Below are 72089 nucleotides of genomic sequence, written 5' to 3'. Positions count from 1 at the left end.
GCAAGGCAGGAAGAGGAAGTGTTCCGTTGCTCACGCTGTGCACCAACCCATCATCAAGAAGGTTCCTGAAGTAGCCACAGCCTCTCATCACAGATCTGAATTTCCACCTTTCTTCTTGATGTCCCTTTCTATTTTGCTTTCCTCTAAGTTCTAGGAGGCCTTCTTTCTATAGCTGCTACCTCAAATGCCTTAGATTTTCCTTTCACCTGTTTTAAGAGTTAACTGTCTTAAATCTGTTGATAATTCTTTCTATTTATGTTTTCCTGTTTAAATTACTGTTGTGATTCCTATCCCCTGGTTGTACCTTGACAAAAATAATAGCAAAAACCAATTCAAAGCCTCTTAGTATTGGTTTCTCCTAAAGTTCTCACGCAATAAACGGGAACATTATTCCCCCTTCTTCCGGTTTTGTGATGGGGGGGGAGGTGGCGGTTGGGTAGAAATGTTTTTTTTTGTTGTTGTTGTTGTTTTTTAAAGATTTTATTTATTTATTTGACAGAGAGAGAGACAGCCAATGAGACAGGGAACACAAGCAGGGGGAATGGGAGAGGAAGAAGCAGGCTCCCAGCAGAGCAGGGATCCCGATGCAGGGCTTGATCCCAAGACTCTGGGATCACACCCTGAGCCGAAGGCAGATGCTTAATGACTGAGCCACCCAGGCACCCCTAGAAATGGTTTTAAACCTGTTTCACTGGACATCAGTTCTATTCTGACAGAAGAGCTTGATAAGTATCATATATTCAGTCTTACGACAGCTTACCTGACTGTGGCCCCAAAGGACTGTTTACAAATATTTGAAGCCCTTATTTGTGGAAGGCAGAAGCTTGACATGATAATTAGTCATGTAAAAATCTCATGACAAAGAAATTAACATATGTCACACTAGCTTCTTGGGTGTCAGATTTAACTACTTCTAGTGCTTATGAAAAGGATGCTAAAAACTCAAGGTCTCTTTTAAGTCTATGTATCAAAGAATATATAATGAATTTGGCAGAAAATATTGTATATTCATGTTTGAGTATAAACATATATAAAGTATAAATGCCCAATCACCTCTACAGATCTCAATAAACTCAAGGTACTTGTAACTGACCCAAAGTATGTGACGTAGATAATAATCTCCAGAAACAAATGATATGATAGAAGAGATAAGAAACTTTAAAAGTGGAGCACCTGGGTGGCTCAGTCCGTTAAGCGTCTACCTTCGGCTCAGGTCATAATCCTGGAGTCCTCGGATTGAGCCCTGTGTCAGGCTCCATGCTAAGTGGGGAGTTGCTTCTCCCTCCCCCTCTGCCCACTCGTGCTCATTCTCTCTCTCTGTGATATAAATAAATAAAATTTAAAAAAAAAAAGAAAGAAAGAAACTTCAAAAGCCAGATGTTCACTGTCTCTCTTCTCCTGACTATGTAAGAAAGACCAAGTTGCGTGACTAACACTTGTTTGTTGTGTTGCTTGCGAGGTCTGGTGATACTGGAGTGATAGGTATAGATATAGAGTTAAAGAGGCTAGGCGATTAGAGTGATTCTGCTCTGCAACAGAATGAAGCCTGGTGAGCAAAGCAGGAAGCAAATAAAGGCCAGGTAGGTGTTGAGAAAGAGGACAAAAAGGTGGGGCAGGAGAGAAGTAGAGATAGATGTAGCAGACCAAGGAGGAGTCCAGCCCAGGAGAGGAGGAGGGCTTCAAGGGGAGGTGAGGGAAATTACAGTAAAGGTAGGGATGTAGGGGAAAGATATGAAGAAAAATTTAATATGTTTTCCTCTGTGATGCCTATTTAATACTGCCCATAGTGCCCTCAGTAACATTTAATAAAGTTTTCCTTTGCTTTTCAAGATATTTTTCTATTTTAGTTGAGGTGGCATATGTGTTTCTTTTGGATATGACAGGAGAAAAGAGGAAAGCCTCAAGATGACCCAGTTATATTCAAGACACAATTGAAGAAGAGGAAAAGCATTCCCAGACTATGGTGTACCTTTCTATTACACGCTTTTGTTACATATCAGTTTTCCACTGAAAAAAAATCATACAGCTTGAAAAAGTAGTGAATAACTATACCTCTTTGTAGTTATATGTTTGTTCCCTTCTTTCTATGTCAGATTTCATAACATAATTCAAATCCCTTACTATTCAGTCCAAGATGTCAAGATAGTCTATACATAAGAGCTGGACCTATTTAGGATCTTGTTTAAGTTATAGGGTATACTCTTCAGTGTGATTAGATCATGAAAACTTATGATTACAGTGTTTGGTAGCATTATTTACATGGTCAAGATCATACTCTTCAACAAAATGACAAACACTGAAATCGGAAGGAAATACGTCAAATGCACATTAGTTGATGCATTTCATGCTGCCTAGTGCTGCTTGTTGTTTTCCACATCTGGAACAAACATTTGGGGGAGGGGACTAGATAATAGAAGGAGGACAAGATGAAGAGCACGCAGCTCTGCCGTCAGTCTGATGGGCGAGAACGGTCTAAATGTGACGAGCCCTCGTAACTACAAAAAGAGTGTCTGGTATTTTATAAACTGAGGTCTTTCTGTTCTGTGTGTAAGAGAAACTATACAGGCCGTTTGAAAGCCTTCATCGTTTATGATACAAAACTACTACCTCTGAGTATTGTGGATTCTGGTTCCGGTAATAGACAAACAGGTTCATATAACAACAAGGAGAAACTTTGGACAAAGAGTTTTTTTTTTTTTTTTTTTAAGTTACCAGAGTTGGGACTAGGGTGAGGTGAGGGAAACACTCACCTCAGGTACAAAATTTAAAGGGTTCCAAAAACTCTGTAATCAAGAGAAATATTATTCTGATGTACTGTATTTTAAAAATCAGAACTAATGGAAAAACCCCATGATGAACATAATACCAAAAGCTTTTTAAAGATTGTATTTATTTATTTGAGAGAGAGAGCTTGGAAGAGCAGAGGGTGGGGCAGAGGGAGAGGGAGAAGCAGACTCCCCACTGAGCAGGGAGCCCCACCAGGACCCTGAGATCATGACCTGAGCTGAAGTCAGATGCTTAACCGACTGAGCCACTCAGGTGCCCCCATAATACCAAAATGTTAAATAAAAATAAGATCAGTGTTACTGATTTTTTTTTTCTCTTTAACCTCTTGTCCACTGTTACTAATCCTGTCCTTCTTTAACATTTTGACATTTTTCTTACTGTGGATTTTCGCATAAGCCAGTAACCAAGAATCAGAATAAAGGAAGTTCTCTGAGTTCTGTGAAGGACGTAGTTGCCCAGGAGAAATGATGCAAAAAAATGAGTGGGGAATCATCCCTGCCCCATCTAAACTAATCACAGTTATCCTCCTGGAAAGTGTCAGAAATGTGAATGTGAATGTTATCATTTCAACAGTGCCGAACGTTTCCTGACCATTAAGGTTAAGTACCAGTTTCATGTCTTTGCCTGGCATTTGGTGTTTGGCCTCGTCTGGAATAACTCTAGTCTGGAACACTAAACAACATCTTGACAACCTGAGCCAAAACCACTGCAAAGGGAATAATTATCTAGTGTGCCACTGAGGAAAGTCTCCAAAGAGTAGGGAAAATAATCTTTCGGAAATGGCCTCTCTCTCAGGTTATCTGAGTGCAGTTCTGTGGAATTTGGTAATGGGGATGTGGGATGGATCCAGAGATGCTCTGCCAGATCCCCCTCGAGAAAATACCCAGAGCTGCCCAGAGCAGGGACTCCAGGGTTCACCTCTGCTGTAAGGAGCCACCCCTCCTGAGCTCACGCCCTTTCTCGAGAAAGCCCACTTCCACTGAATGAGCAAGGCAGGAGTTGAAAGTCCCCAGCATTTTGTCCAAGGCAGCAGGACTGTGAACGGCAGTAGTCCCTTCATAGCTCCTGCTGGGTTGGTCAAAGATTCGTTAGCCTGTATCAGTTCAATTCCTCCCTCTGCCCAGGCCTGCTTCCTCCCTGTCCTTTCACACCTTGTACTCTAAAACCCATCTCCACGTTTGCCTCTGGAAAACCTGACCCGAGAGAGGCAAACTGGATGACATTTTTCTGTTCATAATTATTATTTGAACAACAGAAAAACTGAGGCAAAAAAATGAATAAATATACAAGTCTATTTGTAAGCTATCTCTTTGAGCACTCTCGATTTAGATCTGAATTATCATAGTTATAATTAGCATGCATATGTGATTTTGGATTTAGATTTTTCTATTGATATTAACATACAATACCTTGTAACAAATCCGTCCACATATTTGTCTTTTGTAATGCCCTTATGGTAATTCCGTAGTGGATTTCTTAACTGACTCCAAATTTATGGCCTTAAATTGTTCCCTATTTTTTTCACTGCTTAAAATAGTGCTGTTATAAATATTTTTGTACAAATTGCTTTCTTTCTTTTTTTGATTAATTCCTTTGACAATTGCTTTCCTTGAGTTGGGACAGAGACTTGTGGATATTAGCACTGGGACCAGTTAGCAGAGGAGAAAGGAAGAATAAAAGGGAAAAGAATGAGTTCTCACATAACCACCAGCTTTTCCTTTTTCATATGTAAAGGGTATATATAAATGGAGTGTATATAAATCTAGAACAACCTGAAATTCCATCAGGTCCTGGATAATTTCATTTTCCCTATGAATCTTCTTGAATAACCCCACTCTACAGTAATTTGTCCTTTGAAGATGGATATTGAATTATTTATTTGCAGCACCATTACCCAAAATCCAGTTCATAGAATATTAGTTTACCAATGTTTATTTACTATGAAGGAGAAAGAGTTTAGAAGATGAACAATTTGAGGAAATGCTACACATTAAGTAATCTTGAAGATTAATAATGTAGAGGGGTATATAAAAGCAGAATTCTTGTGGCAAAGAAAAAATTTATTTAATCCACTATCCAGTACAATTAATATTATAAGAAAAACAGCTCGTGAAATGATGGCATACATGGTGTCCATAAAAAACTCTTAGAAATTTTATACATGCACAGACAATATACATGTAGCTCTCTTCCTAGAAAAGCCCATTTATGCTATTCCATTAGTACCCCCTCCAGCACCTACCACCCATCCAGGAAATTTTTAGATGTTTTGCAAAGGTTTATGAAGTTACATTAAACATCTGTTAAAAATCACTTTGTTCATTGCTAGACATTTATATAATACAGTTTTAAAGAAAGATAACAGCTGAGAAGAGCTGCAGAAAAAAAATAGAACTTATGCTGAATTATTTTTTCTTGTACATATGAAGTTTCTCTGTGAGAACAAGAGCACTCAGCAGATGTACAGATCCATTATCTTTTCGCATGGCAATATGTTCCTTCTTTCAGAAAATTTGAGCAAGTTTGGAACATAAAATATTACAAATAGGCTGAAATGCAAAGCAGAGAAAATGAAAATGATTGGCAGAAAATCATGGAACAGTCATAAGAGATGTGATTGGTGAGCTTTAATCAGGACATTAAGCGTTGACGTTCACCATTTAGTGAGGCATCCAAATATACAATAATCCTGCTAAATATTTGGAGGAGCAGATCCCCAGCACATGTATCCCCATGCACCGCCTACATGAACACTACATGACAATGGCTTTCGCATCCTGTCATTTGAGCCCGACTCAAGGCTCATGAGATCTTTGCGTGACTCGCGTAACCTATGTATTCAGAAACAGGTGTTTGTAAGTGTGTGTCTGGTGATAAATAGCAAAGATAGACGATGAACGTTCCGGACCGGTCTACTCCATTCATTCTCACTTGGCACCTCCAGCACCACTGCACTATTGCAGACAGGAGCCCCTGGGCTTCAGAATGCCCCTCCTACCTCGAAATTCCAAGTTGTCTCTCTTTGTATGTTTAAACATTCATAAATTTATGACTCAAGAAAGAGTTTTAAAAATCAAGGTTGACCCATCATTCTACAGTTGAGAAAACTGAGAGTCAGAAAGTTGAAAGCTTTTGCCCAGATTCAGAAAATGAATTTTGTGTAATTTGTGTGAAAACAGCATCCCTTGGCTCCTACCACAATTCTTTTTTCACTGCATTATTCTAAGACACTGCAATATTCTAAGACAATATTCTAAAACAATATTGCATTCTAGTTAAAAAGCACAAGTTCTGGAATTAGGAAGATCAAGATAACAAAAGCAATATTATTTAACCTCTTTAAGCTTAGTTTATTCATTAGTAAAAGGACTGTAGTATGCTGTGTGACCTAGTATTATTGTGAGTTTTAAGTGACATAGAACATAGTTAAGCGCCGAAGAACTATTAACTATTATCATGATCACATATGTAAGTCTATTAACTATTATCATGATCACATATGTAAGTAAAATGCACGTTCTGTACATGACCATAGTCTTCAAAAACTGTAAGTAGATTTTTCGCAAATTTGGACGTTAGTCTCACGTAAATGGTAAGCCAGGTGTCCTATCCAAAATTCATGCTGAATTCTGCTTCCAGGAGGATAATGGGGGTGCTTTTCCCTATTCTTCCCACTAGTCACAACTAAAATTCCTGGACGTTATGAAAGGTAGGGAGGAGAAGGCAGGCTACCTAGGGAACTTAGAACCCAAGGAACTACATGGTGAATTATGTGGACTTTCTTTTCCCCTCATACATCCCAGACTGGGTCCTGAAGAACCCCCCAAATGCTAATGACACAGAGCCAAAAAACAAAGCCGGAAGAACAGTCTACTCTCCCTTGCCAATGGACCAGGAAAGGGACAGCCTAGCATGACAGCATTTAGCCAATAGTCATTCTACTGCAGCCACATGCACAGAAAACACGGCCGTCCTCCTCCCCACAGACAAAAGTCCAGGAGAGAGCTTAGACTCTCACCCTTGCCCAGTTGTAGGGAGTGCTACAACTCTCTCCCCACCACCAGTGTGGTCCCCAAGAAGGCAGAGTGGGAAGCTAAGACTTTCATCTCTCCCAGGTGGTAATGAGGACCCCTTCCATTGCATCAGTGTGAGACTAGGGGGCGGGGGTGAGGGGAGGCTTGGACTCCCACCCCCACCCAGAGGGAATAGGCACCCCTCTCACTTCCCACTGAGGTGGTGTCAGAGAGGGCCTAGTGGAGAGTCAGGACTTTCACCGCCAGTGCTCGGTGGTGACAAGATGGCCCCAACAGTGCCAGTGGAGGCAATGTGGACCCAGTAAGTTGTCCCTCCCTATTGTAGCCGGTGTGGTATCAACGGAGGCCTAGTGGGGAAGTGATTTTTGACCAAAGTGCAGAAGCAGTTCAATGGAAAAAGAATAGGCTTGTCAAGAAATGCTGCTAGAGCAGCCGAGGATCCACAGGCAAAACAATATAAACCTCTATCTACACCTCAAATCTTTTTCTAAAATTAACCCAAATCATAGATTTAAATGTAAAATATAAAACACAAGACTTTTAGAAAACTGGGGGGACCTGAGGCTTAGTGAAGAGTTCGTAGACAGGACACCAAAAATAGAATCCATAAAAGTGAAAAAACAATAAATTGATCTCATTGAAATTTTTAAAAAAATTGCAAAATCCTGTTAAGAGGACGAAAAGACAAGCTACAGAGTAAGAGAAAATATTTGCAAACAAATCTGACAAAGCACTCATCTAGAACTTGTAAAACTGAGCAGTAAAAACAAATAATCCAATTAGGGAATGGGCAAAAAACATAGAGACGTTTCACTGAGAATATATGGATGGCAAGTAAAGATGTGAAAAAATGTTCAGCGTCACTAGCTATTAGGCAAATGCAAATGAAAGCCGTGATGAGATATCCCTATAAATCTCTCAGCATGACAAAATATAGAAATAGTGACAATACTCAGTGCTAGCAAGTATACAAAGATATTTGATCAGTTATACATTGCTGGTAGGAATATAGATGGTACAGCCACTCTGGAAAACAGTTGGACAGTTCCTTTAAACAATTAAACATACACTTACCACATAATCCAGCAATTGCACTCCCGGGCATTTATCTCAGAGAAATGAAATATTGTAGCAGCTTTATTGTAATAGCCCCAAACTGGAAACAACCAAAATGTAATACAGCTCAGTAATAAAAAGAAATGAACTATTGATATACACAACTTGGAGAGATCTCAAGGACATTATGCTAAGTGAAAAAAAAAATTTCAAAAAGGACATATACACTGTGAGTGCATTTATATAACATTCTTGAAATGACAAAATTATAGAGATGGGAAACAGATTCATGGTTGCCAGAGGTTAGGGGTGATGTGGGGGAGGGAACTGGGTGTGGCTATAAAGGGTTAGCTGGAGGGAGATCTTTGTGGTGATGGAATAGTTCTCTATCTTGATGGCACTGAGAGTTACAGGAGCCTATACATGAGAGAATACAGAATTATACACATACATTGTGTCAATATCCAATTCCTCTCATTGATGATATTGTATTATAATTATGTAAGATGGACCCATTGGGGGAAAACTGAGCGAAGGGTAGCAGGTTCTCTGTGTATTTCCCTTGTAACTTCCTGTGAGTCTATAATTATTTCAAAATAAAGTCTGTTTCGTTTTAATTTCATTTTGGAGGCATTTCTGGGGAGCGACCAAGGCCTCTAGTCAGAAGAGCCGTGGACTTGCCAAGGGCATTTGAAAGCGAAGTGCAACACAAAGGAAGGTTGGCTACCAACTAAGAGGAAAGGCTGTGTACAGAGAGATTTTGGGGGGAAACAATCATTCCTTTCCAATATGAATCCCAAGTATATTCATGTTTTTTAACCCTGGACTACAGATTAGAACTATGTGCAAAGTTTTTTGTTTGTTTGTTTGTTTTTAAGTAGGCTCCACACCCAGCATGGAGCCCAATGCGGGGCTTGAACTCACGACCCTGAGACTGAGACCTGAGCAGAGATCAAGAGTTGGACGCTTAACTGACTGAGCCACCCAGGTGCCTAGAACTAAGTGGAAGGTTTTTAAAAGTTCAGTGTCCAGCCCTGTCTCCAGTGATTCAGACTCTTGGGTTAGTGTAATCATAACTACCCAGACGGTTCTGCAGTGCGGTCCGGACTGAGGAACACCGTATTACACCAAGGAGTGTTACATTAGTTCAGGGTCTGAAATTTGACACTGTTTTGAGCCCTGTAAAAGAAAAGTAAACCCAAAGATTTATATTTTTCTAATAGGGTGTTGATGTTAAGGCTAGTTACTGAGCCCTTGAACTGCCTAAACCCTAATGAAGCAGTATTCAGATCCAGGCAGTTTAAAAATAAGATAGGTGTTTTTCGATGTGCTGTATTAAAACAAGAAATCAATATTTTATCTTTTGAACGTCAGTGAGTCTCTCAAATAATCTCTTTATGTTTTGTGGCCGTGAATAAGATGCAAGAGAAACGTGCTCTAAATTCAGAAATTAATCTGTTTAGATAATAAACTTCTTCTAGAAGGGGCAAGTCTAAACTGTGTAAACCAAGGTAAATAGCAGCAGGGATCTTTCATATTGCCCAGGATCATAGAATGACAGATGTGTTCTATAAAGTGGATTTGACCCAAATTTAAAAATTAGAAATTAGTAAGCTTTATATCATAATCACTGTAATTCTAAGGGTTATCAAAATTCCATGGTGATATTCGATTCAACTTTATTTAACAGCAGTTGATGACGCTCCAAAGCAAAACTGGATATTACAGATGACCTATGACTGAGATCTAGAGCAGAATCCTGGCAACAGCGTGGGACTGGAAGTAGAGGGCTTCTCTTCAAGTCCCTGCTGCTCTACTTACAGGCTAGTTAACCCTGGGTGAGTTCCTTATCAGTTTCCTCATATGTAAATTTGAAATAATCATATTCAGAAGAATGAAAGAAATAATACAAGAAAGGACTTCAAGTTACAAAATGCTAACCGTTTTGCCATTGTCACAATTATGACCATTTTAAAAAAGCAGTTCTTAACTGTGAGCCCCCCACTTACGGCTCTGTGAAACTAACATTTTTTTTAAAAGCTGTAGTTTATATAAATAGAGCAAGTTTCTCACGATCAAAATGAGTGTGTGGTGAATGAGTTGTTAATTGAAGGGTGATGGTTTCCAAATTGCAAATGGCTTGGACATATTTGCTGACATTGATGAATCCTATTAACTATAACTCACGAAAGTGGCCAGCTCCCTTGGCACATGCAAACCCTGTACGCCTTTTACAGTTTTCCTTTTAGAAACCTAAAAGATATATTTTATTTCTATTTCTAGCCATTCCATTAAAGGGCACTTTAGCTGTGGTGCTGCTAAATTCTCAAGCATTTAGGAGCTAAAGGTCTCTAACATTGTACACCCAGCTGTCACTATTCCACGCCCTGAAAAAAATGCAAAGGGCTACAGGGATATCTGGAAGAATTTCAAAATGTCCATAGTTTGCTGTACTAATTGGAAAGTAAGAACATGATATTGAATAGTGTGAGAATAAATGGCTCATATAAACATATTTTAAACTTCACAAATACAAAATTGTAAAAGAATTCTAAATAATAATTGCAAATAAGCCTTCTTGAACAATTTATAACAATTGAATAACAAAAGTCTAAGAGGTGGCTATGTCTTAAATATTGAAAATCATAAATTGTATTTCATTGAGATTATTTTAGTATTACCCATAAATTATAACTTTCTATTTAACAATAATATTTGAATATGCAAGTGTTGGGGGCTTGCCTTATTTTACATACTTAAATATGTAAGTAATTTCATGTTTTTATTTTAAACATACTAATACCTTGTCTTTAGGAAAATTACTGTGAAAAATTAACACAATTTAAAGTACAAACATAAACTTGGTGATTCCTCAATAGCCATCATTTTCTATCCTGAAGCTATTTCTTTTCCTCAAGTCGAGATAGATACCTACTTCAAAGTGTATCTGTAGAGTTATATGCAAGTAATAGGCAATGTGATTTTATTGGACTGTTTATACCCCCTCTGCTTTCCACACATGACTACAATGCCCTCTTATAAATAGCTGCACCATTGCATAAAATAGTCACAGAAACTGAGATAAATAGAAAATGAGTGTAGGAAAAATAATTTGAAGTTCAAAGTGAGGTTAGAATGCATATGGCTCAGTTTACTTGCCAGAGAAAGGCTACAAATTTAGCTGAAGAGAAAAATATGATTGGTTAATAATACATGGGGTCCAAATGCTCAGGTATGTGGTTATTTTTGGTGCTGACATCTGGTGCCAAGACTGTCTCCCATGCATCATCATAAAGTGGACTCTCTTTGATATAGTAAATGACATCATCAACAACACATCTCCACCTCGACACTAATAATATCATAGGCCTTTTCTTACAATATATCCCTAAACCGGCTGAGGCTGTAGCATCGAGGTCCGGGAAAATGAATTCTACAGGAGCAGCAAGGATGTAGAACAGGGACCCAGTTTCCTAAAGGGCAAGGTATGTCAAGACTTGGAACTTAGCCAAGTAGCTAGTGGCAAAGTGACTCCATCTTAATCTACAATTTTGAAATTTATTAGAGTAAAGAATAACCGATATAGCCAAATGCCCAACTGCCATTCATTTTCAAATAAATTAGAATAAGGGCAGAAATATCCTTTAAGCCTTCTATGCTACATAAATTCTTCATTTTTGCCTTAATATGTGATAGAGATTATGAGTATAGAACTTATAAAGTAAAGGAAAGAAAAAGGGAAACTATTAATGGGGGGGTGGATTTTGAAAATAAAAGAAAACGGAAGTTGTGGGTAATGAAAAACAGCTCATTTAATATATTGGTTTTGGGTATTTCATACCAAATTTGATGCCAAGGAGAAAAGAAGAAAAGCTAATATATACAAATTAAATTATACAGTAGCACTGAAAGAGATGGAATAAAATAGAAAAGGCCCACATTTCTTTTAATCAGACATTCAAGGTAAAAAGACAAATTACCTAAAAAATCAGGAATGGATATTCATGAACACATACTAAAATATCTATACATAGACTATCAGTGATAAATACTCTATACTGTTCCCATGTCTTGGTCTATTTCTTTTATCAGAACCTGGAGAACTGATTGGATAGTGGAGGAAAGAAGACTTTATAGGTCAGTTTACATAATCTACTTGTCTAATTTTGTGAGTAGAATCTAGGAGATCTTCCTGTATTACATTGAAAACTAGGTATTTCCGTTCAGAACTTACTGCCAAGAAAATCAAGACTTGAGCACTAGCCAAACAAAGAATTACAAAGGAGGCTACAGGTAAATCCCAAGATTAATTCATGTCAAACCAATTAAATCAGATGTCAATAGTGTCCAAGAAAAATCACTGGGGCATATAATGGACTTGACTCAAAATTTTAGGAGTAAAGGTAGAAAAATTGTCCTTGCTTTTGGCTGAGACCGAATGGAAGGAAGTTGAAGGCTGAGGAAAAAAATGGGAGCTAAAGGGAGTTCAAGTGGAGGTAAGTAAAGCGAGGCAAAAGGAGATGAGACATGGTTTCTGCCCAGCTTTCTATGCACAGGCTAGCTACCAACTGGCCTTTATCTTGTGTAGGTGTTTGTAAGTCCTGAACCAGCCAATGTGCCCAGACTTTGTAGAACAAGATGGGAAAGAAAAGCACGTTTTGGGACTGAGAGAAGAAATTAGCAAAAATACACAAAAGGAATATTTTCAGGATTATCTAGAGACAGCGACACCAAAAGATGCTTTAATATGTAGAAATGTATAGTTCCCAAATTGAAAAATTCCTGAAATAATGAATAAAAACAAATATGGAGAGGTAGCTCGCAAACCAGAAAAGGGACCCAGAGACCGTCAGAAAGGGAAAGAGCCCAAGAAAGAAATCATGAAAATGAGGTAGAGAAGGGACCTATGGCGTAGGAGGGAGAAAAGGGCCAGAAGGAGGAAACTACACAGGAATTTACCTTAAACTGGCTGTTTGGCCCTGTAGATCCTAACTGACTATTTGAAGTACCAAGTGTCTGACAAGGTTCCTCTTTAAGCCAGCTTTTCCCTGAGGAGGAACAGGGTAGAAATCCATAAGGCAAATTTAAATATGGTGGGGGCTGGGGCAAGTGGATTGTGTAGCTTTGCTAGAATACTGTTGATTTTAGAGTTAATTTTATTATAGGGAAGAATCATCTTGGACCCTCTCCTGGAATATTTACTTAATGAAATTCAGAAAAACCACATCTATAACACTTTCAATTATAAGGCAATCTCTTAAGTGGATCCCGAAGATATTATCATAATTAAGTTCTAGGGTATGTATTAATGCAGAATCCTAGTAAATAGAATTCTTCTCATAAAAGAAGTATCTCTGTAGATAAACTCCAGAAGCATTACTGAAAACTTCCCCTCTACGGGAATATGCTGGGATGTGAGGCTACTAACAAGAGAATTTTCCTTTTCCTCGCGGATCATAAAGCTCGGTTGAAGCGACAGCCAGAGGAAAAGCCCACATCAACGAGTACGATATGGTGAGATGCTGGGAGGAGAAAAACTGCAAAAGGTAAGTAACTTACACCTGCTTCTGTTCAAAAACTGAAAGCACACTGAAGGAAGAGAGTAACTTGATAAGAGCAGAGTGAATCATTGGCTGGAAGTAAATTCAGACTGGGTCTTGAACTGTTGGTGTGTTGGAAAAGTGACTGACGAGAACTTAATTGGAAAGGAACTCCAGGAGCAGAGGTGCAACAAGGAGGGCGAAAAAGCCGCATATAAGGAACATGATCAAGAGGCACAGAGGAGACGCCTAGAGGGACAGAGAGATGACCTTGGGCAGCGATGAGTAAACTGTTGATGGAAGGAGCTTTAAAAATAAACAGACAGGGGCCAAGAAACGGAGATGATGGAAAGATTTAATTTTTTTTTTTCTTTTGGCTTTTCACAGGTTAAACAGCCACCTAAGCTTACTGGCAACAGAGGCCTGCTAACAAGCGGGGAAGCAACTTTTAGGAGATGTTTTGGAGACTCCAGCCCTGCTGATTTCACGCGGCAGAAACAGCGGCCAGTTAAACACAGACACGTGAGACGTGTGTGCACACTCGTGTACTGTCATCTCTGTCTTTCGGAGGAACTGTGTTCCGCCCAGTAAGTTACCTCCAGGAAAATAAGTTACCGCTTACATCATAGTGAAGGTGGAGTGGAATCTGTTCCCTCACGACTTTTTTTGAGACTTTCATTTCATATGTAACAAGACAGAATTTAGAGACTAAGGATGTTGTTCAGATATTGTTTTAGATTTCTGGAGGAACACTCTAGAGCTATTGTGATAACTCCAACTGCTGACTAGTTTTATTTAACCATATTTTTAAGATCTAATATCTCAGAAGAGATACAGAGAACAAACTGATGGTTGCCAGAGGGGAGGGAGTGGGGGGATGGGCAAAAGGGTGAAGGGGAGAGGGAGATACAGACTTCCTGTTATGGAATGAATAAGTCACAGGGATAGAGTGCACAGCATAGGGACTATGGGCAAGGGTGTTGGAATAGCGTTGTATGGGGACAGACGGTAGCTACACTTGCGGAGAGCACAGAATAACACCTAGACTTGTGGAATCACTATGTTGCACACCTGAAACTAATGTAACATTGTGTGTCAACTATACCTCAATTAAGAGAAAAAAACCTCAAATGTTAAAAAAAAAGAGAGAGAATTCTCTTGAAGCTGAATCAGAGGAAGATACTATTGTCCTTAGATTAAACTACAGAATATCTTATAAAAGGATGAACTTCATGCTCCATTCAACTGTTTTTACCACCATACTATCAAAGTAATAACGATTGCATATTTAGCACTTCACAGTGTGAAAGGTGCTGAATAAGATTCTTGGAGAAAAAAAAAAAAGCAAATGACACTGTCCTCAGATGCAGAAATCTGTGGAAATGCTATGTAAATATTTGAGGTCAGAATTTGGTTTGAAGTGTTTAGAAAAAGGAACGAGATATTTAAATGAGACAAATGGCTTAGAGGCTTAATGGAAACAGATGGATAGCAATTAGAGGGACAGCTAAGCTGGAAACCCCATTGCAAATAGTTCCCGGCTGGAGAAGAGCAGATGATGGCAGACCCAGGATGGGAGGACTGAGAAAGAAGGAAACGGAGAAGTTGTTTACTCCAGCTCTTCTTCAGCCTTTGCTTGTAAGTAAAAAAAAAAAAAAAAATTAAACTTAAGAAAAATAGGCAGTGCTACTGAATGAAAGCCAACTGACAGTCATAGGATCTCTATCATTTATTCTTTCTTTCCTGCCTTCCACCGCCCTCTCTCTCCTCTGTCTCCCTATTCACGTCTCACAAAAAGTCAGGATTTGTTTTAACAGCTTTGTCATTTTCTTTATTTCGTCAGAAAGGGCCACAGTCTTCCTCCAAGTCTTGAGTTAATACTGTAACATTGTAAAGGAGGAGGCAAAAAGCCTACACTTAAAAGGATGGGAGGGAAGAGGGTTGGCTACTAAAATTTATTTTTTCATGTTCAGAAAGTCTAGAAAAAAAATAAATGAAGCAGGAGGAGGAAGGAACTAACATGGCTTAAACATTTACCATGTACACTTTCAAAAACAACCGGTTGTAAATTCCCAGCTTGGAAAATCACTTTTAACAGGGTTGGGGGCTGAGAAGGGGGGGATGGATGTGGAACTGTTGCCTCGTTAACTGTTGCCTTGGTTTATTCTGATTATATTTAATAATATTGCACAGTGACATTCAAAGTATACCATGCTAATTATTTTAATTTGATGTTTCCTTTTTCAAAGCTACCACTTAAATAGCCTGAGGCATTAGATTTTGACAGGAAATGCTGGGCATACTTGTAACTACTCACCTTCAAAATCTTCAGACATGTATCTTGACCATTAAAAACCTAATTGAAATCATGTTATGTCAAATAAGATGAATAGTACAAGAAACAGGGTACATGAAGAATGGAAATATTTGGGAGGAAAATAAATCTTTCTAATTACTGACTGGTGTTGGGGAAAAGCAGATGCTTCCTCTTAAGGATAGCAACTTTAATTATAGAGATTTCTTGCCTTTTTTTTTTTTTGGTAATAGAAAAGCCATTGGCGGTTTCAAAACACATATCAATGAAGTTATAATAAATATGTATTTATCTAGAGTAAAATAAAAAACTGAATTTGAAATATTGGAATAAATATAAGTTACTGAATAACAGAAGACATGAAGTAAATATTTGAAATTACCTAGACTTGGTAATTACAATCCACTAAATATCTTCACAGAGAATTTACCCAAACACTTTAAAGTTTATATCAGAGTGAGAAGTATTCGAAGGACTACCCAAATATAAATGACCAAAATTCTTAAAGAAACAGAACTTTGAGGCAACTGGGCGGTTCAGTTGGTTGTTTACCTTCGGCTCAGGTCGTGATCCTGGGGTCCTGGGACTGAGCCCCACATCCAGCTCCCCGCTCAGCAGGGAGTCGTCTTGCTGCTTGTCCCTCTGCCCCCCCCCATGCTTCTGCATGCACGTGTGCTCTCTCTCAAATAAATAAAATGTTAAAAACCCATAAATTTTCAATTTCAGTTCAAAAAATTTGAATTAAGATACTGTGTAAGGAGTCATATTATATGGCAGAAAAAAAAAATCTGGCTGGAATTTAGAGGCCTGGATCTTAGAGCCCCGTTTTATCTGTTCATCACTAAGACCAAGTTTTCCCTTGTCTGTAAAATGAAAGCTTTGGACTGACTTGTGTTCCCCTCCAATTTTCAGACTTTGTGAATCTGCAAAATAGTATTAAGAGTCTGTATTCTCAATTCAAGATTAATGTTGAAAATTCATTTACTTTCCAGGATTCAAAATGCACACACTATGATCTCATTTTTAAAAGAATATTTACATATAAAATAATTCTGTGTCGCCATACACCGAAGTACCAACACTTACTTTATTTAACAGATATTTGTTCTTGCAACATGTGCCAGACCTCGCGTTCTTCACTGTGGATACAGCAGTGAACGAGGAGGACCCAGGGGGCCCTCAGGAGCATACCGACTAGTGGCCGTATCTCTGGGAGGCAGAATTTTGCAGTGTGAGTTTCTTTCTTTTTTTCTCTAATCACATTTCTGAAGTTGCTACATGTAACACCTTTGAAATAAAAGAAAGTTACCACTTGAAAATTTTCCACTGTTTGCAAGATATCACATGGTCCTCTTTCTTTACAAACAGTGATGTACAAAAGAACACTCAGAACTCCAGGATTTTTAACAAAAACAAAGCAACTGCTTAAATCTGTTCCTACAAGCAACAGGTTTTGTAGATTTTATTGCTAATTTATTTTTAAACAAGATCTTTGTGACCCGTTGACCAGAGGAACATGATCCTGCTAACAATTCTAGATCCCACTTAGAAAAGCACAGCGGTCATAAAATTTTCAGAAGAAACTTTTAAGTAAAACAATTATTGACAAACATCAGTAGTCCTGTGCCCCCCAGTAAAAATTTTATAGTGCTACCTATAATGATAGCTTTGACCCGTCATATTATCAAAATCCTTTCTGAAAGGTCCATAGTATTACCTTCTTCTTGATCATTTTTTTTTCTAGTTATTGTTTATTGATCCCTGTTTAGTCTTGTATAACTCTCTTTTGTTGTATAGTTCGCCTTGTCTAAGGACCTGTTTTGAAGAAGTCAGAAATCCCTGCTAACATTTGCAAAGCTTATGCCTTTCAGGCGGAAGCTGCTTTCTTTCTCGTTACATTTTTTCTTCTTTCCTTTCTAAGTTTCCTATTCCTAAGTATTTTCTTCTAAATCATCCTTAGGCCTGTATTCCACATGAATTTCACTTGACTGTCATTTTAGAAATTGTTCTTGTGCCATTATAATTACTTTTCCTAATCAGACAATATATAGCTTCCTAGATAATTTCATTATTTTTCTTTTTATTATTATTATTATTGCTATGATTACTAGTAATCTAGTACTACTTAGTGTTTAAAAGCAGATATATGTACATGAAATATACTAATTATAGTCAAAAGGAATACATATTAATAAATATGATGTGGAGGATGGCCTAGGTAATTATATCAGAAGACTATTTTCATTTTTAATAATCTAGATGATAGTTTATCATTTCTCTGGACAGCCTAATCTGATCATTAATAATCTTGAAAAATATGGAATAATATTCTAAAGATAGCATCAGTTTTTCAATCCGTAGAACTGGATTATAACCACTCTTTTCTCAATGTCCTATAGTCTTCTATCATGATATTATATTATTTTGTACCTAAGCTACATTCATCATGCTATAGTTTAATTCTGTGTCATGATATTCTCTAACCAGAAGTCATTTCTATATTTATCTTCAGCTTTGAAGAGGTATTAGGTTTAAATTACCTTTCCTGTGCCTTATCACTTAACTTTTTAATTAATCTTAAAATTTTTTCAAGTCTCATAAATACAAGGCTCTTTTACAGACTTGAAGTCAAACTAAGTATCATCTCTGCCCTCAGGGAAATTTCAATCTAGCTAGGGAAGTGAAACAAATTATTATCACCCAACCTTCGTTACTAGCCGAACTTGATCCAAGTTCTTTTGAGTTGTAGCGTAAACTATAAAGTTTACAGTGTAAACTTCACATTCATTTGAAGATGAAGAGGATCTGCCTTACGGGTCCAGACTCCATTCATCCCCAGTATTGAAGCCATCCACGTGGCAAGTGTACCTGCTGCCCCCCCCCCCTTGGAGTACGTGTCACGAAACGTGATGAGGGCTTTCCTCTGAATGACGCTGTTGATACTGTTATTATATACATTTTACAAATAAATCAGAGTTCTGAGAAGTTAAATTCTTTGCCCGAGTGCCACGGTTAGGGCTCCTTTTGAGTCCAGGCCCCCATCTTTTCAATAAAACTTGGTCGCCTTCCCCCGTAGTATCAGTGTCAGAATCACGGTTCCTTCAGTAAACCCTCCAGCAAACCTCCTAGATCCGTCCGTGGGAACTGCAGAATCTGATCCGTGCAAAGCTTATGGAGACTGTTACCTTTTCAGCGTTCGTAATTAAGGCATTCCTAGAAGAGCTGAGGAGAATTGAGGTCAATTAATTGTCACCGCCTACAGTATTATATGTCATGAAGGATTCTGAAGGTGTGTTTGAGATCAACAGGGAAATGTTGCCATAATTAATCACTGATATTTGCAATGGGTATAGAAAGAGGAAGTAGCTGCATACAGCTCAAGTATTGTTTTCCATCCCAAATCATCCGTGAAGTAGCAGAGTTTATGTATCTTACCTACAATATAATTCACTGACTTACGGTCACTTTATTTTTCACTATAATCCATGCTTTTATCTACCATGACCCTCTCTGTTGCCCTCCCTTATCACACAAGACACTAATTTTTCTATTCTTGCTTGTATCACTATCTGCTTCAAACAGTCTTTTTATTATTATTAGGGCAAAAGATCTTTAACCTATTTAATTTATTATCTTTATGGAGAGGCTACTGTTTGTTACTTTGAAGAGTTAGATATCATATGGACATAGAGAATCAAAGTTAACATATAGGAATAAAAAGTAATTTATAGTCACAAAGAACTGAGTTATGGTTACCATAGTAATCTTAACTATGACTGTTAAGGCTAAGGTAGAAAACTTAACCATAATAGCACAGAGACATGGCTTTTTCATGCTTAATAAGCTAGTCATATTACATATCATAATTGTGTGCAATAAATTACTTCTGCAGGGTAAGGAAACCTCTAAGATGACAAATCAGCAATTGTTAAGGGTTGATTAGCTTCTTCAAAATGTCCTATGGGCAGAAAAATAATATACCGTCTACTGCAAAGTGTCTGTTGATATCTATGTAATAAGAGAAGTAAAAATAAACATTTGGACAAAGGAGCATCTTGAAAAGAAAGTCAGATTTCTAATAAAATCCTAGAACTTGAGAGTCGGCAAGGACCTTAGAGACCAGCCCAAAGCAGAAATGTGTTGTATGGATTCCCTAATAGATTACAGCCAGCCTTGGCTTCAACTCCTACAACAGAGATCTTATTTTCTCACCAGGCAGCCCTTCTCATCGTGGTACAGATTGAAGTGTTATTTTAAAGTTGTTGCCTTGAGTCAACAATCTGCCTTCTTTTTGCTTTCACCCCTGATTCCTGCTCTGCTCTCTGGAATGACAGAGTGAAAATAATCCCTATAACAATGCTTGACAATCCTTTAGATACCTGAAGACACTATTAAGGTTTTTCACTCATCTGATTCCTGAGGTTAACCTGTCTCGATTTCTTCGGCTCTTCCTGCAGATCCTAGTTTCCTGACACGGCCAGCATCTGCTGGTCACTACCGATTACACATGTCTCTCTTGAATTAAGGGGGAAGGAGTGCTGAATTAAGCAAAGTAACTTTTTCATGTATCTCTTATGTTCCAGGCACTGGGCCAGTGAGGTCTGATTATCTCAGGGTGAAAGGATCTACACTCTTCATCATATTCTTCTAAACCATGTGGTCCGCTAAAGCTGCACAGTGTTTCACACGAAAGGCTATTTTTTTCCTACTGTGTTGTACTTACATATTTGCCTAAGTCTAGGTAGCAGAGTTTTTTTTCCTGCTGAATATCTTCTTGTTTTGATCGGGTTTTTTTGCCTGGAAATACGCTTTGGCAGGGTTGGGGGAAAAGTTTTGAATCTTGAGGCTACCCATTGCTAAACTTTTAAAATCTAATAATTACGTCTTCTATTGCCATGGGGAAAGTATTGATTAGGACAGACTCAGGAAAGGAATCCTCTGGTCTTCCCTGTTTGCTCTCATTCCGCACTGAAACAGAGGTACTGCTGGTACCCTTATCTTGCATTTTCATGCCTGGGTACACTATAAAACCTTTGAAAACTGATCTTATTTAAACCTTGCAGCCACCTGTAAGATTGATTTATTATATCTTTGTTTTACAGATAGGGATATTAGCGAGGCCACACAGCTCCAAATGGCACAGTGAGGACTATAACACAGCTCACTACTTTCCCTCCTGTACAACTAAGTCTTCCAGTGGGATCTGTGTTCGTCCTAAGGACGAACGCAGGCTCTCTCACCGCCAACACAAACTGCCATCGAGTTTCAGACAGCATCAGGAAGAGAGGGAGGTCCTCAATATCCCCAGCCTAACATGCATTCCATCCATGAGAAACAAAGCAAGCGAATATTTAAAAGTAATGTAGCCATCACTGTTCTAGTTGTGATTGTTAAATAAGCTTCAACTACCCCAAACTGGACTATTATCCCACCTACATTACCAGTTTATCCATAAGGATATTATGACGGTAATTTTTTTTTCTAAAATCATCTTATACCAATCTTAACATTTTGTACTACCAACCTAATAACTCTGATAAAATAGAATCAAATATTTTGGAATGTTTTATCCTAAAAAAGCCACATAAAATCTTATATTTTCTATATATTAATCATTTATATAATAATGTATTCTACCATTTCACAATGGATAGGTTTTTACTTTTCTGAAATGGGGCTATTATTATCCTTCAAGTCTCCAGGAAACTTGCAAGACTGTATGAATTTTTGGAATATTTCCAAGGACATCTTAGACAACTGATAAAAGTTGCTTTGCCATCCTAGAATGACATTTCATGCTTCTGCAGACTCAAACTCAGTTGTAGCTATCAGAAGGTTCATATGACCTCCTTACATACCTTGGTCCATGATTGTGTCTATAATTTGTTGATTTTCCATTTTCATTTGGAAACCTTGCCAAATATGAAAGGAAAATGGGGTCTGGATTTTGTTTGTGAAATCTAGAAACCTGAAATCATTTGCCTCTAACATTGAGTCTAATCCTTTCTTTTTATTCTTTTTCCTGCTCTAAACAACAGCTGAAAAAGTCACATGGGCTGTTTCCAGTAACTTTTTTCAAACCCTCAGTTTATTCAGGGTTTTAATCTTTCTGACACTATTTCTAGACATTGGTGCACTCCTTTGCATTAGTCCTTATTTTTAAGTCTCTTCATTGTTTGCACATCTTTTAAAACAAAAGATGTTAATCAGAAAGCTCCTTATACAGTCATACTAATTTTTCACTAATGCTTCCTTGTTTTCTTTTTCTTTGAGATATTTGAATTTCAGTGGCATATTTTACACATCTCCAACCTTCAAAAATTGTTTTTAAAAAAAGAAAGGGGGCGCCTGGGTGGCTCAGTTGGTTAAGCGTCCAACTCTTAATCTCAGCTCAGGTCTTGATCTCAGGGTCGTGAGTTCAAGCCCTGTGTTGGGCTTCACACTGGGTGTGGAGCCTACTTAAAAAAAAAAAAAAAAGAAAGAAAGAATTTTCTTACCCATCACATGCCATGTATCACTTTAGTCCCTAAGAAGTCTACCTGTCTTTTCACTGAATTTTTTGAAATCTGTTTTCCTACTCTATTTAACTTTTTTTATGGTCTTTGAGTTACTGGCAAGTACAAATTAACTAAGAATATGGCCAAGGAAATCTTCATACTACAGACAAACAGTGTGATAAATGAGCTTGACCAGATGTTTTCCTTTTTGGTTTAAGCTGAAAAAATCTGGAGAAACACTCTTCCCAATCCATACAGATTTCCTTTGGATAAAGCCTTGGCAGCACCAAATGGGGTGGGAAAGGTCTTTGTAAAAGTAAACCATTATTCAGTGAAGTTTGATTACTGTGATTTCTGTCATGCCAGTACCTCAGAATTATTGTTCCATATGGTGGAAAATTTGAAGATGTATATGACATGTATTAAATTTCTAATGTGTGCAGACTTGATATATTTATTTATTTTAAAGATTTTATTTATTTATTTGACAGAGAGAGACAGCCAGCGAGAGAGGGAACACAAGCAGTGGGAGTGGGAGAGGAAGAAGCAGGCTCATAGAGAGGAGCCTGATGCGGGGCTCGATCCCAGAACGCCGGGATCACGCCCTGAGCCGAAGGCAGACACTTAACAACTGCGCCACCCAGGCGCCCCGACTTGGTATATTTAGGACCCGATATTTTATCTGTATTAAGGCCTCGCAGATTAGTCTTCTCAGAATCCTGACACGTCGATTTCCACCATTGTCTGCATGTAGATCGGACATTGTGGAGGAGCTACCTCAGGAGCTCATGGGTTACAGCGGTGCTAACACGGTTGCTGACGTGAAGGCTGCTTCCACCAGAGTCACTTGGGAGCCTTGACAAGTTGTAGACAAAAAGGAACTGGAACCTTGACAAGTAGAAATTCATTTGTTATAGTCAGATCTTGTGTGTGTGTGTAGTACAGTGATGCCAGGCCTGTAGGTTAGAAGATTCTTTCCATTCATTTCATCGTTTGGTCTCTTTCCAAAATAGGATATTTGAATCACTAGAAAATGTGAACAACAGCACCATGTTAGGGCCCCATAAAACTTTTTTATTACCCTCATTCCTGAATTAATAACATGCCAGAATTATGTATTCCTAACTCCTCTGGAGTGATAGCAATTGTAACATCAACTAACATTTTCCCCCTTCCCTTTGGATTTGCAAAGCGCCTCACATATGCTCTTATTCAGTCCTCACAGCCGCCCCTTGGAGGTAGATGCGACTATTCCAGTTGTGCAGATAAGCAAACTGAGGTTCTTCAACTGTCAGTTACTTGCCTCAAGTGAAAAACTAGATAATGACACAGCACCAGGACATCCGTGAGCGCAGACCTCCTTTCGTTTCAAACAGTATGTTCTTTTCATTACGTTAACACTGTGAGGACATTTATGGTTTCTTTAAAAATTCTGTGAGGACTCAAGAGATAGAGGCAGAGGTGATGTTAGGTGAGGGCAGATTTAAATAGCAATGTCCATGACTTGGTGGGGGGAGGGGGAGGCTAAAGAGCTGTTACACCGAAGGATGAGATGAGAACTAGCCAATGGTAGGAATGCCAATGGCCCAAGCTCTAGAATTTGCTCGATCCTCAATTGGTATGAATCCTAAGATGAATTATTAGGATCTCTGGTGGCTGAGAAATGCTTCATTGGACTTTGTGAGTAAATAGAGAAAAGTACCAGATGTAAAGAAAAAAAGAAAAATAGTTTATAGTCAGTACATTGGAAAAGTGGAAAGACAAAGACATTTCTGACTTCAATTCTTTATCCTCTGTAATAAACTATATTTCTGCTTACCAAATATTCTAATTCTTCTGCCTGCAGTGTCCCTCCCCGCAGGGCCCTCCCAATGCGATGATTGTACATCCCTTTCCCGTTGCACTTAGAGATGTTCGCGAACGGAAGTTAACGTGTGTCTTCTCAGTGGAAGCTTTAAAAGCCAGCTTGTGCTTGGCTGTGCCACTTTTCTCTGCCTCAAGAACAGCAACATCCAAAATACCAGTAGGTCCCTCAGCCTAGTTCCTGGAGATAAGAGACTATGGAGGAGGGGCCACAGCTACCTTGCAGTGAGCATAATATCAGGAGGGAGAAACTCTTGTGGTTATAACCACTAAAATTTCAGGGTTTTTGTTGTTGTTGTTACTATGGCATAACCTATACATTCCTGACAGATATATTCCTCTTTCTATGTGTTTATTCTAAAAAAAAAAAAAATGGGTAAATAGTGAAATGCACATTAGGTCAACCTCTTAATAATGATTGTCCTGTTCATTTATTTGTTTTTAAAATGAAAGATAAAAATGACATAGGAATTAAATATTTCTTAAAAATATGATGCCAGTACAATAGAAACTGGGAAACAGAAACGATACATGATCAGACATATGAGAAATTACCGCTATAAGCAGCATCAAGATGAGATGACAAGTCATGAAGTTTTGCACACAGTTAGTGCTTAATCATCACAGGGGCAGCAGTGACAAAGTTCTCAAAAGCAGAGCATCCTATTGGGCAAAGCAAAAAATATATATATTTTTGTAAGTAGAGCTAAAAATCTTCCCAGAAATTCCCTTCGTTCTAAGAATCTTTCATAATTATTCCTATTATACTTTAAAGTTGCCTGGTAATTCCAAAACAGTAGTTCTGTTGTTTTAATTAAAACAGCCTATTTTACTTAAATTTGCTATCACCAAACTGAATGTCAGAGGGAATTAGTTATTACTCATTTTAATCTCTACTTGTTTTCTCACAAGAAAAGAAATAATCCATACGTCTAAACAGAATTTTGCCAGTGGTCATTACCTGTGTTTTCATTTGTGTGTCCTCTGTTTAAAGAATAGCTTCTGGTATTTTTATCTCATTACCAAAATTTAAAACTTTAATTTCCTTACTTAAGATGATGGGATTATTTTACTTCAGGTATATTTCTTTTAGAATTACCTCCAAGCTCACGTGTCAGATTTCTTGTCCCCTTATATTATATTCCGCACGCCCATATCAGTATCAGCAACACCTCAAAACATTTCTTTCAGTGGACATTTCAGAGCACTCCCTATGATCCCAAACTGTGGCATCCTAGGCATTTAAGGGTTCCTGTTAATATACCAACAGTTCAGTCAGAAGTTGCTGCTATTAATGCTGGGATCATTTCATTTACCGCATCTATAAGGTGTGTTACAGGGGTACATTTTGATAGAGGTAGAAAGAAGAGAAAGAAAGATCCCAAGTATGAACATATTAAACTTCTAGTTCGCCTCTCTCTCGCTCTCACTTTCTCCCTCTCTCTCTCACCCCTTAGGTCCCCCCAACTTCTGAAATCTAAAGCTAAGATAAATGACTACATCTTTTCCCCAACTTAGTATTGAAGCACCTTAGGGTCAATCCTGGGACCCCTCTCTTCTTGACTCTAGTTGGTTACATCCAGCCCCATGACTTTAAGTTCTATCTAGAAATGAATGACTGTATTTTTTTTTATCTCCAATCTCAATCACTCCTGTGAACTCCAAGCTTATACATCCTACGTCTCCTCTTTGATATCAGATAGGGGTCGCCAGTCTAATATGACAAAACTTGCCATTTGAATTTCCCCCAAGCCTTTTCTTTTCATTCTCTTCTCTGTGTCAGTAAATGGCAACTGCCTTCCTCTCAATGTTAATGTCTCAATTCATCTGATTCTTCAAAATGAAATCCATGTTAATTATCTTCCCCTTTTTCCACCCTCCTGTTGTCCCCCACATATCCCCTCTTCTCCTCAGATCTCATCTCTTACCGTCTGCTGAATGGCCCTCGGTCAATGCTATCTACACTGGCCTCCTGCTTGCTGCCACCTCAGGGCATTTGCATTTGCTTTTCTGCCTGGAAAGGTCCTCCTCCCGTTATCTGCACACCTTAATTCAAGGGTCTGCTCAAGTATCGCCTTCTCAAAAAGCCTTCCTTGTGCACCTATACAAAATAGCATCTTACCCTCCACCCCCTTTACCTACCTTTATTTTTACCTCATAGCACTGACCACCTCTTGACTGTGTATGTACTTGTGTCATTCTCTTGCTACTTAAACACTAGTTCCTAGAGGGGAGGGACGTTGTCCATTTTGATTACTCTTGTGCCTCTAGTGCCTAGAACAGTGCCTGACACAAAGCAGCTATTTGTTGAATGAATGAAGTTTTGATGCAGTGAGGAGCTTTGGATGATCAGAAGGCAGCACGAGCCCTGCTGGAGAGGTGTACAGGAGAGCAGAGAAGCAGGACCTAATTGGGCATATGTCGGTACTGAAGATAAACTTTGCCGATCATACACTTTCCCTAAGGTTAGATCTGTATTGTATCATTTGCTTTTCAGTGTAAAATGTCAGAGTGCCTCCAAGTTCTGCACTATTCACAGGAGATCATTTAAGTAATTTTGACAGTAAAAAAATACAGCACGATGCTACCTCCCTTCCTACTCCCCTTACACCTTAACTGTGGCCTCTTCGGAGTGTGAGGTATTGTCCGCAGCAGAGTCTTTGCATTTATTTGTCTTTTTATGACTCCACAGAACCCAAATTTGGTACCTTTTCCACTTGTATTCTTAGTTCATTCACAGCACAGTTTAACATGGAAATTCAGCATTTTTATTTATGATGTGAGATTAGGACTGGGGCGTATGTAGAAGCTTTATTGTAGAAGCTACCAGAGGGAGCAAGAGTGAAGAAGCAGGTAGAGTGAACAGAAAAGGAGAAAACGCCAATATAAAGGGATTATCACCCAGGTCACTGCTGGGAAGCCGATGGGGCTTCCTCGGAGGCCTATGTAAAATGCCTCCCAGGGTTGTCCACCCGAAGGCGGGGGTCTAGAGCAGGGGTTGGCCTCCTATGGCCTGTGGGCCAAATCTGACCAATGGCTTTTTTGTAACTAAAGTTTTATTGGAACACAGCCATGCTAATTTGCTTATTTATTGCTTAAGGCTGTGTTGGGGCAATAAAGACAGAGCTTACTAGCTGCCACAGAGGCTATGGCCCCCAAAACCTAATATAGTTCCCATCTGGCCCCTTTCAGAACAAATTTACCAGTCTCTGTTCTAGAGCATTTATCCTCAAGCTCCCATGCACCTTTGTTGGAGAATTTCTTGAGGAGCTTTATCACTTCTGTGCTTCCTGGTACTGATCGTAAGAGGACCAAGTCATCTTAGAGCTGAGAGGCCCCTGGCTGAATGGGGAAGCATGCTGCATATGACCTAGGCCGCTTACTGTCAGTGAAAGGTGGGTCTGAACTGGCGCAGAACCACCCCCTTGTAGTTTCAGCTGAAATTAAGAGTGGGCCAAGAGAATGTAAATCATGCCTCAGTGGCATCTACTAGTCTTGATTTGGGCACATGTTAACAAGTTTGTGCCCTGGAAAGTGCAAATCTATTTACAGATGAAAACACTTAACTAATGAGGCTCCTAAATGAGACTTGGGGAAAATTGACTTACTGATTGAGGCAATTATTACAAGCTAATTGACTAGTGACAACTAATCCTTGCAACTGTTGAGCTTCCCTAACCTCTCCCATAAATTACTTTTATTCTCTTGCAAGCCGTTGACACCCAAATAGTCTTTATTGTCTTTTGAAATTATTGTTTATAGATTTATATTTAAATAAAAATTGACAAATACTTAATGGAAAAAGAATTATAGAGCCTATAAAGAAATGAAAGTTCAATCTTATTTCTTATTCCACTGCCAGAAGTTTAAAAAGATTATGTATTTGGGGCGCCTAGCTGTTTCAGTCATAAGAGCATGCAACTCTTGATCTCAGGGTCTTGAGTTTGAGCCCCATGTTAGGTGTAGAGATTACTAAAAATAAATAAACTTTACAAAAAGAATTTGTGGCTTGGTATGTAATCTTCCAGATTTAAAAAAATTTTCTATTTGAATATATATCTACTTACATTTGTTTAAAATAAACTATACAAACTTGTAACTAACTTGCTTTTCCCAAATGTAATATATATTAGACCTTCTTCCATATCAGTACAATAAAGATTCCTTGTTATTTTTAATAGCCGTATAGTATTCCATTCCATATACATACTCTGATTTCTCTGATAAACGTTAAATTGTTTCTAATTTCTTACTATTTAAAATGATACTCAATAAAACAAAACAATAAAAAGCAAAGAAGAAGTTGTGCTGTACATATACACTGACCAGGTCCCAGTTGTAGATACCAGTCTCCAGGACTGGACTGGAACTAGGACTCCTCAGGAAAATGACGATTCCAGTGCTAGGATGAGGACAGTGAGCCTTGACCATCTTATTGTACCAGAAAGTAGGAAAGTGTTCTGAAAATGAGCGGATTATGCAAAAGGATGCAGAAATTTGCTTGAAGTGGTTCCATTTGCCAAGTCTGGTCCAAATTTAAGTACCAAAATAATAAAGATTGTATCTTAATTAAGATAAAATTGTAATATTATATGTTAATAAGGATTATTTTATTGACTAAAATTAGGTCACTAGTCCATACTGATATAAAGAAAATCTAAATATATAAAGTCACTTGTAGTAGAAAGCAAACAATATAGAAGGAATGATGGAATTAGAAAATCACTGTTTGGCAACCATCATGTAAACAAGTGACTTGGGTATGAATCAACATGAGATCCTAAAATTAGTGGGTGAAAGTTTGAGGAGTAACTGAATTTTTTTAGTCTCAAAGTATGTGCCCACAAAATACCTATTAATTACAAAGAGAAATATGATAATATTACACTAGGAAAACCTGGCAAACACCTTAACCAAGTGTTGAAAGTTAACATTACCAGTAAGAAGACAAAACTCTAGCAGGTGCCTCCAGGTCTGATAGACTAAGGGAAGGACTAAAGGGTAATCCTACCAAAAGTGCATGACATGAACCCAGTCATGAAAATACATGAGACTGACCCAAAATAAGAAAAAGTCTGCGAATTACCTGGCCTGTACTCTTTTAAAAATGTCAGTGTCATGACATACAAAGAAAGACACAGAAACGGTTCCAGGTTAAATGAAACTAAAGAGACATGATGATGAATACAAGCCATGGATTTTCTTGCCATAAAGAGCATTACTGGGACAATTGAAGAAATCTGAATAAGCTCTCTAGCAAAGGTAATATTGTATCAGTATTAAATTCTGAACTTTGATAAATGTACTGAGATTTTATGGAAATGTTCTGGATTTTTAGGAAATACACAATGAAGTATTTAAGAGTAAAGGAGTACTCTGTACAACTCACTCTCACACACTGCAGAAAAAAGTTGTGTAAGGGTGTGTGGAGAGAGGAAAATGAGAAAGAGAAGAAAACTAATGTAAATAAAGTGTTAATACTTGGGAATTCGGGGTGAGTTATCTTCTTTGGTTATTCTTGTGATTTTTCTATAAATCTCAATTATGCCAAGAGTAAATTTTATAGACAGTACTCAAGTGAACATCAGTATTTATAAATATTTGTATCATTCTAAAGGAGTTACTGTAGAATAAATTCCAAGTGGAATTGATAAATCAAGGGATATGCACATTCTGGGTTTTCAGAGAAACTGAAGAAGTTCTATTTTACTCCTATGCGCCATTTGATAATCCACAAATGATACAGAGATAGTGCATTTCTGACACTTCGACATCAACGAACACTGTCCCCCTTTTGAATCTGAGTCTGATAAGTGAGAAATGAGATTTCTTCACTATTGGGGTTTGCAGTCCTTTGATGAGAAGATAGGTTGAATATCTCTTCATAGATTCAGTAATCATTTGAATTTCATTCTGTTTAAAGTGACTGTTCATACGGTTTGCCATTTCAGGTGGCATTTTTTTTCCTTAATCATTTATAAAATTTATTATGTTCAGGAGAGTAACAAATGTAGTATTAATTGTGAATGTGGATTCCTTCAACCTTTTAATTGTGCTTTATAATTTTAGGTAATCAAATCAGTCTTTTCCATAGGCATCAGGATTTCATATCATGTTTAGAAACTGAGTCTGTATAAAACTTTTTTTATAGTTTTATCTTGATAGAAGGGAAGTTAATAACAACCTATAAACCAAATGCCCCACATGTTCTGCATTAAAAACAGTTGTTACAGAATAGTTCAATTTTCCTAGCTTGCTCAAGATTTATGATGGATTTGGATCCCAAGGACAGGTCTGGTAGATTTCCCTCATCTTCTTCCATCCCAGTCCCACTCTAGCAGATGACAGTATGTGTAGGGAAGGCATCTCTTCCCAGAAATAATATCTTAGTGTAAATATCCGCCTGGAGAGAATCTAGTTGTTTTCTGCTTAGATGGGTCTGGCAGGCAGTGTCAGTCCCTTTGATCCCTTGAAAGCACACAGGCCTGTGGGCTGCCATCCTCTTGAAGGAGCCTGTCATTCCCCGTCAATCCATATTAGACAAGGATAGTGTTTTGTAACAGTTTATCTCCTTCAAGGTGATTTAGTTATTTTCTGCCGAGATTATGCTAGAGGATGTGATTACTTTTGTCCTGTCTGTCTCGTTATTTTTATTGCCAGAAAATGTTGTCGTTTACTTTCACTGATAATCTCTCTCTCTGAGAAAAGATTGTATTAATATTTTTCTGCTGGCTAAAAGCTTCATTTTTACATCGAACAACATAGAAATAAGATTGCTGTGGCTGTTCTTTGAAGATGCTGTCACGAATAAACAATAAACAACCCTAAGGAAAAGGGAGCTTTAAAAGTAGCAACATGTTATGCATAGAATATTTGTAAAAGAAAAGATCACCTATATAAGCATTCAATTACATGTAAATTGACCTCTCTGAATCATAGTATGTTGGTTAAGAGGAAATATTTGGATCTTACCATTGCTAGCTAAGTAATACTGAACGTGTGTCATATGCTGTTGTAGCTTACTCCTCTTATCTGTAAAATAGAAATAATTACTGTACTATGTGCTACTGTTGTTGCAAAGATTTACTTAGATAAATCCAGGGAAGTATTTTAATAGTACTTAGTACGTATTAAGAACTCAAGGAACATTAGCTGTCATCATCATCAACATTATAAATAATCCTTATACATTGCAGTAATAACTATCCAAATAATTAGATTCTGAAATAACATATTTAATACTTAATAGTATTATCTGTAATACACAAATGCCCTTTAACTGGACATTGACAGATATTGACTGAACCAAAATCTTCTCATTAACTCAGGAACTACTACAACAACAACAAAAATCTGTACAGTGGTTGCAGAGAGGAAAACTTCTAAAAATATGGCTTTAGTTAAGTCAGGCCTCTACAAAGAATATTTTTCATTTTTGGATAACAGTATTTTACCATAATTGCCTCTCTAACTGAAGAGGTTTGTAATGGACTTGCTGTAAATAAATGAAGGCTTCTTCCTCACAACGTCTTCTGCCATTTTTTGGACCATTCTGGAAAAGGCGGCTGCATGACAGCTCTTTTATTCAGACCCCAAACAGCTCGTGGCACACTCCAATTCCCCACTCCAATATTCCTCCTCCCGGCACCCTCACCATTTAATTTAGAAGGATTTTATATTAAATCCTATTCTGCTCATCTCCCTTTATATATGCACATACATACTCTGTGTATTTCATATTTCGGAACAAAAAACAAGTTGCCAGGCAATAATCACTATATGATATCTTAAAGGAGCTATGTATCACAATAAAATAAATAGAGCACAAATTTTAAGAGGCAGAAAATAAGTGTAAAATGAACACTTAAGAATTATGAAACTTAACACTGACTTCTGTGTCTAATCTCATCAATAGTTTGAATTACTGGATCTATTAACATATTGGGGAGAATCACAAACATAGCATAGCTTTATTTAACATGATGAAGTAACTCATTGTATCCTTGGATGCAATGGACACTGACTGCATAAAGATACATTGATTCATTGGCAACTGAATTGCCCTGCCCAATATGTGCTAATTAATGGAATAATAAAGGGGAGGCTGTAATGGAGAACAACAATCAAAATGTTGTATGTTCTTTTAAAATTTGTTGATATATGATTAAGACATGTGAAACTTTCAGTTTTAACAAATGCAGGCACCCATGGAATCCATACATTTCTAAGGTATGGGGTATTTCTCTCTTTAGAAAGTTCCTGTGCCCTTTTCCCAGTCAATCCCTCCTACCCAGAAAGCAACACTTTTCAGAATCCTATCACAAGAGACTAATTGTGCTTGGTCTAGAACTTCATGTAAGTGGAATCATGCAACATGTACTTTTTGGACCCTGGCTGCTTTTACTGCATGGTATTGTTTGAGATACATCCATATGGCAGAGTGTGACACTAATTTAATCCTTTGTTTCTGAATAGTATGCCATTGTATGCATATACTAATTTGTTTATCCATTCTTCTCTTGATGGACACACATCTGGACAGTTTCCAGATTTTACTATTACGAATAGAGCTGCTATAAACATTCTTCTTTATATTGATACATATTTTCGTTTCTCTCAGATAAACAGCAGGAAGCCCAATACTCTGTAAAAATATAATTTTAAATTTTATAAGAAACTGGCACACTATTTCCCAAAGTGGTTTACCATTATTATTCCTACTAGCATTATGAGAATTCTGAAAGTTCCATATCCTGGACAGCATTTGGTATTTTGTTGTTTTCATTTTAACCCTTCTAATAAGGGATATCTCCTTATGGTTTTAATTTGCTTCCTTGTGCTTGATAATGCTGAGCAATAAGTTCTTTATCAGATATATATGTTGCACATATTTTTTCCCGAGTCTATGAATTGACTATTCATTACTTAGTGGTGTCTTTGGAAGAACAGAAGTTTTTGATTACTATGAACTTCGATTAACACTTTCTTTCTTTTATGATTAGTGCTTTCTGGGTCATTGGCAAGAAATTTTCATTTTACCCAAGGTTGCAAAGCTATTGTACATTGCATTCTTCTTGGAGCTTTATTAATTTAGCCTTTATGTGTAAGTCTATAAGACCTCTTGAATTAATTTTAGTGTATTATATGGAATGGGTTGTGTAGGTATGTTCATTTTTTTTTCCCGTGTAGATAACCAGATGTTCCTATAACATTGGTTGAAAATGTTCCTTCAGCACAAAACCGCTTTGGGACTTTTGTATCAAGTCATTGAACCGTATATCATAGATCTCTGGGTGTCCTTTATTCTGTGCCTTTGATCTATTTGTCTATATTTTGACCAATCTCACACTATATTACTATACTTTTATATAATTTGTAATTTGCTTACTATACCTGTATGTAAGTCTTAAAATCAAGTAATGTAAGCCTTCCAACTTGTAAGATTATTTTGGCCATTTTAAGTTCTTTAGATCTTTCCCACAGTTTTTAGAACCAGCTTGACAATTTCTCCAAAAGTCTTATAGTCATTTCTGTTAAGATGTCATTGAATGTACAGATCAATTTAGCAAGAATTTATATCTTAAAAATATTGAATCTTCCTGTCTAAGAACATGGTATATCCTGCGTTAGTTTCTCTCAGCAGTGTTTTGTAGTTTTCAGTGTAGAGGTTCTATACATCTTTTTGTTAAATTTATTCCTAAGTATTTTATGATTTTGGATGCTATTACAAATGCTGATCATTTTTTAAACCCTTTTTCTATTGTTCATTGCTATCATAGAGAAAAATAATTGAGTTCTGTATACTCATTTTTGATTCTCAACATGTTAAATTCACTTACTTTTAGTTGGTATTTAGTGGAGATTTTTGTAGGATTTTTATGTATACAATAATATCATCTGAAAATAGTTTTATGTTTTCCTTCCTTCAAATCTTATCTTTTTTCTTTTCTCATGCCATTAGTTAGAATGTCTAAATAGTATAATGTTGAGCAGAAGTGGGGAAAGTTTTAATATTGCAACACTGGGCAGTAGGCTTTTCAAAAATGCATTTTATCAGATGGGTGAAGTTTCTATCTGTCTCTAGTTTTTTGTGAATTTTTATTATGAATAGGTGCTAAATTTTGCCAAATACTATTTATGCATTTCTTGCAGTGATTGTGGGTTTTTTCCTACTTTAAACTATTAATTTGAATTACATCAATTTTTTAAAGTTAAAAGAACCTCACGTTTATGTCTAAACCCCACATGGTCATGATTTATTATGGTTTTAATACATATTACTTAATTCGATATGCTAAAATTTTGTTAAGATTTTCTACATCTATGGTTATGAGTGCTATTAGTTCAATTTTTTTTCTTGTGGTATTATTATCTGGTTTTGGTAATAGCATTATGCTGGCCTTATAAAATAAATTGAGATTTTTTTTCTATTTTCTGAAAGAATTTGTGTACATTTAATATTATTTGTGAGTTAAGCGTTTGATAGAACTCACCAGTGAAGCCATCTGGGTTAGGAGTTTTCTTTGTGGAAAGGTTTTTTATGAAAAGTTCAATCTCTTTAGCAGTATAGTGTATATTAGCTTTTTATTGCTGTGTTAACGAATTATCCCTAAAACTTAACAGCTTAGGAGAACAAACATTTATTATCTCACAGTTTCTGCGGGCCAGTAATCAGGGAACAGCTTAACTGGGTGCCTCTGACTTAGAATCTCTCATAGGATTTCAGTTAAGCTGTCAGCCTAGGCTGCCATCATCTGAAGACTCAGCTGGAAGAGAATCTATCCCGAGTTCATTCATGTGGCTTTCTGCAGGCCTCAGTACTTGCTGGTCATTGACTACTAGTTCCTTCCCTGGTGGGCTTCTCCAAGGTTACCTGACTGCTGTCCTCACAAAATGGCAACTGGCTTACCACAGAGTGAGTGATACAAGACAGAGAGAGAGGTAGAGATATAGATAAGGTATATAGAGAGAGACCCATAATGTCTTTTATAATGGAATCTTGGAACTGAACATGCCATAATTTCTATTGTATTTTATTGGTCACACAGGCTAATTCAGATAAAACATTGAAGGGGACAACACCAAGGTGTGAATACCAGTATTGTGAAATATACAAAGTAATACAGTCATAAGCAGTGGAAAAAAATAAAAGTATACTTTTCAGAAAAAAAGTATTCATCCCAGTATCTGTACATATATTGGGAGTTTTATGCTCCTTTCTGACACTAATATAGAGAGGCATTGACAAACTGGATTGGTTAGGCAAGGTAATAGGCAACAAATATTGTGGAGTGTTTCTCAAACGCCAAATGAAGAATGGTACTTACAATTGGTTGAAAATCCCGAAAGGCAGCATATTCTTTGATCTGATAGTTCTACCTTTAAGGATTTATCCTGAGAAAATACCCTGGATGAGTACACAAAGAGTTGTGTGCGGAGTCTTCACAGTGTTGGGGGCGCCTGGCTGGCTCAGTCAGTAAGTGTGTGACTCTTGATCTCAGGATCATGAGTTCAAGCCCCACATTGCGTGTGGAGCCTACAGTAATTTTTTTTTTTAAGTCTTCACAGTGCTATTTAGCAAAGAAAAGGATGCAAAGAGCTTATTTGTTCAAAAGTAAAGGAATGTTACATAAAATTGGTATTTTGTAGCCATCAAAGTGATTTCCTAAAAATATTCATTGACATGAAAATATTTTTATCATTGTTTCTAAGTAAAATAGAAACACGTCACAAAAAGAGAATTTCCACAGAATGATTCCATTATATGAAAAATTTATGTATAAAAAAGTCTAGATATTATTTTTTTAAAGATTTTATTTATGTGTGTGAGAGAGAGAGGACGTGCTTGACAGAGAGTAGGAGGAGACGGGAGAGGCAGAGGGAGAGGGAAAAGCTGACTCCGCATCAGCAGGGAGCCTGATGCAGGACTCCATCCCAGAATCCTGACATCATGACCTGACCGGAAGGCAGATGCTTAACGAACTGAGCCACCCAGGCACCCAAAAGTCTAGATATTATTACTGAAAATATTAGCAGTTATACCAGAGTGGACATCTATTGTTTTACCCTACCCAGTATCTACTTCTCCTTCTCCTAATAGCAAGACCTAGACTTTTCAATTATCCTTTTCTTATCCTCCGCTCAATAACTGGGTGGAATTAACTCAAACCTCCAAGTTCAACAAAGGAGTTGGCATGTGCCCTAGTCTCAAGCAATCATTGTATTCCCAGCCAGCCACAGATACTGATTCAGGGTTAAGACTGAGAGAGTCAAACCCCAGACTTTAGTCTGAGTAAGTCTGGAACTAGAGTAGCTCTGTTGCTCCTTTGTGGAAGCCAAGAGACGGTGGCGTACCTGGTGAGATCATTTGACCGTGGATTTCCAGTCAAGCCCTAGTGTCCTCATCTCACTTAGGTTCCACTACCCTATGTTATAGCATCACGTTTCTCCCCACCACAAACGCCTCTACTTGATTTAGCTGCACCTCGTGGCTTTTGGACTGAACTAGGAAAAAAGGAAGGAAGAAAAGATGAAAGGGAAGAAGGGATGAATAGAGAGAGGGAGGAAGAAAACTTGATTTTCATTTATTTATGAGAAGATGGCTAGGTTAGAAATTAGGGAAATTTATTTGAGACAAATGAAAACAAAAGGGGAACCAAGACCATTGTCTTCTTCATGCTTAAGGACTCACATATAGAAACAGAAAGAACTATTTTGAATTCAATAGTATAAGTTACAGGGAGGCATATTTGCTTCAGTATAAGCAACATAGTGTTCTAACAATGAGAGCTGTCTAGGGGTAAAATGGGATGCCTTGTAAAGCGATGAACCCCTTGTAACTGGAAGCACTGAAGCAGAGACTGGATGCCAATCATCAGAGTTTTGTACAGGAGATTCATTCCTGCCTTAAAGGAAGGGTAGCTCCAAATGACAACTAAATTAGTTAACCTGGGTAGGTAACTAACTTGGGAACCCTGGGCTTTCATTTCATCTTTTTATTTCCTAATATGACAAATAAGTCTTTGCACAGCACGCTTTTTAACAAAACTCAAAAAAATGTCTGAAAGAGGATATTTGGGGAAAGCAGTACTCGCAATTTTCTAGTAGCAAAAATAATTAGGTCCTGATCTTCTTGTGACTCAGAACACTCAGTAGTCAGTGCGTTAAATACAAAGAACCTAATGGGACACAGTGTTCCCATTGGAAATATAAAGCTATTTCAAATTATACAGAGAAGAGAAATTTCCCTTGGATAAAATTGAAAACATTACATACCATATCAGGGAAAGAAAAACATTATATTTTTATCAGCATGGGACTTTAGAGTGTTTTTTTATGAAAGCATGAGCATGACAAAGTGAAAAAAACAAAAAATATTGATAAATTTCTGAACTGTCAGATTTTAGCTAATGGAGTAAAATTGCTCAGGTCCTTATGGAATAAATTTTACACATGAGTGTTCATTCCTTTAAGCAATAAAAGTTTTGTTTTGATAGGAGTCTTTTTACAAATGTATAGGTACATTTGCCACTTTCCTGCTTTAACAGAGACTACAAAAAAATAGTGTCTTAATGGCACACAGAATTATCACTGTATACTCAACTTATATGGAGGCCCTCAGCATCTTCTGAAGCATAGTGTGTGTGTGTGTGTGTGTGTGTGTGTGCGCGCGTGTGTGTTTTCCTACATTATCGTGCCATTAATGTGTGTTTTGAGTAGTGTTGTCTCCTTTTTAAAGTTTTTCAGTTTTCTTCCTTACTATCAGACTTCCAGTCTGTCATTCTTCAATGCTGCTAATAAATCTATCTCTGGCAGCCTTTTGCCTGATGTTAAATTTGCTGCTTTTCATCTGCTACTGTTTGGAAAAATGGATAACTTAAGCAGAATAAGAGCACACAAGAAAGATTAGATCAAAACGGTGGGCTGAGCACGTGTGTGTGCCTCATCTTCCTTTCCCATGTCCTTGGAAATGAAGGAAATAGATGCTGTATGTGTGCAATACAAGAATGAATGGCATTCTTATAATGCGTTTATTTGAAGTGTATAGTTCCTGGGGGAGTCAAAACTGTTTGGAGTATCTTGGTTCCTACCTCCTCCCTGCAATACTGGAGCTGGGATGGAGGGTTTTTGATGTAGAGACAATCAAAACCATGTGGCCTGTGGGAAAGAGGCTTGACAAAAAGTCTAGCATGTTCAGCGTGCGAACACTTGCTACCAGGAGGCCTTCCACTTCGCCGTCCTGGCGACTTGTCAAATTTTATAAAAGCTTGGATTTTAAAATGAGAAACTGACCGTTTTCAGTTTAACTTAATCAGAATTCACATTTTCTTCAACTCGACATGTAAACAGCTTTCGAGAATGGTAAATTTTAAATTATATGTAAATTATTTAATCCCTTAATAGTTTTGGAACTAGAAACTATGACTTTTTTCAGTTCTGGAAGATTCCAAGTTATCATTGCTTCAAATGTTACCTCTCTGCCAATCCCTCCATTCTCTTCCTCTAAAACTCCTGTTAAAAGGGCATTAGAATCCACATCTACCCTCTGTATCTCTTAATTACCTTTCCATATTTTAATTTCTTTTGTCTCTCCGAGAGGTGTTTTAGGAGAATTCCTCAGACTATCTTCTCATTCCCTAATTCTCTCTTTTACTATGTAATGTATCAATTATCTATTGTTGTCTCACAAATCACTTCAAAATTTAGTGGTTTGAAATAAGAACAATGTATTGTTTCTCATGATTTTATGGGTTGCTGGGTGGTTTTTCTGCTAGCCTTGCCTGGACTCCCTCTTGCACCTGCAGCTACCTGGCACGTCAGCTGGAGTCTGGTTCACTGGGCAGTGTCTGAACAACCACTCACATGACCTCTCACCGCCCAGGAGATAACCATGGCTTCTGTATTCCCAGCAGCATGAGAGTTTAAGACCCAATACTTAGTACTTTCCAAGCCTCTTCACTTTTGCAAGTGATCCATTAGCTACAACTAGTCACAGAGAAATAGACTCCACCTTTTGATGGCAGGAACCGCAAAAAATGTATGGCCATTCTTCACAGTTCACCGTACTGGCTAGAATTTGTTCATCGTCTACAAATTCAACGATCTATATTTTATATTTTAAGTATAGTTTTCATTTATAATATTTGTAACTTTTTTCATAACCATATATTCTCCTTTTGTGCCTATTGCGTTGCATGAAATCTTATAATGAATATATTTTTTAAAATTCCTTCTTTGAAAGAACAAACTTCTTTTAAGATCTTCGTCATATTGTGCCATGCAACTGATTTCATGGGGGGTGAATTTCTGTTCTGCTTGTTAACTTCGTTGGTGGTCCTTTACCGGTACTTTTTTTCCTGAGGTTCATTTGAGGGGTAGATTTCGTATTGATTTGTTTTGGTTCTCAGTCTCTCACCTCCACCTTTCCTACTTTTACTTACTGTCCTACTCCTCTGGATCTCTGGTCCATATGTGTTTTGGGGAACCCCACGCTATTATGAGCTATGGGTTTAGAATGGATTTTGGCCTGGGGCCAGAAGGCAGCTTGCCTCAATTTCCAGTTACAAGTCTTCTTGCTTCCTGCTTCCTTAGCCTACACTTTCCTGTGAGCCCCAGACAGAAAGTCAGCAGCAAGAAGGTGGAGAGTAAAAATATGGGGCCTTTCCTTTCCCAGCTTCCTTTCATAGCAGTGAGTAGGAAAGGTCCCACTCCAGCCACTGTCTTTAAGCTATGAGTGCGGTCAGGTCCCTTATCTCCTGTGCAGGATTTTTAATCTTCATCACCAGCAGGAGCCACCCATTCCCCACTTCTGTTTCCAGGCTCATCATCTGGCAGGCCTTCGGCTTCAGTCCCACTTACTCGTTCATATTTCTTTCTTTTTTTTTTAAAGATTTTATTTATTTATTCGACAGAGATAGAGACAGCCAGCGAGAGAGGGAACACAAGCAGGGGGAGTGGGAGAGGAAGAAGCAGGCTCCTAGCGGAGGAGCCTGATGTGGGGCTCGATCCCAGAACGCTGGGATCACGCCCTGAGCCGAAGGCAGATGCCCAACCGCTGTGCCACCCACGTGCCCCATCGTTCATATTTCTGTTGGTTTATGAGCCACAGAGATGTTTCTGTGTTTTGGGCTCAGTCTACGGATTTTACATTTTATCTAGTATAGGTATGGCTTTCTACTAGATGAAGCACATTACATATGAATGTACTATCCAATTGACCAAAGTCCCACCATTGTTTTAGCAAAGCATCTAATATAGACTCAGAAGTATATGACAGGCACAGGAAAAGGTGCTCAATATTGTTAACCAATAGGGAAATATAAATTAAAACCACAATCAGGTGTTAGCATATAATTATTAGCATAGCTAAAATTAAAATCTGATTATACCAAGTGTTGACAGGGTGTAGAGCAAGAAGAGCTCTCATACACTGTTGATGGGAATGAAAAATTATACAAGTTTAGAAAATAGCTTGGCACTTTCTTAAAAAGTTAGTATACACCTACATATGATTTAGTCATTCCACTCTTAGGTATTTACCCAATTGATGCATTCATCCATATAAACATTTGTATGTAAATGTTTATGACAGTTTTATTTGTAATGGTCAAAAATTCAAATTCCATCAACAGCTGGATGGGTAAATTGTGGTATATGTGTACAATGGAATGCTACTTGGCAATTAAAAGGAAATAAACTATTAACACAGAATGAATCTCAAAATAATTAAGCTGAGTGAAAGAAGCCAGACAAAAAAGAATACATACCATATGGTTCCATTTATAAACATTCTAGAAAATGCAAACTAATTTACAGTGACAAAAATTAGATCAGGAATTGTCTGGGGGCAGGGAAGGGAAACGGGGAAGGGTGGAGGGTGGAAATCATGAAGAGTCACGAAGGGGATTTTGGAGGTGATGGACGTGATCATTATGGTGATGGTTTCACAGTACTTATATACCAAGCTTAAATTATACACTTGATATCCAGCTTATTATATACTAATTATGCCTTAGTAAAGCTTTTTCAAAATAATTTGATGCTATGTATTTCTGAGTTAGTTTAACTTGGACATACCAGTTTAACTTAAAATGAAATTGTAATACTGACAAAAATATTAACAATGACAAGTGACACTTATTGAGCACTTTGCCAAGCCAGTTATTAGGCTAAGCAGTCTACTAGGTCATCTCACTTGACACCTTCAACAAACTTATCAATAGGAATTACTAATAACTCCATTGTCTAGATAAAGAAGGTTGGGCTTCAAAGGACTAAGTAACTTGCACAATAGATGACACATAGATAAGTGGCAAAAATGGAATTCGAACCATAAGCTGTGGTTCTAGGGCCCAAACTTTTAACATTACCCCTAGTAGGATGGAAGGACAATTGGCCTCACTCTTACTCAGTTTCCTAGTCTTGTCCTATAAAACTGCTCTCTCCCAACCCCATGTTTATTTTCTCCTAGGAAAGGCTAATAAGCTTGTTCCCAAGCATGAGGGTCAAGAAAGAGCAGCACCTGGTTATGTCTCTGCAGGTTACCTAAGTAAGGAAAAACGGAAAGACTAAAATTATGGAGTGTCCTTGCTGATCCTTGCTTGTCCTTACCGGGCTATTTCATACCTCTGTGGAGATAGAAACTGTAGAAAATGGATAGTAATACAGTAACTCCTGTCCATAAAAATGCGAATTGTCTGGTGAAATACTGCATTGATTATTGCCCTATAGACAGGGACTGCTTTTAGCCTGTGTTTTATCCATTTATATATCCATTTCAGCATTTCTCATCTGACTGTAGATTATCTTTTGAACTAATTCTAACATCTACTGGTTCCCTCAGGAGTTAGTAAGTTACATAAAATCTTGAACATGTATTCGTTTTTGTTTGTATGAGAGATATGATTTTATCCTTAAATCTATCCTTTAATACATATATAATTCAAAATAATTCTAAAAATATATCATCTAACAGAGCAAGCAGCTCACGAAATTTCCTCTGTATATATTTTTAATGACTTTGAGAATTTCAATTCTAATGTAAGACAATGGTGAGCCCCTCCCATTGCATCTAATTAGATAAAGTAAGATTTGGGAGAGGGAAATAGAGACTAGACATAAAAAAGAGTTGGAGAAGTTCAAATGGGTTTTCCTTCCCATAAAGGGAAATAAAGTTTAAGGAGAAGAGGAGGAAAAATATGTGCAGACTTTAAGATTGCCTTCTTGTGACATCTGTAAGGGGAAAGGAAGGAAGCCAAATACATGTTCTTTGGCTTGAGGTGATCATAGAAAGAGCTGCGACCTTATAAAACTGAGTATTTGGAAAGAAAGTAAGAAATACCTGCTTTATGATGATGAGTGTATTAAATACAGATGACTCACAGTTTTTCCAGTTCAAATATCCAAGTTCTTCTCTGTCCCTTAGTTAAGGCAATAAGGTGGTAAGACAGAGCAGATGAGGAGGCCTGACCAAAATGCAGGTGCCTGGAGCATAAGATTAAATAAGATTTAAATAAGATAAATTAAATACGATAAAATAAGATTTCTGTACCCTAGGTAAGAAAATCAGAAAAGCATTAATAGATCTAGAACTGAACAAAGACTTTTATCCAGATTATCTTTCATAAAAGAAAATAAATGTATGGATATCTGGTTAAAACTAAAACAGAGGGAAATTATGAAAGTTTTCTGTAAGAAAAACCATAAATGGGAATTGAATACAGCATATATTACTTTAGGTGTGTAAAATATCAGTGATGCTGTTCTTATAGATAAATAATGTTTTATCTAAGATGACATTAAAAATGCTTAACAACTTTAAGGTACAAGAAAGACCTATCTGGAAGGATGCAAGACCCACTGGAGCAAGGTTCTGGAGGCCCCTGGCTGTGCCTGACATTGAGCTGGGATCCATGCTGGATGATGGAAAATCCAGTAGCCCTTGGGCAGATAACCAAGGTCACTGGGGCAAGTGACTAGCACTTGGAAGGCTTGGGGAAGTGGCTACTTACAAATTGCATGGAATTATTTTGCTGTTTTAATTAAAATGCTTCTCTTTCTCTCTCTCTTGCTCTCATAAGTACTTGGTACTGCTCACCTAAATGGAAAAAACAACTGTAAAAGAACTGGTCACTGTATGAGTTAGGAATGGGCGGAGCTACAAACGATAGAAAAGTCTACCAGAGGGGCTTAATGGAAGAGTTCTTTTCATATCCCACGTGCGCGCGCGCGCGCACACACACACACACACACACGTGCGCGCGCACACAACCAGACTAGATATGAGCGGTCCAAGGCTTGGACATGGGCTGCACAGAGACGTCATCACGGACCCAGTCTCCTTCCATCGTTGTGCTCCTCTATCCTTAGCCGTCCTCACCATGCTGTTGCCTCATTGCTGCAAGATGATTCTTCCCATCTAGTTTCAGGAAAGAGTGAGAGGGAAGGGTGAAGGAGTCGTACCTGTCCTAGGAGAGCACATGCACCGCAGACATCTGCTTGCCCTTGGCCAGAAGTGTGTCGCATTATCTACCCTACCTGACACACAGCACCGGAAGTCAGTATGTTTGGTGATGCACTTTGTTGTCTTGAACAAAATGAGAATTTATTAGTGAGGATGAAGAGGAAAAGAAATACTGGTTGGGTAAAAACACACGACACTCGTCTAAAAACTCCATCACAAATTGGATAAAATTGGCTCTACCAATGAATTCTTAACATTTACGAAAAGGTCTTAAAATAGCAAAGTACAGTTCAGTCTGCTATGGGTTTTTAAATAATGTATTGTGTCACTCAGTAAATGTTGTTATTTTTAAATTTCACATCTGCAGGGATGTATGTAATCACAACCTCATGTTTAAGTGGAAACCGTTGTATGACATATAAGCTGTTTCCAAACATGTATAACTAATCAAATTTTTAAGCCAAATTTCTTCATCCATGCAGAAAAAATACTCCTCATTGATGTTCACATAAAAGCTTTTCATGAATGTAAGATTAATTTTGTAGTGTTTAAGGAGAGAGAAAGGGCATAATTTTAAAATTGTAAAACAATCCTAGTAGAGGCAATCAAATATAAAGGACTTTTCAACTTAAAAAACATATTAATTTCAGAGGTACTCACCCCTTTAAGGTAGTTATATTTTGCTCTTCCTTGTTCTGCTTCTTTTCTGAGGTGATTTTCAGTTTCCATTCTCTCTTTCTCCATTTTTGTTTGACTTTTAATATTTTTCTCCATTTCAGAAGGGAATTTTTGTAAGAGTGATAGAGAGGTCCCCCCCCAAATTGCCCAACATTATGTATCTCTATTCTAGAAAATGGTGTTCTCATTTGTCTCTGCAAAGAGGCTTTTCATAGTTTCTAGTGCAGCAAATGAAATGCAATAAGTTACGCTCCCAGTTTAAAAACATTTATGATGAAATACTATGTAAGAGTTCATTGGAGAATAACCCTTGCGTAAAACATTTGCGCATTGCTTTATTTAGTGTGAATCCCAGTTTGGGAAGAAAAATGTTTTCAGAACAGTTTCCTTTTGGTAACTGTTAATACTGCTAGATCCTCTAAGTGCACCAGAGAGGAGAGGGGAGTCGGGTAGAGCCCGGCATACACAGTTCAGAGCCTGATACCCACGTACAGCACATCCAGGGCTGGAATGCCTCAATCAAAAACTAAGCGGTTCTCTGAAAAATAAAGATGGAGGGTAGCAAATGACATTTCCAAAGTAGATGTTGGTTCTTTGTTTAAGCTCTACTTATGTTCAATTTGAATTAACTCAAAGTAAGTAGACTGAAATACTGACTACATTGCTTGAAGCCCATTTACCCTTAATCTGTGTCACTAATGAGCAATGTGTCGTGGTGACCCCCTTTCCTTCTTTTCTTTCTCAAGCTCAATGTCTATTTGACATTGAATGGACCCAATGAGTCACCTAGATCTAATCAGAAAGAGCTGTAAAGGTGGCCAGAATGTGTTGTCACTATAAAATGTTATATCCTGCTAGTGAGGGTGTAAGTTGGCTCAACTGTTGGAAGATCATTTAATAATGCATGAAGAATCTTTTAAAAATACAGCAATTCTGCTCTGTGCTCACATCTGATCATCAACTTTGAATAAAGTAGATTTATATACAGATGTTTATCATAGCATGTTTATAAAAGAAAGAATAAAAATAACTTCTAATTATTAGGTTATTATGACATAACCTAATATATGGTTATGATCAAAGGGTGAAAGGGGTGCCTGGGTGGCTCAGTCAGTTAAGCAGCCGACTCTTTTTTTTTTTTTTTTAAGATTTTCTTTATTTATTTGTCAGAGAGAGCACACAAGCAGGGGGAGCAGCAGCAGAGGGAGAAGCAGGCTCCCCGCTGAGCAAGGAGCCCAATGTGGGACTCGATCCCGGGATCCTGGGATCATGACCTGAGCCAAAGGCAGATGGTTAACCAACTGAGCCACCCAGGTGACTCAAAGCATCTGACTCTTGATTTTGGCTCAGGTCATGATCTCAGTGGTGAGATGGAGCCCGCGCTGGGCTCTGTGCTGGGCATGGAGCCTGGGTAAGAGTCTCTCTTCCTCTCACTCTGCCACTTTCCCACCCTCTCACTCTCAAAAACTAAACAAAACAAAAACAGAGGGTGAAAAGATAAAGTTTGGAATAGTGTATATTGTATGACCTGAATTTTAAAAATTATTTGTACAATAAGACCCAACGTAGAAAAATTACTGAAAGAAAATACAACCATGTCATATCTAGGTAAAGCAATTTCCTCCCTCTATGCATGCCTTATACACCCATCTGATTAATTATTTTGATTAAATACCTAAACATAGAAATGATCCAGTATATTGTTATTTTTCAATGTTTTATGTCACATTTTCAAATGACCATCCAGAAGTGTTATACCAATTTATGTATGTTTATTGGAAGCAAGCTAATTTTCCTTCCCTTTTTTTAAAATTTATTTTTATTTTTTATTTATTTATTTTATTTTTTTAGAGAGGGAGGTGGACAGAGGGAGGGGGAGAGAGAAAATCTTAAGCAGGCTCCATGCCTAGCACAGAATCCAGCGCAGGGCCTGATCTCACAACCCCGAGATCCTGACCTGAGCTGAAATCAGGAGTCTGATGCTTAACCAACTGAGCCACCCAAGCACACCAGCAAGCCAATTTTCTTCCTAGGGGCACCCAGCTTTCCAGGTCTTCTTTATATTTTTCTTTATTGTCTAAATCATCTATATCAAACAAGAATATTTTAGTAGTAAAAAATACTTATACACACATGAAAATGGCTGTGAAGATATAGTATTAGAAATGTAGATCAACTAAGATGGAACATCTTTCCTTCAAGAGATTGTCAAGAGTTTCTTGGAACCAGCCTGAGACCCATACCTCAACCTCAAGTACCTGTCTATCATCCTTTCTTTAACTGATCGGTGTTTCTACTTAAGTGTGTCATCATCCACCGTACATTAGAATCGCCAAAAATTGGACTCCCAACCTAGCTCCCACTAGCCTCATTTTATTAGTGGCATCGTCCTTCTCTCATACTTGAAAACTTTGAGCAATCTTTGACTTCTCCTTTCTTGCCTACTGAGTTACCAAATTATAAACTTTCCTGAACCTGTTCTCTGTCCTTTCTTTTCTATTCCTAGTGCTCCCACCCTAGCTCAGGTTTCCATGACCTCTTTTATGCAACAAATAGTCAGCACCTCCTCTGCACAAGACATTCCATATGGCGATGATCCTAGGACAGATGCTGTTCCTACCCGCATGGAATTTATAGTCTAGCAGGATGGACAGACAGTTAAGGACAAATTATGCAGTTAATCATCTAACTACAGTAGTGATAATGCTTCACAGAAGGAGGACTGAGAATTTTAAGAGGAAGTAACTGTAGAGATCTATCTAGTCTGGAGAGCTCAGGTTGAAGATTGCTTGAGGAAGTACCATTTGTTTTGAGCTCTGAAGTGCGGGCTTAACTAACTAAGTGAAGCACTCTAGGCGTAACAAATGATGTGTTCAAGAAAACTGAGGAGGAAGGGACTGGGGCATTCAGAATACTGAGGCAAAGCCAAGTTGGATGGAGGACAAAGAGAAGAGGATAATGGTCTGCCCTGAGGCTGCCAAGGTGGGGTAGCCAGATTATGCAGCCCCTTCTAGGCTACGTACTAGATTGTAGAACTCAAACAGCCGGAAAATAGCCTCTCTGACTCCAGGGTATAGCCTCTTCGATTATTATTGCGCACTACAACTAGATACATCTTTCTAAAAGACCTGCTGGAACACATTAGTTCCTAACACAAAGAAAACTAGAAAAAAAAAGAAAAAGATGATCACTAAGTAGCTCGCCACTGCCTATGAGCTCAAGGGGACTTCTTGGGCTTTGGTGTTGACTGAATTTTTTCCCCTTCAAAATTCATATGCTGAGGTCTCTACTACTCCTAGTATCTTATTTGGAAATAGGGGAAATGGGGTCAGATGTAATAGTGAAAGTCATTCTGGAGTAGGGTGGGCTCCTAATCCAAAAGGACTTGTATTCTTATAAAAGGGAAAATGTGGATTCAGGCATATGCACGCAGAGAGAGCGCCATGTAATTGCAGTTGTGTTGTCACAAGTCAAGGAACTACCAGAGCTATGAGACAGCCCTGCAACAAATCCTCTGCTAGCACTTCCAGAGGGAGCATGTCAGACTTCTGAACTCCATGTAAGGCAATAAATTTCTGTTGTTTAAGTCATTCCGTTTGTGATACTTTGTTACAGCAGTCCTAGCAAACTAGTACCGACTTTTCACTGTAAATTTTTCATTTGAGATAAATCGAACTGTTGTCCCCAGACACACAAGAGGACTACCACTTTTCTTGTTTTCCTTCTTTCCCGACTAAAATGATCTCCACTTCGCTCTGCTTATCTGTATCAGTTCTTCCTTTTAAAACCCACCCATGGGAACCCCCTTCTCTTCTGAAGCCTTATGTAATTATTTGTTAATGTCATATTCATGCAACTTTTGTAAGCTACCTTGAATAATTTAGGGACATGATGAAGTAAAATAAATGGGTAAAAAGATGGTGTGGTGCCGAATAGCAATACTGATCATTGTCTATTATATGATACTCTGTATTTGCCATTTTGTTATGTATTTGTCTCATCTCTCCAACTAGATTGTGTGCTTCATGACCTTTCTGTACTTTGAATCCCCTAAAGTAGTTCACCAAACCCTACTTGATTGCCTGAAAGAGGCATCCCTGACCGACCTCTGGTAAAGAGTGATCTAGTTGATTTCAGGGCAGTAGCCACCATGATGCTAACTTGACTTTGCATCAGGGGCTCCAATCCTCACTCTCGGTATCCACCTCAACATCCTGGGACCATCACAGCACCTCTCTTCCAAGGGTCTTAGGGCTTTGGAGAACTAAAAATAGACCACTATCAAAACAGATAAGAAAATTTAGGCCTGAGATATACGTATGTTAAAGTGTGTTCAATTTAGAGATGATAATAAAAGAAAGAATACAACAAACAATGGATATGTCCTATTCTAGGGCTAGTTCCATTAAATATGAATGAAGAGCATGGAGCCAATAACATAAAATTGCTTTTAATCATGACTGGAAATTTTTGTTATGATTCAGACATGGGTGTCAGTTTATTTTTTGCTGCTTTTTCAAGGCATATGAAATTCAAAATTTTGTGTTCCTAACTACTTATTTGTTAAAGCGCATCAGAAATATAAGGTGATTAATACCTTATGGTAATATTACCTTAACTGAACTACCTAGAGACATATGTTAGTGTGTAAGTAGAATATGGTTAACCTGATATTTAAAAGAACGTTATTTCCCCTTCAGTTAAGAGAAAAAGTCAAATGATGCTAATGGTAATAGTTAAATACAATATCCATAGCAAATGATTGTTTTCATTTGTGGTAAGGAGCCTTTGGAGTATGTTTGGAACTAAGGCATTTACCTGACTCTAATTCCAAAATAGGCATAAACTCTAACAATTTTAATGACTGTTAGGTAGATTGTGCCCACGATATATTATCTCCAAAGCCACCTCTACATAACATACATCCATCTTAAACATTGAGTTTAGAAAGACAAACACTGTCTTCCTTCTATGTGGAATCTAAAAAAAACCAAACTCATAAAAAACAGAGATCAGATTTGTGATTGCCAGAGGTGGGGGTGGCAGGTGGGGGAATTAGGTGAAGGTGGTCAAAAGGTACAAGCTTCTAGTTATAAGATAAATGAGTTCTGAGGATGTACATCGTGACTATAGTTAACAATATTGTATATTTAAAAATTGTGAAAAGAGTCGATCTCATCACAGGGGAAAAGAAATGTAACTATATGAGGTGATGGTTGTTAACTAATCTTATTGCGGTGACCATTTTGCATGTGTATATATGTGCGTGTGTATATATATGCACACACACACACACACACACACACACGTATATATCAACTCATTATGTTGTACACCTTAAACTTATACAATGTTTACACTCTATTTTAAGGGTTTTCCTCTTTGCTATTTATTTTCACCACTAAAATTTTTGTGCATTTTAACCTGTAATATGCTGCTATTTCATTCTGTTTAAAATATATCTAAAATATAGAGAATATGCATTAGTTCCCAGCCTGTAAAATGGCCCCCAGTGATCCCCACATCCTGATATTCATACCCTGTATATTACCTCCCTTTGAATGTGCACCAGACTTGGTGACTCACTTCTAATATGTAATACAGTATGACAAAAGTGACATTATACCCCTTTTGATACTAGATTATAAAAAGACTTTGGCTCCTGTTTTGGGTACAAGATCTTGCTCATTCTCTCACTCTCTCTTGAATCTTGTTCTCTTTTGCATCACCTTGGGGAAGCCAACTGCCATAATGTGAGGCTGTCCCGTGAAAAGGTACATGGGAGTGACTTTGGAAATGGATCTTCTGAGGCTTACCAAGAGCCACATGAATGAGCTTAGAGGTGGATGCTCCTTCAGATGAGACTACTGCCCTGGCCGACAGCTGGATTGAAAGCTTAGGAGTGACCTTGAGCCAGAACCATCCAGCTAAGCTACTTCCAGATTCCTGATCCACAGAAACTGCTTGAACTGGTAAATGTTTGCTGTTTCCAAGCGCTGAGTTTTGGGATAATTTGTTACATAGCAATAATAACTAATACAGCATTACATTGTATGCTATGGAGTACATCAGTTTTCTTTCTGTCTTGAAATTTGCCCAGTCAGGTTTTGGGTGTTGGGAATGGGGCTGCTGACTATATTAAATTTGGTCTTCTGTGGATAAATATATCATTATATAGTCTAATTTTCAGTGATTGCCATAATTAACCTTAGTAGACTACAATGCCCTGTTGTGTTCTGTGTTATGTGGGTAAATTTATTTTAAAGATCTTGGTGAAATCTTAAAATGTCAAGAACCTCCATGTTTGGAATATATTATATGACTTGTTCACTCCTGCATTCATTCCCTTTATCATTAATTCAGTTAGAAAGCATCTGTTGAATCCCTGTTATAACCAGGCATTATACTAGGCAATTCAGATACCAAGTGGAATATAACTAATCCTGCCCCCTAGAAACTTAAGGTCTAATAGGGTAGCAAACCAATGGCAATGATAACGAAGAGTGATGATTGACAGAAATAGCAGTTGGTCCTGGGTACCGTTAGCACTGAGGAGGGGCATTAGGGGGATGAGAGAAAGCTTCCTTTAAGAAGTTATGACTGGGGCACCGGGGTTGCTCAATTGGTTAAGCGTCCAACTCTTGGTTTGGCTCAGGTCATGATCTCATGGGTCGTGAGACTGAGCCCTGCATTGGGCTCTGTGCTCAACAGGGTGACTACCTGAAGATTCTCTCGTGATGCCCTTCCCCCAACACATGCATGCACGTGCTCTCTCTCTCCCTAAATAAATCTTTTTAAAAAGTCATGACTGATTTTGAATGATAAATACGATTTAGCCAATTAAAAGAAAGCATAAAGGAAGTATTTCAAGCAGAAGAAAGATGTGTGTCACAGCACAGAGTAGAAACAGAGTTTATGACTTGAAGGGCACTTCAGGTTGTTTATTGTAGCTGTAAGGAAAAAGGTGCGTGGTGACGGTGAGAAGAAGCTAGAGGGGCTGGCAGGGGCAGATATTAATAGGATTTGTGAAACAATTTAAAAATTCAGATAAACCAATATTTTTCCCAGCAGACTAGCTACATTGGAATCACCTGGAACACTCATGAAAGTTATAGGTTCTCACATTCTCCCGAACACCCATTTAATCTGATTCTAGAAACTGAGAATTAAACATGTAGTAAACTCTCCTGGTCAACGTTTCTAAAATTAATGTAACCTGAGAACTGTTTTTATAGGGAAAACAAACTGGACCTGACCACTGGTATTTCCAAATGAAATACAAACAAAAAATTGTGAAACCAATACAATTTAAATCTAGCAACACCCATTTTAGTTGTGGGTTGGAGTTGTTTGTTGAGCTAAATCGGTGCTTCCTCAGTGACTATGACTCTGCCTCCTGTTGCAGCACTAGATCCTCAGGGTTTAGCATGTCGATATGATTATGCATCATGTAATGACGCCATTCATCCCACACTTTTTCCTATTTAAACTCCTATGGATTCTAATTTATACAGCCTACTTTGATGTCATCTGACCTTCCCTTAAGAATGCATTGAAAATTGAATCTATGTAATCATTAGGATTGTGTATTTACGAGTGACCAAAACCCAAATACTTAATTTAAACAGGATAGATGTTTATTACTCTTTCATATATGTCTGGGAAGGTGCTGTAGTTTGGTATAGTCCCTACGGCCTCAGAGACCCAGGCTTCTTTTGCACTATCATGTTGCTTGGCCCTAAATGGTCCTAAATATCTCACCAACTAAGAAGGGTACTCCAGCTTCTGGCATGAGAATATATTCTACTCAGAAGAATAGAGAAAAGTGAAGGAAAAGGACATGCTTTCTCTCTTTAAGGACATTCCCCAGAGGTTACATGTACCACCTTCAATTATAGCCTGTGGTCACACCTAGCTGCGAGGGATACTAGAAAACATAGGCTTTCTTAGAGGCTGCCTTGTGGTTCTGTTACTGAGGAAAGGGAAACAACTGATTATTGACAGATTATTGGTAGGCAACTTGCAATCTCTGATACACGTCATTATTGTTTTTGGCATTAGCCCACAACACAAGTAGTTATGCTATTTTTCATGCGTGCTATCGTAAACATAAAAATAGACAAGGACACTGAGTGAGGGAGTCATTGAAATCATCCAGAATATTTTCCATGTTTAAATTGTCTTAGATCATCATGAAAGTGAAAATACAAATGTAAAAATATTTTCAGTCATGAAATCCATGACAAAATAGGACCCAGCTTAAGCAAAACTACCAGTGTTATGAAAATCATGAATTTAAAAATCAATGCTAGATGATGTAGACCATTAAAGAATTTCAACTAAGTTTATGTTAACAACATTAGTTCTCAAAATGTGAGGTCTATGGAGAGCCAAGCCCAAATCTTGAGGGATTTGTGAGAGAGAAAATGTACCCCTGCGCCAGTGAACGTACACACACACACACACACACACACACACACACACACATGAGTTGGGAAGGGAGGGGCAGAGGGAGAGTGAGAGACAGAATCTTAAAATCTTAAGCAGGCTCCACGCCCAGCATGGGGCTTGATCTCACAACCCTGAGATCATGACCTGAACCTAAATCAAGAGTCAGTTGCTTAACTGACTGAGCCACCTAGGTGCCCCAGGGGATTTGCTTTTTAAAAAGCATATGAATTTATCTCCTGTTTTGTGATCTAAACAGCAGAAAGTAAAGTTTGATAAGATCTCTGTGGAACTGTATAGAAGGTAAAGGGAGAAAACATTTTAGAAGGCATAGGTTGCAAAAGTTGACAAATACTGCTTTAGAAAGACTACTCTCATATGAGTGTGAAAAATCATTTGAAGATAAAACTGGTAGGAAGGAGTCCAATAAAGAGGCTGTCACAGTTATTCAAAGTAAAAAAATGAAGGACCTGAACTGTCACTGGAGTGGAAATGAAGAGCAAGTCTGTGTTGACTTTACATCTTCTGGCTTGGACCATGTGAATGGGGATGGTCTTGATATTTACCAAGTCATTGAACACAGAAGGAGATACAGGTATCCTTTACTCTTGTACCAAATGATTTTTGTTTGTTTCAACTATGAATCACACACTGTTCTACATACTGGGAATATTGTGTGAACAAAATGAATTTGATCCCTGCCCTCTTGGAACTAGCACTCTAGTGATGGAAAAAAACGTATGAGCAAAAAAATTATTGAATTACAAGTTGTGGTAAAAAGAATAAAGGGGAAAACTAGTGTGCTAAGAGATAGTGAGGGGATTTATATATAATAGTGTTACTGGGGAAAATGGTTTTTAGACGTTTATTTTTTAGATGATTATGGAATATCTTCTTAGAAAAGTCCCAATGCAATGTATACAGAGAATGGAACTAGGAAGAGAAGCTTGTCTTAGGGTTAAAGACTTGGGTTTCATCAGTAGACTGACATTAGTTAAAACCATGGATCTCAATTATGACCCAAGAGAAAATGTATAGGGTTATCAAACTGTCAAATACTTAAGAAGAGTGTTTGTTGAGGTAGATTTTCAAGGTATCTGATTAATTTTAATCTGAGAATGTTACTTTTTTCCATCAGATCAGTACAGGTTTAAAAATAATCCCAAAGAATTTTCAGTTAATTATAATATTAGCAACCACAAAAATGGTTACCAATGCAATGTGCTTTCAGAAGTTCCATTTGGTAAGTTTGTAAGACTGAGAGACAGTTAAGTTTAATGCTTAAAAAGTGCAGAATGTTGTGAGGGCTGCCTGGTTTCAAATGTAGGCTTCAGCACTTACTCTGACCAACTTAAAATTTTTCATCTTAGTTTGTCTCTCTGTGAAATGGTGATAAGCCTTGTACATTTATAGTGAGAAAAAAATGAGAAAATGCAGACCAAGTCTGTAGCACACTGTATGTGCTCAATTTAAAAGTGGTGGCAACTCCAAATATTATTTTTTAAAGATTTATTTATTTTAGAGAGATAGCACAAGTGGGAAGGGCAGGGAGAGGGAGAGAGAATCCCAAGCAGACTCCACACTGAGCATGGAGACCGAAGCAGGGCTAGATCTCACGACCCCGAGATCACGACTGAATCTGAAACCAAGAGTCCAATGCTTAACCAACTGTGTCACCCAGGTGCCCTCAAATATTATTTTTAATGCTACACATATTACTACTTGTGGCAGTAGTAGTAGTTAGTAACAGTAGTAGTAAAAATTGTTCTGTGACAGCTTTCTGAGAATCTGTGGGGTATTTTGGGCTATAGAATTATCAATATTCTGATATTTTCCAGTTACTGCTTTAGTTTTTCATGTGACCACAAAGGAGATATGTGGGTTTTTTTCTGTTTGAGATAGGGAAAAGGGAAAAAGAAAGAGGATGGTGAAAACACTAAAAAACAAGGTCAACCAACCAAACACATGCCTTCTGCCGAACTAAAAATCTTAGGATTTTTCAAGATTCCCTTTTGCTCCTGGAACTTCGGATGTTTGGTATTGCTAAGAAATGTGAAGGTTTCTCACCCTGAATAAATGTGGAGATTATTTCTTTACTGCTCTTTCTTTACGGATGTGAGGGCGATCTGGCTGCGATTCTGTCACCCTGTGATCACTAGGGTTGATTCGGCTGATCTGGCTGGCTAGGCGGGTGTCCCCTTCCTCCCTCACCGCTCCATGTGCGTCCCTCCTGAAAATTCAGGCTCAGTTGAAGAGGACGACTTTCCCCGATAGAGGAGGACCGTCTTTCAGTCAAGGGTGTACGGGTAGCTGCGCTCCCCTGCTAGAACCCCCACACAAGCTCTCAAGGTACACAACCTCACAACACTTGTCTTTTGTCTTTTGATAATAGCCATTCTAACAGGTGTGAGGTGATATCTCATTGTGGTTTTGATTTGCATTTTGCTGATGAGGAGGAATATTGAGCATCTTTTCATGTACCTGTTGGCCATTTGCATGTCTTCTTTTAAGACATGCCTATTCACATCCTTTTTCCATTTTTTAATTGGGTTATTTTCATACATATTTTATAATTCATATGTTGAAATCCTGACCCCTACTGTGATGTTACCAGGAGGTAAGGCCTTTGAGAGGTGATTCGGTCATGAGTGTGGAGCCCTCATGAACAGGATTTTGTTGTTTGTTGTGATGTCAATCTCTCTCTTCTTAGAGGACTCTAAAATCCTCACACTAAAATCAACAAAATGTAGCTAATACAGAGTTTCCCAGATGTTGGATCATAGAATAGCACTGATACGGGAATATTTTTATTGGAAGTGAGGAAAATAATGTTTTTTCTAAATTTAATTAAGTATTTGCTCCTATATGTTATATTTATCTTATTATTTCTTTTTAAAGTTATGTTGCAATATAATGATGTTATGATATAATTCTAAGCAGTAAGTTTAGAATAAGGCAGCAAAATTAAAAGCTGGCAATTGGCCCTAACATTTTTTTGGAACTTTTACTGGTCTATTAAATTTATAAGTCTAGGAACTATTTACCTAATGCAGATAAACAACCGGAAAAATTTTTCTACCTTATCAATGCTATTAGTTCCTTATTGCTGATGTAATAAATTGCCACAAACTTGGTGGCTTACACCAACAAACATTTATTATCTTGCTGTTCTATAGGTTAGAAGTCTGAGTCTCACTGGGCATCAACGTCAAGGTGTTGTGAGGGCAGCGTCCTCCTCTAGAGGCTCTAGGAGAGAAAAGGTCTCCTTGGCTTTGCTTTTACCTGACTTCCAGAGGTCTCCTGCGTTCTTTGGTTTGTAGCTCCTTCCTCCATCCTCCAAGTCACTAACAGTGGATTGAGTCTCCTGCCACGTCATATTACTACAAGCTCTTCCTTCTTTACATTTCTTTGTCAGACCCATTTCTTCTGCCTTGCTCTTTCACTTTTAATGGTCCTTGTGATTACATTGGGCCACCTAGATAATCCAGGGTAATCTCCCTGCTCTAAGATCCATTGATGAGCTACCTTAATTCATGCACAGCCTTCATTTTACATTGCCATATGACCTTACATATTCATAGGTTCCGAAGATTAAGGTATGGACGTCTTTTGTGTGTGTGTATGTGTGTGTGTGTGTGTGTGTGTGTGCAGGGGTTGGGGGCATTATTCTGTCTACCACATTAACGAACTTAGTCTAAACAGCAACTGAGAGAGAAGTATTAATGTGGTTTAATTTTGATTATTTCCCTAGGATGAATTATAAGCATTGAAATTGCTGGATATATGCATATTGTAGAAGTTTTGAAGCATATTTGGCAAATTGCTTTGCAAAAACCATTGCAAATTATTACACAAAATATTATATCAAATTAAATTTAGATTCTAAGAAGCATTATTATTTTATGTGCCATTAAGGAAGAAAAAGCACTGCCAGTTAAACTGTGACACTATTTTTTATCACTTAGAATTTTTTTTTATATTTATTTAAAGAATTTTCTTAAATTGACTTGGCCTTGGGTATTTATTACACATCGCGACAATATGAAAAGCTATGGCCAAGCTCACTCAGTCACAGGTAATGCCAACCCCGTCCGAAATCCTGCCTGCTGAGAGTGATTTAAGACATCATTGATTAGATGGTACATTTTGATTTCAGAGATGTTCAAATGTGCATGTTGGAATCAATGAAATGCAATATATATAGAATCAGGAGATCCTTATAACGTGGTGATTTAACATTCTTGATTCCCACTCTTCAGTACTAGCTGAGACAGTTTGTGATGGCAGGTGATTTCATCTTTGCTGAGACATATATTGCACGTTTCCTGTTTGGTCACAGACCCAGTACCTCAGCTTGTGAATGAGCGTGGTGAGGTATGCACTGAACTCACATAGCCGTGAACGCACCCATGCAGCAACTCACACTCTCCCTGCCACTCTGCACCTAAATTTAAGAATATGCAAAGATTTCCTGTAACCTTCAGAATGTCAAGTGTGTGGTGGGCAGTTAAGAAAAATAGTGTATATTACTTAGGGGGGAAATAGGCCTTCAAAAAACCTGCTTGAATGATTAAAAAATAGCTACCATTTATTTAGGGCTTATTATGTGCCAGGTAGTATGCTAAGGGCTCTGTCAATATTTCCCCATTTAATTTCTCACAACTAACAACCTTGCAGAGAAGATATAAATATGCCCCTTTTAGAGCTGAAAAAAGTGAGTCTTGGACTAGGTAAATGATATGTTCCCGGAAACATGGCCAGAAGGGCAGAGCTGGGCTTTGAACCCTGGTTTATTTGAATCCAATCACTGTACTATTCTACCTTCGATATTAATTATATTGATTGTTTCTAGGCAAATAAATCACTGCTTCCAACTTACTGAAATTACATTAAAGTTGGGGGAATTTTTCTGTCTCTACTGTAATTCATCTTTCTTACAGGATAATGCTTTTAAGATAACTCAGGAAAACATACTTTATGAAAATGAGAGCAAGCTTCAAGGAGTAACATCACAAAATACAGATTTATTGTTTTTTCCCTAAACTGAAAATGGCTAAAATCTACTTCCCAAGGACATCCCTGCTATCTCCAAGTACCATTTGGAAAACATCCATTCTACATCATGACTTACACAATAGTATGTATATTGTAAAGTTTTTTAGTCGATAGAATGTTTTTGCTAAGTATCTGTTCAAAACCACTTCTTTGAAAAAGAACTCCACAAATTAGAAATAGTTATTATATATTGAAATATAGAGGAAACTGATATTGGTGCTGTATTTAATCTTAATAAATAGGTGAACACTTCTAAACTCTAGAAATTTAACTTTCATATAATAAACTGAACTGAAGTTATGATTTTCAAAGAAATCTGAAAAAAACAGCCTGATAATCTCTTCCTACATATCATTGGTATACAGCATTCTGAACAATCACTAACATTTACTCTCTAATTTAGTAGGCAGACCTTCTTTTCTTTTTGTTTCTCCACCTCCCCAATTCTCAGCATCCTTACCACTAAGGAGTTCTCCATCTTGACCGTATATTGGAATCACATGGGGGAACTTTAAAAAAATACTAATGTCTGGGTCTCACCCCTGAAGCTTATGATTTAAGTAATTGGGAGTGTGACCCGTGCAGCAGGATTTTTAAGAGCTCCCCAACCATCAAAAGATGATTCTAATGTGCAGCCCAAGTTAAGAACCACTAACAAAAGGGTTAGATAATAGAAAACACATCTGTGAGTGTGTGAAAGAAGGCTGATTCTAATGGCTTAATAGTGATACTTTTGAATTAGTTACAGATTTTGACATATATATTACATCTGTTCCTAACACCATAGATAATTGAGATTTAGTTATGTTGCTAAATACTGTAGGCAGGTCATGGACCAAGAAATATAACCAGATCATTATCTCATTGTAACTCTGCTCCTAAAATTATCTTATTTGTTTCTGGAATTCTGTAACAAATTTGTGTTTGGATTATAGCACCAGGAAATTCAATGGTACTACTGTCTTGGGGGAGGGGAGTGGGAGTGTATAGTAATAAGATTTAAAATTTATAACTTACCATCTTGGGCAGAAATCACGGCCAATTTCCTTAAAAGGCAATTTGACACACTAATAAAACTTCTGCCAAAATAATCTTTTGCAGGGCCAAAGTAACTTTAGGTATGATAAACTGGCCCCAATACATGAATTTATGAAACAAACAATTGTAATAGGCTATCTGTCCTTCTGATACTGCTGTTTTCTCTAAAAACACACACAGGAGAAAGCAAGATTTTGTATAGCGAGTGGTAGAGATGCAGCGAGGCCCCGATTAATAATAATTTCCATTGATACAGAATTTTATAATTTTTTTAAAGCTTCTTCACAATAAAGTTCTTTATTTGGTTTCTATGGTGATTTAAAGTCACCTCACTTCATGGTAATATTCTTTCTTAAACAAATGTTTTTACAACTCAAGCAGTGTACTAATGAGGTAATTTAAAAGAAAATTCATGATTGGTTGATTAGAAGCTATCATGATGCTGTCGAGAAGCATAAGGTAAGTCACTATGATGTTTATATCTGGTGTTATCGCTGTTTCTAATTAGCATATTTACCTTTGGTTCAGACTCTACATCATTATACATCAATACTCCACTTTACATAGCTCCTTAGTGTTATGTCTTCTAAATAGACAATTGGCAACCGCAATAGCAAACACTCCGTAAGAGGAAAATATGACCTCTTAAGAGGAAAGTGTCATCTACTGGGATTTGATGTCAGCGAATGAATATTCATTCAAATAAACATCTGTTACTTCCACAAGCCACTGCAGTAAATCAGTTTAAAGAAGCTATACAGAGATGAATATCACATCACCTTCCCTCACCCCAAATCAATCTCTTTAAAATGGGATCTCTTTTGTTTGGATTTGACATCACACATACCACGCTAAAACTCATTGTAGCTACTTAGCTTAGGCAATAGCGAGCCTGTGCACGTGCTCCTGATGGCGGCCCCTGATAGTGGTTTTGCTTATTCCCTATCTACTGCACCCAAGTTATGCGGTTTATCGAGTTATGTGGTTGTGGATGCTGCAGTGTTGATCCTTATGTTTAGTCTTTAACAAACAAGTGCTTGCTTTTGTGGCAAATTGTGTGCAATGCTCTCTCTCTCTCTACACATATATGCACTGTTTTGCTAATTAGACTAAGTGTGTTCAGATTAAATCATTAATCCACACACTGTACCAGACTAGGCACAAATTGCCTGGTGATGGTGAGAATTTTCTCTAGACAACTCCTATTAGTGACTCACTATTATTTTTATACATGTACATGGTTAAATGCACAAATGTAATTTATCAGTGTTTTAGTGTTTTTTTCAGAAACTGAGAAACTTCAGTGTTCTATAAACATTCCCTTTGCTGACATTAGGCACAAGTGAACTCTTTCTTATTCTAAAGTGAAGAGTCTAATTAATGTTAAAATTCTTAAATCTAAATTTGGAATTATTTTTTTAATTTAAAAGAAAATGTTGAATTTCAACATGAAATGCTTTGTATTTAAGATCTGGCAGTCTCTTCTAATATTGAATTGATGGAGTGCCAAAATTTATTTTCATAATGTCTTACTTTTTAAGAATTAGTCCACTTTGGGAGACTTTGCTTCTATTAAGAGTCATTGTCCTGCATTTACCACACTAATAAAGGACAATTTTGAAATAACTTCAGTTGTTTTCCTTTCATGGAAGTGCAGAGAGAGAGTGGGATGATATATACATTTGCTTAATAAATACAATAATTTATTTTTAAAATATTTTTATTTATTTGAGATAGAGAAAGACACACAGAGGGAAAGAGAGCACGAGTGGGGTGAGGGGCAGAGGGAAAAGCAGACTCCCCACTGAGCAGGGAGCCTGATGCAGGGCTTGATCTAAGATCAATACCTGAGCCGAAGGCAGATGCTTAACCGACTGAGCCACCCAGGTGCCCCTAAATATAATAATTTAAAATTTAGGTCAACATTATAACAGGCTAAAAGGGATAGTAGGAAAAAAGAAAAAGGGACAAAGGAAGAGAATGGCATGAAGAAGGAGGATGAACTAGGGAGAGATTAGCAGAAGAAAAATTGCCCAGAAGGACCACAAATAATTTCTGATTGTTATAGAGCTTCGTACATGTCTCTTTCTCACTGGGCAGTCTTTGTCAACCCCACTATCAAAGCCATCCCCTCGGGATGCCGAAAATCACAGCACTTCCCCCATTCTTTACGGACTGTCAACATCTCCAGCCTGTCCCCAAGGTCCCAATCCTTACCCTTCTGACTGTGGGGCCAGTCACGTTATCGGTTCCTTCTCTCTTCCCTCCCATCTGATCCCTGGAAATGACAGTTATTTAGAAGTAGCATAGCATAGTGGTCAAGAGCATGGGTTTCCTGGCCAGGGTCCATCGTTTAGTAGTCAGATGACCTTGGGTAAGTTACTTTAATCTCTCTTGCCTCAGCTTCCTCATCTGTAACATTAATATATAATCATAGTACCTGCCTTAATGAGGCTATTGAGAATATTAAATGAGTCAGTGTATATAAAATACAGTGTAAAAGAGAATGCTTATTATTCAACAAATATTTTTTTGAGCTTCAAAAGAGTGCTAGGCACTGAGGATACCTTTGTGATGGCAGGAAGAGAAAGAAACCAATATCTTAAGTACCCTAGCTGGAAGGTTAAACTCTGAACTCTCTTGTCCTAAAATAAATAGATAGATAGATAGATAGATAGATAGATAGATAGATAGATGATAAATAAGAATAACTTGCTGCAATGCTAAAAAATAATTCAATTGCTGTTTTTTTAACCATGTAATTATCCTAAGATAGAACTTGTTTTCCAGCTGCTCGAGCGGTGCCCACTTCTTCAGCACCTGCTTTGTGCGTCTGTATGTGTCTGAAGGACGTCCTATCCACGTTCAGAAATACAGTTTTCTTATTTGTTGAATAGCTACTTAATGTTTGTTTGTGGAGTAAGCCTATAAATCCCTCTCCTACGTCCTCTGGCTTCTCCTCGAATGTTTTTGAAGGCAGTAAAAGCACAATTCTAAGGCATTGCTTATTACATGAAGAATAGGTGAATGAAATTCTGCCATTGTTTTTCAGGCAGGAAACTCCTGTTCTTGGACAGTGAAAGCCTCCCTCTTAAACCATTCTGCTAGATTATAAACCTGACAGCAAAGATGGTTTCATATCTTATTTGGCACATATCTTCTAACACTGTGCTTTGTCCTTTAAAAGTCATTTGTTATATTTGTTAAATGAGTAAATAAATTCTCAGCAATGCAAATAATTGTATTTCCTAAGTTCCATTTTCTGAGGGTTTTGGTGTGGGTGGCAAAATGGCCCTAGGTAAGTTATGGACCTTTTTTTTTTTTTTTTTAATTTTTCTAGGGGAAAGAAAAAAGTAAGTTTAGAATTAATCTGACCAGGAAGTGGGAATCTCATCTGGTGTAAACAAACTTATTAAAAATAACATTGATTATTTTCTTCACAAAACTTCAAACAACTAGAATTTCTGGGGTGTATTTTCCCACTTAACTTAGTAGCTGGTTTGGGTGCATATATATTCTTATAGCCAAAACAGCTGGGGGTGGGGTGAGGTGGATATGGAGCAGAGTGGCTGGTTACGGTAGCCTTTATTTAAGAAAGACGTTCAGATTTTTAAAAGCCAAATTGCATTTTAGCAGTTAATCAACTTGTGTGGATACATATGGCCTTAAATCATTGCTGGCATAAGTCTTGACATGAAGCACTGTTAGTGTTTTAAAAAGCACTACCAGCCATGTGAGTTTATTCAGTTTGTTCAACAGCATTTACTTATACGATAGCATAAATCATACAGATTCCAGAATTGGAAGGAATCTCTGGACTCTCTCATTTTGCTGATGAGGAAACTGGCATCCAGGCGGCTGAAGCAATGTAATCAGAACGAAAACCCCAAGATGCCAGATTTCTGGGTCAATGACCACAATGTTCTGATTAAGAGCTAGAGAAAGTTGAACCAAATATTTAACAGTTTTATTTTTCCATCAGTCCCTTTAAATATCTCTGCCAATGGGTCTGAGCTTGATTGAGATTGATTGATTTTAATCTTCATTGGTAACATTTAGCTTTATGGAGCACATAACTTGATCTCTTCTTTGTAGACATTGTATAAACAGGGAAAAAATGTTGCTGCCCTACTGTATTTGTAGAAAAGAATATAAGCCAATATTCATTCTCTGACCGTGGTTCTATTAGAAGTTTGGTGAGAAAATGTGGTCATTGTTTTCCTGACATGTATTTCAGAGGTTAGGGTCACATGCCAAACACCCTTGATTTATTTCAATGTATGGTCCTATTGTCCTTCGATTTATCTAAATACTTTTGGACTCCTCTATTGTCGGCATATACTACTTTTCATAAAAATCAGGCCCATAAGAATATTAGGCAGTGTAAAAAGATTGCTTCTTGTTGTTGTTGTTTTTCTATAACTTTCCCTTCAATTGACTTTGAGTGTGAAGGGAACTTGGCCATCCATCTATTCATTCATTTATTCATCCAGGAATTATTTACTGAATATTTTCTGCTAGGCACTATATTGGATATAAAAATCAGATATAGTCCCTGTTCTCATTCAGAGAAAATGGAGAGAAAAATATTAAGGAAGTAATCACACAAATAAGTATTTATTTAGAAACTGTGGTATGTTAGAATATATATAGGGTATTAGGAGTGATTCTAATAGTATTACCAAATTTATATCCGTGTATCAGAGATCATTCTCATGCTCTCAAGGGTGAGAAAAGACTATTAAAAGAACTTTCTGATAACTTCCTTTTGACATCTTTACAAGAGCTGGTGATTTGGGAAATTGGACTATATGCCCTGGTGGATATGACAGTATTGTAGAATGGGGACAAAATTCCAACGTTCTGTATATAGTTCTGTCAAGAGCTACCTTTAAGTCTTCAGGGAAGTTATTTAGTATCTCTGAGTCCAAGCTGGTTATGCTATTTACCTCCACCACACAACTGAGTATATATTCTTTTTTTTTTTTTTTAAAGATTTTATTTATTTGACAGAGAGACAGCCAGCGAGAGAGGGAACACAAGCAGGGGGAGTGGGAGAGGAAGAAGCAGGCTCATAGCGGAGGAGCCCGATGTGGGGCTCGATCCCATAACGCCGGGATCACGCCCTGAGCCAAAGGCAGACGCTTAACTGCTGTGCCACCCAGGCGCCCCTGAGTATATATTCTTACTGAAAATTTTTTGTCACCTTTTTAAATCCACTCATATCACTCTGTAATGTTTATCTGAGTTATTTTGGGACATTATAATACAGAGAAGTTAAAATACGCACTCTGACATTTTACTAGGCATACCTTCGAGATCGTTTATAAACTATGACAAACTTCTAGAATTTGAACCTGAAAAAACTGAAGTATAACTCTCAACATATTTAGATAATATCCCCATTTTAAATATATTGTTTTACTTCTTCAGTTATAAAGACATTCAACTAAAATGTAAACTTGCTTATCATGTCAAAATTAAACTACATTCTTTGCAGCCCCACATTAAAGCATAGTGTTTCCTATTAAATCTCTTCCAGGTACGTAACTACTTGTATAATATAAAAGAGGTAGCCAGAATCACAAGTAAACAGGCCTTTAACCTGAAATGATTGTTTGCATATTTCTTCCAAATCTCTTTTATACATTTTCCAGACAATCATATTGCGCATTTTGTTTTCTGAAGCATAAAGCATACACTTAACCTGATTTTACACTTGAGATATACTGTAAAGCATCTCAGAAAAGTTTAAGTGACATAATGTTAAGTAAAAATATCAGTTAAAAAGATGACGCACAACGTCTTTTGTTAGTCTTATTAACTAAGCAGGACATGAGCTGATTTCATAGAAAAGGATTACCATGAGAAGGAAATCATGGCCGAAATGATAGTTATAATACTCACTATTTTATATTCATGTATATTCCATCGAGTGAATGGACCATAATTTACTAAAGCATAGCCTTATGTTGGACAGTTTGAGTGGTTTCCATTTTTATATAGTATAAATTACACTGGGATAAACATTGTCAGGCATATGGCATTTTTTAATATTTTGGATTATTTCCTTAGGATAGATTCCCAGAAGTAGAATTACTAGGTTAAAGGGTATGCACATTTTTATGACTCTTGAAACACATTGCCAAATTGCTTTCCAAAAGAAGGTTGTATCAATTTACAATGCCACCAGCAATATAGGAAAGTGCTCTTCTCATAATATTCTCACAGGTATTTGGCATCATAGAATTTCCAGATTTGCAAATTTTGTGGACAAGAACGTAGTACCTCACTTTAATACATTTCTTAGTGCGGTTTTTTTTGTTTACTTTTTGTTTTTTTAAGGCAACGTACTGTTGAATAACTTTGAATTTCTGACATGTTCTTTAACTGTCTATACTGATTTGATAATTTTATAAGCCTCTACAGAATTACGTGTGATCATATTAAAACTTATTCATAGTACAAACTTCTGTTTTGTTGTTTCGGCTTGGTGCGTGTAGGTTATGTCTGTCAGGAAGCAGCTGAGGGTTCAATTTCTGTACCTGGTCAAATACTTTCTGGTGATTTTTTTTCCTTTTGGTTTTTAGCATAACATATCATAACTCCTTTTTATCTACATTAAGTATGTAAGTTATTCTAATTTTTCTAAGGAGTGACTTTTAAAAAACAACTCTTGAATTCATCTGCAATTTATATTGATGTATGGTATAAGGCATGGATTCCAAGTGATCTTTTTTCTGTAGCAGTAACTAGTTATGTCAATATCATTAGTTGAATAAGTCTTCATTTTTCTGTGTTTTAGGTGAAGTCTCATTTGTTGCATATTAATTCATCTAATTCTTATTTACGTCTTCTGTTTCAGTGATCTATCTACCCTTGAGCCGGTGCTTTTTTTTTTTTTTTTTTTTTTTTTTTTAATGTAGAGTTCCCCCAAATGGCTTTCTAAGGATTTTAAAAAATGGTCTTGCCTTTTTTAAAAATATCAACGGGAAAATCTTGACAAATTCTAAAGCAGTCTGCTTGAATTTTCATTTCTTTTAATTTATAAATAACAATTTAAAAAAACCTGTTCATAAAATTTTTTTAAATTAAAAAAAAAGTTCTCTCAGAATTTTCACCAAATGTACGCCTCTGCAATTATTCACATCTCTTTTTTCATTATAAAATTAGTACCTGCCTATTTAAAAATCATTAGAAAAATACTGAATATAGAATGAAAAAGGTTATTCATAGTTGCTTGAAATATAAGCTTAGTCAACCTTTCGGAGAGTGTTCCTTTCAGATGGTTTTGTCTTGCTGGTTGTAACGATGTGGGGCATTGTGGAGAGATATTTATTGAGCACTTACTCTGTCCCAGATACCTTACCAGGCATTGAGTCAGGCTCTGACCTCACAAAATAGACAACTCCTGCCCTCATTAACATTTTATCATAATCCATTCTTGTATTTTGCATTCTCCTCATATATCTTATTTTAATAACTGCAAATTTCATTGTGTCGTATGAATTACTTTGAGTAATAATTTTCCTAGAATTGGACATTTCCAATTTTTCAATGTTATTTTTTCCACATTTAGAATGTTTCCTTAAGATCCGTTTCTTGAAATGGAGAAAGTTGGTTAAAGGGCGTGAACACATTTAAGGTTTTTGACACAAACTTCCAAATTGCTTTTTAAAAGGCACTTTCACTGCCACTGGAAATGAACAAAAGGAATTTTTTTAATCAATTTGCCTGCAGTGATTATAATCTCTAAAAGTTGTTTCTGTTGTTTTGATTAGTTTTAATTTTCCTTTTTTGATAACTAGCAAGGTTTGAGGTTTTTTTTTTTTTAAATAAGGTTAAACAAACGTAGTTCTTTGAAAATTTTTCTGATCATGTTTTCGCTCTATCTAAGATGCTTATGTTTTATTTTCATGCGTATGAGTTCTTTATGGAATAAAAGACATGAGCCTTTTTAGTCTCCTTCAGAGTTATCTCAAAGGAGAAAAGCAAAACAATCACTGAGTTTGGGGCCCTGAAGTACTTGAAGTCAAACGGAGGCTTACACACCTTTCCATTTCCAGGGCCCAGCCTAGAGTCAGGCAAACAGCAGGCTTTCCATCCCTGGCCCAGTGGAGGAGCACACAGGTGTCAAGCAGAGCATTGGATTCTGTGGGCCCAGAGACGCTGACAGTGACAATGGCAAACATGGCTTCTTAAACAAGCCTGGGCCAAGAAATGACTTCCTAGTAAACCAATCCATTTTTATGGGTAGAAAGAAAAAAAATTTATAGCCAGAGAGCAAAAGGATACAAGTAACTGGGTAGCATCTGAAACAGTCTGAGAAAAAGAAAGGGGTAAAATGAAGGGATAGTGAGTGGAAAGAAACAAACAAAAGCATTTGGAAATCAACAAAACAAATTAAGTGTTGATTCTATATCTATTATGTTGTGAGGTATGTTGCTATGGTGGGTTATTTAAAAAGACAAGGAGCCTCACCAAAGTTTATGTAATTCACCAATTCAGAAACTTCGTAGGCAGCTCAAATGATATATTCCTGTAAAATTCTTGGTTATATACACATATCCTTGAGGTACATATAGGACACTAAGACTCACTGGAAGGTTCAGGAGAAAGCATCTCCCAAACTAAGGAATTCTGGGGCCTGCCCTCTCTGCCCTTATAGCGACAGGTCCCTTTTGGTCACAAAATCTGGGGGAAAAGGGGAGAGAAGGTAATTATAGCACTATCTGCTGCCATTGGATCTAGAATCTTTCCTCTTACCCCTGCCTCTCTCAGGGTTGTGAGTGAGAAGCTGGCAGGACCCCATACCAACAATAAAATAACAGGAGACCGAGAGGGAACACACTTCTTGTAGCTGGTGTCTGCTTTGTGGTACTCTCTTGAGGGGTCATATGGGAAAATTTTTATTACATACTTTATGGAATAATTTGCATTAGGTCAAATTTTTATGCCTTCAAGAGTGCCTGTTAGACATGATCCCTGATTTCAGGGGTAGACATGGCAAAATGAGAAAGATAAAATAATTACCAAAAAAGGGGTGTCTTGTGAGGAAGAACTTCATGTTAGAAACAATTCATAAATTTACAAGTTGCTGCTGATCAAGATGGTGATGGGACCTTACCTTGGAGATATGTGGGCTGGAAAGAATCATTTGAATGACACCTTTAGTCAGGTGAGTAAAGGCAGCTGGGTACCTAATATTTTGGGGGCAGGCCACTACTCTCCCTAACCTGAAGGAGCCACTCCTTCTCTTTATGGAGACTTTAATATGGTAAGTACTGTTTATTGAACATGTATTACGTCAGGTGCTTTGCCAAGAGCATTATCTATACTACGACCTATTCATTCCTCCAGGCCCAGTTCACTGTTCTTTTACCCCACCCATGACTTATACCCCAAGCTGAATGAATAATGCCATTACTGATTAATTGATGATTAATAATGTTCTACTCATTCTGTTCACTCCTCCAACGCAGCACTTCTTTCCATAGCCAACATTTCTAACTGTCCCACTACCTACTAAGCTTGATAAGACCAGTGCCCGTGTTTTATTCCAATTTCCTAGCATCTGGTAGTTCTTAAGTACCATATTCTGTTGAATGAATGTTGAGTGGAACTTCATGACTTCAAACTCATTGAAGAATCATGAAATTGTTGAGCAGGAGAGCACTTGGAACCTTTGCTAGTTACAAGCTTCTTCACATGAGAAAAATTAAGTTAGAACAAGTAACTTGCCTGAGGTCACATAAACCTGGTGGAATGAGATTAGAATCCAGTTCCCTTGCTTTTCAGCCCAGGATAGATGCTACCAAAACAACTAAATATCTTTATTTCCCAATCTCCTGGCCCCACCCAAGTCCTATCAGCAATTGGCCTTTGCACCTTCAGGCCATTTCCGTGATACACATTTTCTAAAAGACCCCACTTTTATGTATAGCTTTTCTTTTTTGTAGCTCCCCATTCCAAGCAAAGCCCAAACTCCAAATTGGCTGGCTTGCACTGTAGCATCAGTGTAAAAGTTGGGGTGGGGAGACTTCTGTCTATATTTTTACTAACAAGCTCTTTCCACAAGCACCCTTTGATCCACGCAAATCAAAAATGCTTGTCAACGCACACAGCGTGCTCTTTCTTCACCATCTCTTGAGACACGATGTTCATTCTGACTAGAGTATCCTTCCTCCTTACCAACCTGACGAACTTCAATGATCTGTTCCCCCTCTGGACGGGGAGCTTCTGGCAGAGAACTGAGAGAACTGGCTTTAGTCTCACACAGCATTTGAATGAGTGGATTTTGTGACCAGCACCTAGCAGCATAGCCCTCAATAAAGTTCACTGTATAACTCTGTTTGGAAAATTACAGAAACGTAACTTACTCTTCAGGGTTGTAAGCAACCCTTAACCAAAACTTTTCTGTTTGGAGGAAAAACAAGTAAATATCTTGGCTCATTCAGTCTTGTTCTTTTTTTCCTTTTAGTCTGCTTCATCTGTTATGGCTGCCATGCTCACTCCCTCTGTGAACTGTACACTTCTCTCAGTACCCCTGCCCCTGGACACTTGTGGGAGAGGAATCCACAAATTCCTCTGGGGCTCCATCAGTGGAGCAAGTTCTCAGTAGCTGGAGGAGATCTGGGCTGCAAACAGGAAGTTTCTGTACTTCTGGCTACTTTGTGCCTGGGGCAAAAACTGCAGAGTCCACCTGGTCACTGTAAAAGAGAATGATAGAACAAAACTAACCTTCATTATCCCCATCTGAAGTTTTTTCTGTGTAGACATTCTGACCCAGTATCACTCAAGGCTTCTTTTACCAGCACTGTTGTCTAGCCTGCACATCAGAATAGCCCCGCAAGAAAGTCCCGTTTGAGCCTCCCTAACACCCTTCCTTCACTTTAAAAAATCTTGAGCAGGACATTTAAATAATGTTTTGGATTTTTAAGTTTTTAAAGCATTTGAAGGACTGTTCCCTTTGGTAGGCTGACGGCCAAAGAGAAGCAGAGATTGGTCCCCTGGTCTCTAAATCCTTTTTTCCTCCTTCAACGCCCTAGACCTCATCTTGCCCCTTTGGCTCCAAGGGGGCAAGAGGCAGCTTTCCTCCGTGGGCGTGCCTGGCCTCGTCCACGACACCCATTAGTTTCTAGCCTTCCAGGGCAGAGGGGGGCTCCCGACCACGCGTCCAGGGCCCTTCCCCAGGCGTAGGTGCCTCGGGGTCCACGCAGGGCCCCAGCGCAGACAGATAGGATGTGGCCAGCCCTGGGGATGACCTCGGCGCGCCCGCCCCCAAAGCACCCCGGCCCCAGCCTGCGGGGCGGGTAGCCCAATGGGCAGCCTCGCTCCGGAGGCGGGCTCAGGCCGGAAGCCACCCCGCGGCACAGCGGCCCCACGAGACGGCGCCCGCGCCCCCGCCCTCTCCGGCACGGGCTCCACGGCCAAGGGCGGCAGGGGCCAGCCCGTTGGGTCCCCGCCGCGCTCTTTGTCCTGGCCGCGCGCGGGCGGACGCGTGCGCCCCCCGGGTGAAGGGAGGCGCGGAGAGCGCGCGCGGGAGCGCGCAGGAAGAGCTCGCGCCCGCGGGGCGCCGGGGGCGCGCGCCCCTCCGCCAGGCAAGCAGCGAGCACGCGCGCTGCCGCCGCCGCGCCCGCCCCTCCCCCCGCGCTCGCCTCGGAACTTGCTGACTGCGCGGCCGGGAGGAGCCGAGCCGGGCGGCGGCGGCGGGAGGCCACAGCGCGCGGGGGTCTCCCGCGTCCCCTCCGCCTCGCCGGGAGCTCGCGCCCTCGCCCAGCCGAGCTCCTATCCCCCCTTTTTTCCGAAGGCGCTGGGCGGCGCCACCCTCCGGCCGGAGCCCGGCACTGCACAACCCCCTCCGACTTTCAATGTTCCACACTCCCCGGCCAGAGCCTCCTCGGCTTCTTTTTTTCCCTCCCCCCCCTTTCCCCCCCCCAGCTGCCTCCATTTCCTTAAGGAAGGGTTTTTTTCTCTCTCCCTCCCCCACACCGTAGCGGCGCGCGAGCGGGCCGGGCGGGCGGCCGAGGTAAGGCGGCGGGGCCGGGGGGCCGCGTGGGGGGCGGCCGGGGCGGCGGCGGCGGCGGCGGTGGGGGAGGGGGCGGGGGCGGGCAGCTTTGTTCGCGCCGGGCGCCCGCCCGCGCCGCCGGTGTCCGCGAGCCGCGGCGGGGCCGGCCGGGCTGCTCGCATCACTTGGCGCCCGGCGCGGTGAGCGCTGCCCGCGGCCCCCGCGCGGCCCTCCCCACAAAGGGCCGCGGAGCTGCGTGGCCGCCGCCGCCGGCCGCGGCTCGCCTCCGCGGGCGCGGAAATTTGTTGCACTTCTTGGGGCTTTGTTTGTTTGTTTTGCCTCTGATTTTTTTTTTTCGTTATTTTGGACAAAATGTCGGTCCGTGATGTAAAAATTGAGCGAGGAACCCTGATGGCATTGGGAGCTTTGCAGAAGGTGCAGTTTGGATTCTGCTTTTCCCAGGGTGGCAGCTCGGTCTTGGCCGGATGAATCTTCGCTGCTGGCCGTGGAAACGGCTAGAGCAGCTTGTTAGTTGATTTTTAAATTCCTAAGTGTTGTATTTAAAGGCTTACGTGCACAGAGGAGGAATCGCCACCTTAAATAAGCATATGGGCGATTAACAGGGTATGTTTTCCTCTCGGAAAGGGAATTTGGTAGCTTTGACCAATGTCAGTGTGTAAATATTTAGACGTTATTAGTGACTTTTTAACATTTTTCAGCGAGATCTGTTATTTACAGTGTGTCATATGTTATTAATGCTCGTTGCCTAAGTTCCCTGGCAAATCTGTTTCATGCCTTCTGAGAAAGTAGACAATTGATAGATTGTCCAAGGGATGGAAAAAAATGTGAGTGGGTTTTCTAACTTGAGTTCGGTAAATCCTTGAACGCTGGCGTTGTGAGACACATCACCTCCCCCTGTAACCTTGCTGTGTGATGAGATAAGTGTGAACACTTTGAAGTGTTTTTCATTAAAATACGATTTTAGGTGAATATTGAGAGAAGAAAATGCTATTGGTTTATTTCTTAGACTTAACATTTCCTTTCTCCCCCCTTTTCTCTTTAAAAGTTTTCCAAGAAATAAGTTCACCAAGATGTCCAGTGATAGGCAAAGGTCCGATGATGAGAGCCCCAGCACCAGCAGTGGTAGTTCAGATGCGGACCAACGAGACCCAGCCGCTCCAGAGCCTGAAGAACAGGAAGAAAGAAAACCTTCTGCCACCCAGCAGAAGAAAAACACCAAACTCTCTAGCAAAACCACTGCTAAGTTATCCACTAGTGCTAAAAGGTAATGTGTGGAAGGATTAAGCACA

The 72089-nt window shown here is 38.4% G+C and overlaps 1 protein-coding gene and 1 long non-coding RNA gene across 5 annotated transcripts in view; one reads left to right on the top strand and one right to left on the bottom strand.

The window, feature by feature from the left end:
• Nucleotides 1-22816: 22816 nt before the first annotated feature.
• On the bottom strand, nt 22817-44410 carry LOC103659629. The gene is made up of 4 exons (XR_567563.1): nt 44214-44410; nt 43423-43508; nt 24647-24754; nt 22817-23254 (listed from the first exon to the last, which is right to left on the bottom strand). It is a non-coding gene; the product is annotated as an uncharacterized LOC103659629 (long non-coding RNA).
• Nucleotides 44411-70443: 26033 nt separating this feature from the next.
• The window catches only part of UBE2E3 (ubiquitin conjugating enzyme E2 E3), an 88378-nt gene continuing 86732 nt past the window's right edge, over nt 70444-72089 (top strand). The window contains exons 1-2 of one of the 4 annotated variants that reach the window (XM_040643272.1): nt 70444-70800; nt 71846-72064. In XM_040643272.1, the coding sequence (XP_040499206.1) occupies nt 71871-72064 (194 nt within the window). In that variant the 5' untranslated portion in view covers nt 70444-70800; nt 71846-71870. Of the gene's footprint in view, nt 70801-71123; nt 71215-71283; nt 71307-71381; nt 71404-71845; nt 72065-72089 lie in introns of those variants that run through there. The other 3 variants (XM_008687206.2, XM_008687207.2, XM_008687208.2) reach the window with 3 other exon arrangements.

The sequence above is a fragment of the Ursus maritimus genome, unplaced genomic scaffold (genome assembly GCF_017311325.1).
Source record: "Ursus maritimus isolate PB19 unplaced genomic scaffold, ASM1731132v1 scaffold_1, whole genome shotgun sequence".
NCBI lineage: Eukaryota > Metazoa > Chordata > Mammalia > Carnivora > Ursidae > Ursus > Ursus maritimus.
Note: the sequence above shows the minus strand (reverse complement) of the source record. Positions and strands in the feature narration are given on the sequence as shown.